A 72,089-nucleotide genomic window follows, 5' to 3' on the forward strand; every position below is an offset into this window, starting at 1 on the left:
ACTTGATACTGCTGGGGTTGTGGAGATGGTGCACACCCAGGAGGGGTCTGAGGGCCGACCGACCACCAGTGAGGGACGTGGTGTGGTGGTGGGTGAGAACCCACAACTGCTGCAGGTCGTGCTCTCAAGGGGTGTCTCTGGCTGCACCTCCCCCGAGCTGTATTCAGGTGTCGATTTGGATGATGAGACCTATGTGCCGTCGCAGGTGAGTGTTCCTGGGAGGGATTCTGTTCTGTCCGACCCACCTGCACCAGGGTTAGAACCCTCAATGGGGATGTCAGTGTTGGCAGGTACGCCTTTGGTGGTTACGGATGCAGGGTCACACTCCGCGACATCTGATCCTGTTCCTGGGCCAGCAGATCAGAGGGGGAATGCAGTCCTGCAGCCTCAGGCAGTGCCGGCACAGCAAGGCGCAGTTCGCCTTGCCCCAGACAGGTGTGGTGCCCTCCGACGTGGTGGCCGTCAGCCACCTGGCAATACCGCATGGGAGCAATCCATATACGGTATAGCAACCCAACAGGCAGCATCATCAGAGATGATGGCTCAGGCCATGGATAGGGTGGCCACTTCCATTGTCCCCCCCGAAAGGCTGATGGAGCGACTACAGCAGGCAACCGACTCCATCTGCCGGTCACACAGGGAGGACATGTTGGCGTCCGACAGGGACAGGCGGGCGGTACTGGCGACTCTGCAGGAAGCCATTTCCATAGAGTCCCAGGGCCACAGGGAAGCCCTGAGGGTGGAACTCCTTCACCTCAGGACGACTCTTGTTGAGCTTGAGGCTTCAACAAACAGAGGGACAGAACAGCAGCTGGAGCGTCTCACACGTACGCTCTCAGCTGAGATGCAGGCAACCAGGGCGGAGGTTCGGGCATCCTGTGAGTTGTTGCATGGGGACCTCCGCACACTTATCCTCCAGAACGAGACCTACCACACCCGCATGCTTGCAGCCATGGAGGAACAGACTAGGGCTTTGCGTGGGCTGCCTCCCATAGTGCCACCACCTCCTGATGCAGCTGCAGAGGGTGAGGAGAGCGACAGCAGTGATACTCCCACAATAGGGTAGCCGTGTAGGCCATGAGCCCATGGAGGTGTTTTTTTTTCGCAAGATCCACACAGGTGGGTTTTGGTGTGCACCCTGTCCTCGGACCTCCTGGGTGGCCTCCCCCACTACCCCCCCGGGCCCATTAATGGCCATTTTTGATTTTTTTTTTTTTTTGGGACAGTGTGTTGCCTTGTGTGGCTCCCGTGGGCATACGCTGCATTGTGGCTGGGCACATACAGGCTTGTCATGAATTTGGTTCAGATGCTTGGGTTTTTTTGGCACACACCCCTCCTGCTTCCCGTTTCCATGGGCTTGCAAAGGGTGTGCCCAAGTGACATTGACGTACATGGTGACATTGGACTCCCATGAGCTGTGTGGGCAGTCTGTAGTCAATACTGTGTATACATTCATAGTGCATATTGTTGTTGTATTGTACACTGCATGGTGTATTGATATGTGCCTCTGCATCCATCTCATCCTCCTAATTTTCAGGTCCATTCCTCATGTCTTCACTATGCGGTCCACCTTGGAACTGGAGTCCATGTTGTAAGCAGTGCACCTACACTCTTGTGTGGCGCTAACACTGTATGTTCGGAGGGCTGGCATCATCAGGTAGTGAGGCTAGCAAATCTTTAAGTCTGTAATGTCATGTTTAAGGTAGGTTGGAGGTTGTGTAGGTGATTGGTATTCTTGGTAAGTATTTGGTAATGTGTGTTGTAGGTCCTGCATTACTGTGAGCATTTCATGTGTGGACATGTTTCCATTAGGAACACTGTAGCTGGTGACACTTGGGGCATGTTGTGGGGATTAATTTGTTTCCTCTCACATTGCATGACATGCCATGGTGTGTTGTGTGGCCATGCCGGGGAGGGGTTGGGTGACATGGCACTGTTTTCATGTAGTATTTTGCAAGTGGGTATTCATTTCTGCAGCATGGAAGTGTCTTTTGATGACACTGCATTGGTGGTGTTTGTGTAGGTAGGGATGCACACATTGTGACACTTCCACATGAACAATCTCAGGCTGCTATGGTTCTGACAGTTGACTGTCCCTTTGTTCGTCTTAATTGTCAGGTCGGTCATCATTGCTTATCAGATGGTATGTGCCAGGGCTGTGTGCACTCCACTGGGCTTGAGTGTAGTGAAGTAATTAGCCACCAGCTGCGTACGGGCTGCCTCACCCCGTGCCCTCTCCCCTCCCATGCGCAGTGGGCGTGCATGTGGTTGGGGATGTGGGGGCACCACCATGTCCACAGCCAGGCTACGGCGTGTTGCAACATTGTGCAGGACACATGCTGCCACTATGATCCTGCACACTACTGGGGGCGCATATAACAGCTGCCCGCCAGAACGGTCAAGGGAGCAAAAGCGTGACTTGAGCACTCCAAATGTGCGCTCCACTATGCCCCGGGTTGCTATATGGGCTGTGTTGTATCTTACCTCTGGAGGCGTGATGGGGTTCCGAATTGGCGTCAATATGTGGGTGCTCAGAGGGTAGGCACTGTCCCCTGGTGAGGAGGTGATGGGTATCATTAGTGGGGTAGTGACATAACTCTGCATCTGACATGCATGCATGTGCAGTGGCATTCATACTCACCAAGCAGCCATGTATCGCCATGCCGCCCAGCTTCTAGGTCCCGACTTAGGGTAGACATTCGGTAAATGAAGCTGTCGTGGGTGGACCCTGGATAGTTGGCATCTACTGAGGTGATGATTCCCTTGGCATTACATACTACCTGCACGTTGATGGAATGCCAGTGCTTGCGGTTCCTATAGATGTGCTCAGATGCCCTGGGGGGACGTAGTGCCACATGGGTGCAGTCAATGGCACCTAGCACTTTTGGGAATTGTGCCACACCGTAGAAATCGAGGGTGGCAGCCTGCCTTTCTGCAGGTGTCCTGGGCAGGTATATGTGCTTACGGACTGATGGGCGTGCAGTGATGATGTTCAAGACCTGGTGTAGGCAGCGTGACTGCGTGGCCTGTGACACCCCACCCACTATGGCACTTGTCCGCTGAAATGATCCTGTGGCCAAGAAGTGCAGTACATTGAGGACCTTCTCCAGGGGGCTGAGTGCTTGGGAGCACAGGGTGGGTGATGTGAGGTCATCCTCCCACTCACTGACCAGGTCCAGTATTATGTGTGGTGGAAACCTGTACCTCCCATACACCTGGTCATCAGGCATCCCAAAAAGGCTGGTTCTGGGTGTGAAAATTCTGGCCCTCACTATCCTCCTCCTCCTCCTCCTCCTTTGGTAACCCACGGCCACTGCTGCTAGGAACGGTATATTCATCCTGGCGTCTGAGCTTGTTTGTTGTTTGCGCGCACTTTTATGCTGCGCGGGTCGACGTACGCCTGCTTCATGCTGGCGTACGTGTTTCAGGATTGGACCATTTATTTTTCGGCGCATCGTAGGCGAACGTGTGAATCTTCCCGCCCACCCCAGGAATACACATAGCACGCTCTCCCAGGCCCAGTCGCGAGTAAATATTCCCGCCCACCCCTGGAATACACGTACCCCACTCTCACAGGCCCAGTCGCGTGTGGAAGTTCACGTGCACCCCAAAATACACGTACCCAGGCCAATCGCACGTGGAACTTCCCGCGCACCCTGAAGTACACGTACCCAGGCCAATCGCGTGTGGAACTTCCCACGCACCCCGTAGTACACATACCCAGGCTAATCGCGTGTGGAACTTCCCGCGCACCCCAAAGTACACGTACCCAGGCAAATCGCACGGCTGGGGGGTGGGGGTGATAGGGGACATGACTGGGGGCCTGGTGGAGGCTGCCCCTGGTGGCTGGGGGGTGGGGGTGGTGGGAGACATGAGTGGGGGCCTGGTGGAGGCTGCCCCTGGTGGCTGGGGGGTGGGGGTGGTGGGAGACATGAGTGGGGGCCTGGTGGAGGCTGCCCCCGGTGGCTGGGGGGTGGGGGTGCAGGGGGACATGTGTGGGGGCCTGGTGGAGGGTGCCCCTGCACTGCTGGGGGGTGGAGGTGGTGGTAGACATGTGTGGGGGCCTGGTGGAGGCTGCCCCTGGTGGCTGGGAGGTGGGGGTGATGGGAGACATGAGTGGGGGCCTGGTGGAGGCTGCACCTGGTGGCTGGGGGGTGGGGGTGGTGGGAGACATGAGTGGGGGCTTGGTGGAGGGTGCCCCTGGTGGCTGGGGGGTGGGGGTGCAGGGGGACATGTGTGGGGGCCTGCTGGGGGGTGGGGTGGTGGTAGACATGTGTGGGGGCCTGGTGGAGGCTGCCCCTGGTGGCTGGGTGTGGGGGTGATGGGAGACATGAGTGGGAGCCTGGTGGAGGCTGACCCTGGTGGCTGGGGGGTGGGGGTGGTGGCAGACATGAGTGGGGGCCTGGTGGAGGCTGCCCCTACACTGCTGGGGGGTGGGGGCGGTGGGAGACATGAGTGGGGGCCTGGTGGAGGCTGGCCCTGGTGGCTGGGGGTGGGGGTGGTGGGAGACATGAGTGGGGGCCTGGTGGAGGCTGCCCCTGGTGGCTGGGGGGTGGGGGTGCAGGGGGACATGTGTGGGGGCCTGGTGGAGGGTGCCCCTGCACTGCTGGGGGGTGGGGGTGGTGGTAGACATGTGTGGGGGCCTGGTGGAGGCTGCCCCTGGTGGTGGGGGTGATGGGAGACATGAGTGGGGGCCTGTTGGAGGCTGCCCCTGCACTGCTGGGGGGTGGGGGTGGTGGGCGACATGAGTGGGGGCCTGGTGGAGGCTGCCCCTGCACTGCTGGGGGGGGCGGTGGGAGACATGAGTGGGGGCCTGGTGGAGGCTGCCCCTGGTGGCTGGGGGGTGGGGGTGGTGGGAGACATGAGTGGGGGCCTGGTGGAGGCTGCCCCTGGTGGCTGGGGGTGGGGGTGCAGGGAGACATGAGTTGGACATGTTTGGGGGCCTGGTGGAGGGTGCCCCTGCACTGCTGGGGGGTGGGGGTGATGGGAGACACGTGTTGGTGATCAGTAGTGCAAGGTGACATGTGGGTTGGCTGGTGGGCATGGCCATGGTGGATGGGTTGCCTGTGGGACATGAGCAGGGGTGCAGGGTAGTCCCCTGTGCTGTGGGCTGCCTGCAGGGGCCGTGGAGGGTGTAGAGGGAACACCTGGGAGGACCCACATGGCCAAATCACGTGTAGCATTCCCACGCACCTCGGAATACACGTACCCAGGCCAATCGCGTGTGGAACTTCCCGCACACCCCGAAGTACACGTACCCAGTCCAATCGCGTGTGGAACTTCCCGCGCACCCCGAAGTACACGTACCCAGGCCAATCGCGTGTGGAACTTCCCGCGCACCCCGTAGTACACGTACCCAGACTAATCGCGTGTGGAACTTCCCGCGCACCCCGAAGTACACGTACCCAGGCAAATCGCACGGCTGGGGGGTGGGGGTGATAGGGGACATGAGTGGGGGCCTGGTGGGGGTGATAGGGGACATGAATGGGGGCCTGGTGGAAGCTGCCCCTAGTGGCTGGGGGGTGGGGGTGGTGGGAGACATGAGTGGGGGCCTGGTGGAGGCTGCCCCTGGTGGCTGGGGGGTGGGGGTGGTGGGAGACATGAGTGGGGGCCTGGTGGAGGCTGCCCCTGCACTGCTGGGGGGTGGGGCGGTGGGAGACATGAGTGGGGGCCTGGTGGAGGCTGCTCCTGGTGGCTGGGGGGTGGGGGTGGTGGGAGACATGAGTGGGGTCGTGGTGGAGGCTGCCCCTGGTGGCTGGGGGGTGGGGGTGGTGGGAGACATGAGTGGGGGCCTGGTGGAGGCTGCCCCTGGTGGCTGGGGGGTGGGGGTGGTGGGAGACATGAGTGGGGGCCTGGTGGAGGCTGCCCCTGGTGGCTGGGGGGTGGGGTGGTGGGAGACATGAGTGGGGGCCTGGTGGAGGCTGCCCCTGGTGGCTGGGGGTGGTGGGAGACATGAGTGGGGGCCTGGTGGAGGCTGCCCCTGGTGGCTGGGGGGTGGGGGGAGACATGAGTGGGGGCCTGGTGGAGGCTGCCCCTGCACTGCTGGGGGGTGGGGGTGATGGGAGACATGAGTGGGGGCCTGGTGGAGGCTGCCCCTGGTGGCTGGGGGGTGGGGGTGCAGGGAGACATGAGTTGGACATGAGTGGGGGCCTGGTGGAGGCTGCCCCTGGTGGCTGGGGGGTGGGGGTGGTGGGAGACATGAGTGGTGGCCTGGTGGAGGCTGCCCCTGGTGGCTGGGGGGTGGGGGTGGTGGGAGACATGAGTGGGGGCTTGGTGGAGGGTGCCCCTCGTGGCTGGGGGGTGGGGGTGCAGGGGGACATGTGTGGGGGCCTGCTGGGCGTGGGGGTGGTGGTAGACATGTGTGGGGGCCTGGTGGAGGCTGCCCCTGGTGGCTGGGGGGTGGGGGTGATGGGAGACATGAGTGGGGGCCTGGTGGAGGCTGCCCCTGCACTGCTGGGGGGTGGGGGTGGTGGCAGACATGAGTGGGGGCCTGGTGGAGGCTGCCCCTGCACTGCCGGGGGTGGTGGGAGACATGAGTGGGGGCCTGGTGGAGGCTGCCCCTGGTGGCTGGGGGGTGGGGCTGGTTGGGAGATATGAGTGGGGGCCTGGTGGAGGCTGCCCCTGGTGGCTGGGGGGTGGGGGTGCAGGGGGACATGTGTGGGGGCCTGGTGGAGGGTGCCCCTGCACTGCTGGGGGGTGGGGGTGATGGGAGACATGTGTTGGTGATTAGTAGTGCAAGGTGACATGTGGGTTGGCTGGTGGGCATGGCAATGGTGGATGGGTTGCCTGTGGGACATGAGCAGGGGTGCAGGGTAGTCCCCTGTGGTGTGGGCTGCCTACAGGGGCCGTGGAGGGTGTAGAGGGAACACCTGGGAGGACCCACATGGCCAATTCACGTGTAGCATTCCCCGGCACCACCGAAATACACGTACCCTGCTGAAATCGCGTGTGAATCTTCCCGCGCACCTCGGAATACACGTACCCAGGCCAATTGCGTGTGGAACTTCCCCCGCACCCCGAAGTACACGTACCCAGGCCAATCGCGTGTGGAACTTCCCGCGCACCCCGAAGTACACGTACCCAGGCCAATCGCGTGTGGAACTTCCCGCGCACCCCGTAGTACACGTACTCAGGCTAATCGCGTGTGGAACTTCCCGCGCACCCCGAAGTACACGTACCCAGGACAATCGCGTGTGGAACTTCCCGCGCACCCAGGAACACACGCACATGCTATTTTTCACACAGCGGGTGTCTGTGTTTGTCGGTACCCCCTTGCACCTCATTTGTCCTAGAGGGCCACTGTATGGCCCATTCATCATGGCTGTATATGGGTGCTTTTGTTAGCGCACATTTTTTTCAGTCGCAGGGGCGCTACCGCCTGCTTTCTTGTGGCGCACTTGTTTGTCCCTGTGCGCCTCTTTGACCGTGCGCTGGTTTGCCCTATTCGATTCCATGAATACGGGTTGTAGGCGAGCGTGTGGGCGTTCCGCGCACTTGCCTCCTGTACTTCTCCCGTGACGCCCATATTTTCACGCGTTGTTCCCCATTCCGAGTGTTACGCCCAATGTTCCGCCTACTTTTGTGATGTGCGCCGCGCTATGTGCAATTTCGCAGTGGCCGTGGCGCACGCTGTTGTATGACCTGTGCGCCGGCGTGCGCGGCGAACATTTTTAGCGCACATCCAATGTTTTTCTCGCGCACGGACTTCCATGAATCGATGTGTGCTGATTTCCCTGCGATTTTCGCACTTTTACTGCGATTTTCGCACTTTACTGCGATTCGCACGTTTTGGCACCTCTGCGCGGGAATTTCCGGCGCACATTATTTCCATGAATCGACCCCAGAATATCTATCCCCATCCCCGCAGCAGATGCCACTCCACGACATGTATGTACCATAGCATGTGTCTCCTGGAGAAGGAGGATATTAACCCTGTGCCCATTCACATATGCCATGATTTTCCTCGACTTGGTGACGTTTCCCAGTCCCTGAACATTCCAGCTCATCACATTAATCTGCATTACGTTATCCCCCTTGTGAGCATACACAAATCCTGTCTCTCGTCACAATCCATTGCATTCCTGAATACCAAACTGACCATGTTCAAGTGTCCATACACCAAGACATTTTTAACTTTTCCCCATTCCTCCAAAGCCCCATTCTAAGCATGAGTCATGGTGTATGCTGTCCAAACCCCAGCCCCCACCCACCCTCACTGCCACACCCAACCTGCAGTGTACCCTGCCCCCCTCCCTGCCCAACCCCAGTTCGTCTCCAACTATTTCTACCAACCCTGCCAGGACCACCCACCCAGCCTACAGGCGTGACCTGTGGTGCTACCCCATCACCCAACCTAAACCCTCCACACACATCCACACTGCCACCCCTCAACCTGCAGTGTAATGTACCCCTCCAAGCTCACTCTCCACCCCCGCCTGCCCCAAACCCTTCAACCATAAATGTATTAACATCAACAAATACCAAGCAATCGCAATGGGGCTAACTGTTGCATTTGTGGCTGAAATTCGAGTTACTAATAAACCATATCTATTGTAGTGACATAGATTGACAAGATAAATACTATAATCTCATGACATTGGCTGAGCCACCTGTAGTAGCATAGGAGAATTACCCCCCCTCCCCCACCCTCCTCTGTGGCCTCCTCGGCTACTATCGAAAAGTAGGAATTCCCCTGAAATTCGAAGTGGAGGTGCTCCGGAAACACATTGCATATATGATGTTGCACTCCCTGAGCCGTTTCTTAACTTCATTGAATTGCTGACATTCCTGCTGGACTGCCACAGAGAAGTCTGGCAAGATTCGGATGATTTGGGAGCCCAGGAGCAGTTCTTTCTTGTCTCTAGGCAATTTGAGCAATTGATCCCCATCACGGTAGCTCAGGATCTTCGCAATGATAGGGCGGGGAAAATCGTCAGGTTTTGGTCTAGGAGTCAAAGCATGATGGGCTCTTTCCACCGCAAAGAAGGGGGAAGTTTGTGGGTCATCAAGTAGATCTTTAAGTAGCTGCTGAACCACCTGATCCCTGCCCCCAGATAATGCATCCTCCTGAACCCCCACTATGTGAATATTATTTCTTCGCGAGCGGGATTCCAGATCATCGCATTTATTCTTAACCATTTTCATATCTTTCATACAGCATAGTCAACGCCGCTTGGAGCTCCTGCACGTTGTCCTCCATCGCACCTATCCTTTCCTAAGCTTCATTAATACGCAATAATGCTTTCGCCATTTGTGTATGTATTGAAGTAACATTTGCTGTGATGTCGTCCACTTTCTCATGTACAGCTGCAAATCCCCTGGTCATGGCTTCCATCAGTTGCTGGAGATCAGCGGGGGAGGCGTTAGCAGCGGGATTCTGCGCAGGTTGAGTATGTGGCGGTGCTTCCGTATCTCCACAGAACATTGTTTTAGAAAACCTGTCCATCGCCCCATATTATTTCCCAGTGTTGGCCCCCTTCCTCATATTGGGCAGAGCTGGCAGCACAGGGGGGGGGGTGGATGAGACTGATGTCGGGAGTGCAATGCCAAGGTAAACCAGTGTGCCCATAAGGCCTGGTAAAATGTCACTAGTCACAGATCTCTGTTTGCTGCACACTCCCGATGGCGCCAACTCTGATGCACTGCCAGAATGCACTCATAAGGTTACCCCACGAGCACTCTGTGGGGGACATGTAGTATTGTAGTTCAGGAGGTGCCGGGGCTAGTACTTATCTATACAGCCCCAGTGCAACGGCAGCTTCGACGCCCACGTTACTTGGCTAATATGCCCTGGAGTAGACATATCCCCTGAGTAAGGCCGGGTCATGGCATGGGGCCAAAAGAATTTCCCATGCAGGCGGGGCACAGCATTCAGTAGCAGCACCAGTTTAATGGGCAGCAGGGACTGCACTCCCTGCTCACAGTATATTTAATGTCCCTAAAAGCCAGCTAGAGATATGTAAAGTGTGCCCTGTATAAACATGCTAACATGAGACGGGCGGAGGTAATCAAGATAGAGCCGACATATCAGAAGTCTCACCACAGTAGCCCGGACCCCAGTGATCGTGTCCACAGCTCACCACACCAGTGAACGTCTCCGCACAGGAAGGGGCGGGCCAGGCCGTGCCGGCTTGGTAGCTGCCGCCGCAGAGATGTCCACGTAGTCAGCACCCGGGCCCCTCAGCAAGATCGAAGAAGCCTCACTATATTTCTCAACAGGTGCCGCCGGCGTCCCCTCACGATCAAAGTGCCATCTCCGCAAAAGGAGGCCCGGCCGTACAGCAGTAGTCCCGGCCGTGCCAGTAACCACCAGCCAAGCCTAAGCCCCACTAGGATTCCGCCACCAAGGTGTACTCCAGGCCGGGGGGATCTTGACTGCAGCTGCTAAAGATCTCCTAATACGCCACTTTTGCCAGGATATAAGTGTTGCCACAGAGAGCACAGATGCTACGCAGCCATCTTGGTTGGCTGCTCAACAGCGCCGCCAATATGGACAAATTTAAGTAGAAATTGATTTCGCCTGGAAGACAACATCTGACATTCGATAAGCACATGCTTTAATGTTTCAATATCTGTTTTGCTAAATCTATGCAATCTCTCCACTCTAGGGGTGTTATTTCTAGCACCTATTTCATTTGTTAGCAATACATTTGAATAAAATCGTTTCTGAACACTCTAGATGAATATTAAAGTAGATAAAAGGAGATCTCATTGAAAGGTTTTTTTGTATGCAAATATTTTATTGATTTTTTAGAAAGATAAACAGTATTGGTTCTATTGATTTGGCCCTTCTCAAGGAAATCTCTGGTGATATTGTATCCCTGATCACACCAGCAGTTCAAGCCTCATTTCGTGATGTATGTATTCCTAATGCTATGAAGCATGCACTTGTGATTCCCTTGCTCAAGAAGCCCTCCCTGGATTCTTCTGTTCTCGCAAATTTTCGCCTCATCTCGCTTCTTCCATTTCTCATGGAGTTGTTGGAATCTCTAGTCGCCCCCTTCTCTCTTCCTTCCTTGAGTCATCTGGCTTTTCTGACTCCTATCAGTCGGGTTTTCAGCCTGGGATGGGTACGGAATCAGTCCTCACTTCTGTGCTGGATGACCTGGCCCGCCTGGCTGATCAGGGTGGGGTCGGTGCAGCGATACTGTTAGATCTATCTGCTGCATTCGACACAGTCAATCATCCCACCCTGGTCACACGGCTATCGGCAGCTGGTCTATCTGGCCAGGTTTTGGTCTGGTTCTCTGCCTTTCGAGCCGGCCGATCCCAGCCAGTTTCGCTTCCTCCTTTTTGCTCCAATCCTTTTAAGGTATACTGTACCACAGGGTTCCGCGCTGTCGTCAATTCTATTTAACATCTATATTAGGCCACTTCTCCACCTTATTCAGTCCCATGGCTTCAAGGGTTACTCATACGCTGACGACACGCAGGCTCTGCTACGTCTCGATCTCTCTTGGCCAGATACTGCAGCTCGGTTTACAGGTTGCCTTGATGACCTGGGTTCCCGGATGGCGGAGAACTGGCTTAAATTGAATGGTGACAAAACAGAGGTTTTGGTGGCTGGCACCCCGGACCCTCTTTCCTTCTCTATGGAGAATCAGGTGGCATCTGTCACTAGCACTGGCAAATTGAAACTTAAAATCTTGCAAAAAGTTCTCCCGTATATTCCGGCTAAACTTCAGGCTCCAGTTGTAGCTGCTCTTCCGCTTAGTACAGGTGATTAATGCAATTCTCTCTATTTGGATCAACCATGCTATTTGATGAACCGACTTCAGCTTCTTCAGAATGTTGCCACTAGATCTATTCTCCACCCTCCATTGGGGGCTCATTTATCCCCTTTGCTTCAACAGCTTCATTGGCTTCCAGTCGAGAAGCATGTTCATTTTAAGTCCCTTTGCATCGTCCATTGTGCCTTCTATAAAGTAGGGGCAGAAATCTTCAGGAAAAATGTCCTCTTTATTTTCCATCTCGTCCTCTCTGTTCTCAATCTGCCTTTCTGATTTTTGTCCCTTGGTTTTGATTATCTCGTGTGGGTGAGCGTGGCTTTTCAGTTTCTGCTGCAAAGGCATGGAATGCTCTCCCCCTTTCCATGCAAGCTACTTCAGATCACTCAGCAATTTGCCCTTCTCTCAAAACCTGTCTGTTCTAGGTCGTGAGTCAGTTGTGTTTGCCGGTCTAGCGCCATGATGCCCTTGGGCGTACGTGCGCTCTATAAGTACTAATAACATAACATAATGTAGACTATACATAATAGTCAATAAAATAAGAGCAAATTTAAAAATAAAGAAAAAAGGGGTAAAAAGAGGAGGGTAATACGTGCAAATCATTAAAAGCATTCCAAATGGCTGTGTACTTGTCAAGTTGTTGCTTACATTGGAAGGGCACTGTCTCCCTGCTGGAAAGGAGCGACAGGCTGTTAAGCTAGTCATCAACATTGGGTCTAACATGCAGGGACATCATTTGGGGTCTGCAGGGGTCGCAGTTGCGACCCCCGAATTCTACCTTGCTACCCCTGTGGTCTCTCTTGCTACCCCTAAAAAAATGTGGCACTTTGTTTCTCGAGTGGCTGCCTTCCTTGTTCAGCCTCTTAAAAAAACAGGGGGTTCCACAAGTGTAACACATTGCGCAGTGACCCTAAATAAGAAAGAATAGGAATAACAAATAATTTGTCTTTCTGGAATTCTATACAATAATTACTAGACTAATTAAAGGTTTACTTCAGGCACACTTCAGTGGTCCTTCACTGATTTAGTCTGTTCTTAAACACCTCAACTCAGCCTTTCATCCTTCTGAGGTCGATAAATGAGTACCAATACAAGTTGGATGATATTGTATGTATATTTGTTCTATATAAAGCGCATAAGAATAAGTTCTATACAATAACACATCATTATCATTTGGCCATTTGGCCGTCTGCTTGCGTTCACAGTAATTTGGTAATTTGTGTCTGTACACACTGATATTAATGATACATATGGTTATCCATTCTTGTATGAAATGTATATCACATTATAGTGATATAGGAACCATATTTTTAGTAGTGTACTTAGGAACAATGCTGTGTGATGCCACGTCCTGTTTTGTCAAGGGGTGAAAGTGTTCAATTTCTTCCTATGATGTCACTTCGGAGTGAGGTCAAATAACATCATCGGAGGTCAAGGGTCGTGTGATGTCACTTCCGCTACCCCTGGCTTTTTGGTGAAATGATGTCCATGCTAACATCGCTCTTTCAATGCAACAAAATATGTTTTCTAACCACCACAACAGCGCTGTAGACCCAGGAGAGTTAACCAACATGCAAGTTAAAGTCATCAAAAGGTTTTACTTCAATCCATGAGCGATAAAACAAATGGTATTTCTTAAGAAATTCTCTATTATTAATCCATTCCTGTGTACATAATTTCGATATCACTTTCCCCGGATTCAGAACTAGCTCTTCTATGCTCACATCTAAAGCAGGTAATCTATTCGAGAAAAACTCCACCCTCTGATTAAAAGACTAAAGAGATTTGTTTAAATACAAGACATGAAGATCAATAAATAAATAATTTGAGTGACAGGAAAGAACCTTATAAAATAATCGCATCTTTTTCCAGTGCACTACTGATTGAATAGATAGAAGACCTTACTTGCCTAATAACACTCATAGTGACCCCATTTGGGAGGGCTAAACATCACCACCACAATAAGGCATCTAATTTCCATCAGTTGAAGCTTAATAGTAATGCTTCTGCACCAGAATGTAGATTAGGCAGTATTTTAGATCTAAACAGTCTAATTAGGAGCATAGAGAAGCAACCAAATCTTAGGTCTACTACTTTCATTTTGGCCGCATCAGTCAGTATTGAAACCATCAAGGGATTCTCGACCTGCCAGGAAAAAAGAAACCTGAATATGTACATATGAGTGTGTACACACACACACACACACACACACACACACACACACACACACACACACACACACACACACACACACACACACACACACACACACACACACACACACACACACACACACACACACACACACACACACACACACACACACACACACACACACACACACACACACACACACACACACACACACACACACACACACACACACACACACACACACACACACACACACACACACACACACACACACACACACACACACACACACACACACACACACACACACACACACACACACACACACACACACACACACACACACACACACACACACACACACCCCCCCCCCCCCCCCCCATTGCTTCCCCATTGCTTCCCACATGCAACACAACCTCCACCTACAATTTACACAATACCAGCTCATTTGGCTACTGGGAACAACGTCCTAACCTTTAGGAACATGCTGTTGCGATAGAAGGAGGAAAACTAATGGCCCAAAATACAGAGAGTTGAAAAAGGCATTCCTGATAGAGTAAGAGAGGAACCAGTGACCAAGTATGCCATTTGTTGTAATTCTATGGACGCAGTTTACAATTAAGCCAAAAAGGGTTCTGTGTAAATACAAAACACCAGACACAACGGATGCACCCAAAAACATAGTAAATAAGGTGAAAGTAACTTTTGGATTTTCACATGTAAAGCCAAAGGTGAAGATTACATATTTCCTTTCAGCCACTGTCTGACAATTCAAGAGGACAAGACTAAGAACAAAAAAAGAGCTATGCTCCATCACAAGATAGGTCCAAAACATTTGAATGTAGTTACTTCCAAAAACAATTGAGCAGTCTCAGAATGTTTGTGGAAGAACCAGATAAAGAAATTCTGGGATATTGTCACAGGTGAAACACTCTTGGATCTCTTACATACTAACAAGAGCAATTTATATTTTATATGCCCTGTGTAGAAGAAAGTGAATCTGCAATTTAAATGTGATTTGCATTTCAGAACTGTCTTTACTATGGTTATGTTTAGTATTTGTAACGCGCATCAGGTACCCAAAGGCTGATGGGCGCAGACTCACACACATCAAACTGACAACAGAGAATCATCCGGAGCGGTAAGATCTCCCCGGGGCAGAGAGAAGACGTTCAGCTTGATGAACTGTAAGAGAAGAGCAGAGTCTTAAGTTTCTTCTTGAAAGTATAAGGCATAATGCTGCATTATGTGAAACATCATTGTATGTACAATTCAAGCGAATAGATTTGCATAGGTTCAATTTAAACAAAAGGATCTGAAATGTACGGTAGGACCGAACCCGTGTTTAAAGTTTCCTTTCTGTTTCGCTGTGTATGTTGGAAGGACAGCTAGAAATGGTGTAATTAAACCTTCCAAGTTTCACCTCTCAGGATTAACACATGTATGGGAGGATTGGTCCAGGAGACCCCCCTTCCCTTAACCCCCCCCCGGTGAAGTCCATGGCTCGTCAGGGGTCCCCCCTGCCACCAGGGCCCAGGTGGTGGGTGGGCCACTGGCTGAAGACATTGACCAAACCTGCTGAATTTAGCTAGGCCCTGGAAACCATTTTGTGAAATAAAGATTGTTTAAGCCCTGTGCACCGCAGCGCGGCCCCAACCCTTGGAGAGTTTCAATTATCCCTGTGGCCGCAGCTCTCTGGCAGATCCGCTGAGAGCCTGTTCCCACGACAGATCCCACGACAGACGGACATGAGCTAGTGTTAGATACCAACACTGTAACATTTCACCTTCCGCAGTGTATCGCTGTTTGCAATATGACTGGGCCAGCAGGGCCGGGGTGGAAAAGAACTGTAAAATGGTCTCCTGCCAAAAGCAGAGTCCCCAAATACTGAGGAGCAAATCACCTGTGATAAAACTTTTCTCTCCACGACCTCTCTGACTAAAAACCTGTAACCTCCATACAAATGGCAGAATGTGTGCTTATATGACATTAGGGATGAAGCAGCCACATCCCTGTAACTATGCTTAAACAGTAAAAGTGTCCCGGGGGGTTTTCATATTTTGTGGTTTACCAAGAAGCCCGCACCCCAAGGTCCCACGCCATAACAGAACTAATGCTGCTAGAGTGCAAGGGAAGACAAATGCAACCCTATTGGGAGCTCACGTAAGGGGTGCATGAAAATGCACCATATGTATGCCCAAGCTCACCATGTATCACTGCCGTCAGTCTTATTGGCGGGTTGTTCCTGCGCGCTCCACCAACCTTACTACTACCTCACTTACCGCATTTGTATAGACATGTAACAAAATGTTGTGGTTGTTAAATACTTAGCGTATAAGTAATGTGTTCGAATTGGCCATATGAAAGGCACTAACAATGTCAAAAACGTAAGCTTTGAAAAGATTCAATGAGCATTGTATATTATGTGAATGTTTATGTCCCTTCCACCCAAGTCTGCAACACACGAGGAAAATACCTTTGTGAGCACATGCAAGGCCATTCCCCCTTCCCCCCAGTGAAGACGAAAAAGCAGAGGCCTGTGCTGCTCTGCTCCACCTCCCCCAATTCGGTTGGCGCCGCTTCAAACATTCACATTCCCCCGCAGCGCCCAAGGCCACGGCCTGCCACCTGAATTATTTACAACCCAGCAGTAAACCCCGGCCTAAAAACACAGATCCAAAGGCGCCCTTTCTTAGGCTCCACGACCCACCGGCTCACCTTAGGTTAATGGCCCCTGTAAAATGAGGACACCCAATATTATGGCAACACTACAGGAACACATCCATAATGACTTCTAACAAGACATGATAACGTGGACTGCCTGTCCCATGCCCTGAGACCCAACCTCGCGACCTATGATACGCGGTCAACAGGACGATGGTAACCATGTATTGATGTATCGCCAAAAGACCCCACTCTAGGTGCATTCCTCCTGTGTTGCATTAACCTGTAGAATAACCCATTGGAAGATTTACCAGGGAAGATAATATTGCAATGTTGAATGACTGCGGTGTGCGTGGCCCTAGGGCAGAAAGCCAGGAAAGACATTAATCACTGACACTGGTCACGGTTGGCACAACAACACCGTCCGGATGAGCCCAGCTGACCTGCCAGGCCCAGCCCAACCCACGAGGGTAACCAGTGACGTCCTCCAGCCACGGCAAACCACATCGCAGCAACACTTATAGTTAGTCGTCGCCACCCAAATAAAACAATTGAAGAGGGGTGGAAAAAAGGAGAGATATTGTTTAGGATACAAGAAGAACCGGCCCGAATAATTGAACTAGAGGGAAGAGAGGGGTGCACTGATGATGAGATAAGGACTACAGGAGGTAGAGAGGAGCTACTGTGTGTTATACGAGAAGATTTAGAAGAAAGTGAAAGGTTAAGTATGGCAATGGGAGGGGGAAGCGAGGGGTTGGATGGCGCATGTTCAGGGAGAACCATGGACGAAGAGTGGACAGGACGACTAAGGAATAGGTTGGGGAAAATGGCGCCACTGGGAAAAAACGGAATGAAGACGAGTGCAGATACACCGACAAAGGGGAGGTTACAACTCCCACTAATACACAGGGGAGGAGGGAGGCCGAATTACATACCCTGGGCTCAAATGGATAAGGCCAATTTGTTAAAGTTATTGCCCCCGCTATCAGGAGGGGCAAGCAAATGGATATATGCATTCGAGAAACACACAGCCGGGGTACCGCTAGCAATAGTTGATGTGAAGAGCTGCTAGTATCAGCAGTTGGGGATCAAGCTGACAGAGTATGGGTAAAGGCTGGCTTCCCAGGAGTAACTTTAGACTGCGATCGCCATGATGGCGCCTCTTTCAACACAGTACGTGCCAGGGTATGGGACGCCTTACGACACACATTTCCAGATACCCCAGATTTGCAGTCAGTAATGCAATGTACAATGAATGACGGGGAAGATGCTATGGATTACATTTTTCGGGTCCAGGAGATGTGAAGAGCAGAAACGGGCACGCCCTGGTATCAATCAACATCATTATTCTACTTCATAATAAAGAGGGGGCTCCCAAAAGAGGTGCAAAAAGCACTTGACAAAATAGCAGGTATTGAAGCAAAAGGATGGCCCGAAATACAGAGCATAATAGTGCACCACTGTAAACGAATAAAAGAGAGGGAAAGGAGATAACGCAGAAAAGATTGGCAGACGAGGCAAAATTAGTACAAACGAAGCTGGTGAAGGTCGCTGCAGCCGTAGCTGTGCTCCCACACAGCAGGGAGGGAGACGAGGAGGAGGAGGGGCTGGTAGCAATACAAGGGAGGATGGCAACGAGTTGGGCAGGAGCAGGGCAACGGCAGTGGAACGAACAGGAGCAGAGTGGAAGTCTGCAGTGGCAAGAGTGGGCCCTTCGAGGGGGACGAGGTGGGTATAGGGGTCGAAGAGGGGGTGGACAAAGGTACGGGGGAATGGGAGGAAATTGATGGCAAGGTCCCAGAGGTGCGCAGGGAAGTTGTTGGAACTGCGGGAGGTGGGGGCACTTTTCCAGAGAGTGCAGGAGTAGAATAAACAACGGGTTTCCAGAGGTAGAACACTATGGCCACCCTCAGCCGGGGAGCCCATATGGTCTCCCAATGGGACAACAACAAAGGGAACCAGAGCAGGGGTACCCAGAACAAAGGCAGGGACATCACTACAGAACACAGAATCACCCACAGAACAACGACACTATGCATTACACCACAGGCAACCCTTTTGCAACGACAGCAAATGGAGCCCCAGCACCAGCCCCCTATAGTGGTGTATCAGTAGTTTCAGGGAGTGTGTTCAACCAGGGGGGGGGCAATGAGACACCCAGCATAGGACAGCCCACAGAGAACACTTGCGTGTCCTGTTCTATCTACAACCTACGATGCAGCAGAGGAACCATTGGTAGGGGCGCAGATAGGAGACAAGCAGTTCATGTTCATGGTGGATTCGGGAGCGGAGAAATCATGTATTAGGGAGGGCCGGTTTCCGTTATCTAACCGGAAGTTAGAGACGCAGGGGTTCTCTGGGGCTGTAATTGAAGTTCCTTACACAGAAGCTTTGGATGTGACAGTGGGGGGTAAAACGGTAAAAACACCCTTACTATACTATGAACAATCGCCAATAAACCTGCTCAGAAGGGACCTTCTTAGCAAGCTTAACATGACAATATCATTCACAGAAAGAGGAATAGTGTGTTCGACACCAGGAATATGCCCATTACGCGTAATGCTGGTAGTGCAGGCTCGAACAACTGCACCAGAAATACGTGGCCTACCAGTGGACGAAAGAATGTTCATTGAAGGTTTAAAGACACTGGCCCAAGTAGTTCCTGAGCTGAAAAAGTTAGAGCGGAGAATACCTGCAGAGTTTGTCTTCCGCCCAATAGTGCGCCCAGACATAGCACCAGGGTCAGTAGTATCTTTAGACTTGCATGCTGTACAGGTATCAGCAAAAAGGATTGCAGTAATTGGGATGGACATAGATGGGTGTGAATGGCGCACTGTACTGTGCATCAACGCCAATTTTGCCCAACGGGACTTATATGATGAGGATCTCTTTTCTGATTCAGGAAATGATGGCGAAATAATAATGGAAATAGCAATGCCCTGGGACATTTTGATTCAGACTAGACAAATTCCCGTCCAGTTGATGGCAGTGATGGGAACGCCACCTTAGTTTTTCGACGATGACATGCGACTGGTGCCAAACAATTTGTGGACAACAGGCCCCCATGATGTAGGGTTGTTGCATGGAGTAACACCAGTGGTAATAAAGCTCAAACAAGGGGTAATTCTGCCCCGAGTGAAGCAATATCCATTGTCCCGTGAAGCTGAGGAAGGGATAAAAGAGACAATAAATGCATTATTAGCACAGGGGATAATAGTGCCTTCAAACTCCCCATGTAACACATGTATCTACCCGATCAAAAAAGCAAAGGGAGGGGCATGGAGGATGATCCAGGATTTACGCCCCCTGAATGACGTCATACAGAAAGAGTTCCCATTGGTCCCGAACCCTGCTTCAATATTATGCAGCATCCCAAAAACTGCATCACATTTCACAGTGGTCGATTTGAAAAACGCATTCTTCTCCATCCCCTTGGCAGAAGAAAGCAGATACCTGATAGCATTCACATTAGGGGGAAAGAGATACGAACATTGCAGATTACTGCAGGGATACTGTGAAAGCCCAAGCATATTCAACCGCATACTACACAAAGACCTGGGTAATCTATCAGTTGAAAGCACAATCATTCAGTACGTAGACGATTTGCTCGTCTGCGCGCAGGATGAAGAAACGTGCAGAAAAGACTCAGTAACACTCCTGACGCTGCTGGCAAATAAAGGGTACAAAGTGGACAAGGAAAAGCTACAATACTGTCAGAAAGAGGTACTGTACCTGGGGCAGCTGATATCAAAGGACGGAAAAAGAATCATCCCTGACAGAGTGGAAGCAATAAGGTCAGTGAGAGAACCCACAACAGTGAAGGAGATGCAGAAATTCTTGGGAATGTGTAACTATTGTAGAGCATGGATATTAGATTGTGCAGCCTACACCAGACCATTACTACAAGCACTCAAGGAGGCCCAACGAGAGAACAGGAAAGTAGAATGGTCAGAAGAGATGAGCGACTCATTTAAGTCACTAAAAGAACTGATTTCGAGTGCTCCAGTACTCGCCAATCCTGATTATGAGCGCAAATTTTACCTGTTCTCACACTGTAAGGGAACCCTCATGACAGCTGTACTGATACAAAAGACTTCCCTAGGACACAAACCATTGGCTTACTAGAGTGGCACATTGGATGCGATGATACAAGGACATTTCGCGTGTGAGCAATCTCTCGCCGCTGCCGCGTTCGCCATTGAGAAAAGTGTCACAATAGTAATGGGGTGCCCTGTCACGTTCGTGGAACACTCATTATTTGCGATACTTGAAAGATCAAAAAGTACACTGACCACACAGCGAGCAACTGCCTATGAAATCATATTGTCCAGCGCCAACATCCACGTGGTACGGTGCAGGACAGTAAACCAGGCAACGTTCATCACAGAACCATGCACACTAGAGGACATGCAAGAACACAATTGTGCAACTTACACCGGGGAAACAGGGGAGGACACGGTGGTGTGTGAAAATGCCCTGAGCGAGGGAGAGGTTTACTTTGTGGATGGGTCAGCATCGATTGACATGGACACAGGAGAGAAACATGTGGGATTGGCAGTGGTGAGGTTAGAAGAAGGTGAGTATGAGATACTAGTGCAGTATCGCCTTCCATCACATTTCTCAGCACAAACAGCTGAACTTTTTGCCCTAATAGAAGCATTGCATGCAGCTAAAGGTTGTGCAGTAACAATATACACAGATTCAGCTTACATGACGACAACAGTACATGGAGGTCTAGCTAGATGGGGCGGAGAGGGTTTCGAAGAGCAGATGGGACCCCAGTGCAGCATGCAGAACTACTGAAGGAGTTGATTGAGGCCCTAAAAGATCCAACAGTGGTAGCAATAGTGAAGTGCCTAGCACATACGTCCAACACAGACGTTGTGTCTTTGGGGAACGCGGCAGCGGACGCTGCTGCCAAAGAAGCCTCGTACTTTGAAAAACATGAAACAGGTGAGTACATGTTACAGCACAAGACAAGCGAAGAGCTCCCAGAAGGATACAATGCCATGCCCATATCACAAATACTAGAGCTGCAGGAAGGGGCAAGTGGTGATGAAAAGATGTTGTGGGAAAAACGAGGGTGCAGCCAATCGGCAACAGACTTACTATGGAGACAAAATAACTCAGGGAAAGTAGTAATGCCGGTCAAACTATTAGAGATAGCATTTCAGCAATTACACTTTCCAGCACACAACACCAAACAACACATTGCAGCCGACATACAAGAAGACTGGTTTGTGCCCTGACTCCAGGAGCACATATCGAGATTGACAATGGAGTGCACAACATGCCAGATATACAACTCTGGAATGACGTTACGTACACTCAGGGGAACAATTCCAAAACCGATAGGGCCCTTCAGAGAACTGCACATTGACTACGCGGATATGGGGGAAAGGTGTAATGGGGTATGCTACATGATTGTGGTTGTATGCCCATTTTCGAGGTGGGTGGAAGCAGGCCCATGTGCACGACCTGACGCTAAAAGCGCTGCAAAGTTCCTCGTAAGGGAAGTGTTCCCGCATTGGGGGATTTGCGACGTAATTCGCTCAGACAACGGCACTCACTTTGTGAACGAGCTCTTCAAAGAAGTGACCACATTATTGGGAATAAAACACAAATTGGGCTCAATTTATCATCCTCAAAGTAATGGCATTGTAGAAAAGATGAACGGACTGTTAAAAGGGAGACTGTCAAAATTGTGTTTTTCATTAAAGAAAAACTGGATTTACTGTTTGCCCCTTGAACTGTTTGAGCTGAGGAATCAGCCGAGCAACGACCACCATTTATCCCCGCACAAAATCGTGACAGGGAGACGGATGCACACTGCACATTCCCCACTACGCCAACAATCAGACGCACACAGAAGCGCCACGATATTGGGAGAAGAGTTCACAGAATACCTGAAGAAGCTAACTAGGGCAGCGCGCGCAATCTCAAAGCAGCTCTCTCCACCATTCACAGCGGAAGAAGGAAACACAACAGGATCCCATGTAGAACATGAAGTACAGGGACAATTAATGCCAGGAGAGTTCATTTATGTCTGGAGCTTTGTGCACCGGTGGAATGCCCCACAGTTCCACGGACCATATGAGGTGGTATTTTGTACCCCTACAGCTGTAAAAGTTAAGAGGCTCAAATACTGGATACATTTGATGGATGTGCGAAAGGCATATAATAGTGTGCAGGAAGAGGTGGATGAGGAGGCACAGACAACAGCAAACAATACTAATGAAAATGATGAGTGAACGTGAACATGTGAATGGAGGATTGTAACTGACAGATAAACTTGTTAACAAGAAACATTGTATTACAGGTTATCGATAAAGATAAATGGCTAAAAAAAAAACGATTTAAGTGTAAATAATAACGTGAAAAATATGTATATTGTCTGCTCCCTTCTCTGTACATCCCAGCCCCACTCCCCTACCCAAACCCATCTCCCTTCCATGACCTCTTGGCACTGGTAGTGCCAACAAAAATGTTTACATACATGCACTTAATGCACTTTTATATCTCAAACAGGAACTACCATGGCAACTAAGGGGCAGCCTGCAACGGATAGATTTATTAGATATAGAGAATTTTTAGCTGAGAGATGTAGATATTCGTATGAGTGTGGATTGTCTGTATGCATTACATTATTTTTTACAATATTGTTTGGCCTGGTTACGTATTGGTTTATAGCGTTCATCTTTATCGAGATGAACGAGGGGGGAGGGATTAACAGGATTAATGTGACAAATGAAACAGCAATTGTAAATACTAAAGAAGGTGATTTTCTGGTATGGGACGGATCTAAACTGGTATGGGGGTATTACACGACACCACCTAATGTTGCTATCTCGCCAAATGAATCGCCAAATGAAAGCTTGCAGGAAAAAATGCGAAACAGCACAACGTCCCCGCCAAAAGTATCTAATTACAATGGCCATAGTCTAAATGATTGTAACGCCTCTGTTATATCATGGTTATACAACACCCCCACCAGCGCGCCCACTCCCGCAACAGAAAACACACTGCTAGATAGTAGGAAGAAAGAGAATGAAAAAATGACAGTGGAATATGATTATATTATATTATATTATATAGCGTTATATGATGACTGGCCAAAGGGGGGCGAGAGGGAGAAAGGGGGGCCCACACGGTCCATCGCCCATGAAGCTGGGAAATACCTTAGAAAAAGAAATAACAGACGGAAAAGGGAGGCAGGGAGGAGGAAATATGATGAATATTATGGGTTGGGATTGGACAAAATGGAAGACCCACGACACACCCACCAGACAAATAAATGGTATGCGGACATGAGTGCAACGGCTAAGCAAACAACAAATGAGAGCTGTTATGTCTGCTCCCTCATTCCCCATGCTTCAGGTACACCCAAAGTATTGTTACCCAAAGAGTTTCCTATTGTCGATGCCCAGTGTCTCCTTCATCTCACGTTGTGCAGAATTAAGAACACCTTCCAGGCACATGAGGTGACTTTTAAAATGCTGCAGAATGAGAAGACCTGTTATCCGAAGGCGGTAGGAGTGGTATGTTTGGAGGAGCCATTTTTTATAATACAAGTGACACTTTTTTCAGAAAATAATTGGAAAGACGAAGAGATAATGTGCAAGGCTGAAGCACTGCGAGGTGTGGCATCAGAGAAACTGCAATGGATAGAAGAGACATGCACACCAGTATGGAAGGAACACATCTCAAAATTGACTTGGGTAACGGCCATTGAAAAACCCTTCAAGCTGCAGAAAGAAATAAACTATGAACTGTGTTTCAAGGGAGACGGGAAAACCATCATGGGGGTAAACAAAAATTGTAACAAGACCCTCACCATCCCAGATATGAGAAAGGGGACAGCAGCCCTCATGGACACTTATTGGGTATGTGGCAGTCAGGCATACCTACACCTCCCACAATCCTGGGATGGCAGCTGCTCATTGGCCACCCTACACTCCGCACTAATGGTGATCCCGGAAAGCAACATTGATGGGAGCAAGAAAACACGAAAAAACCCTCAGCAGAATGAGGCCCAGCCAACTGCAGAGTCACAAGTATATGTCCTGTCTTCCGGGAACAAGGAGGAGGTGCTGTCCCGAAACAAACGATCATCGAACTACATATCAAAAGCATCATCAGAACTGCTGGCACAGATCCCGGATAGATACCGATTATTCAGCTCTGCAGAAACTTTCTTTGCCTCACTCATCCCAAGCATCCAGGCGCGAGCACATGCAAAGTGGCTCCAAATCACACGCTGGGAGCTGATCCAGCTGGCAAATGACACTGAAGAAGGGTTTAACGTAATAAAAGTGGAACTGCGAGCACTGCGGGTAATGACCATGCAAAATAGGTATGTCTTGGACCTGTTGACAGCAATGGACGGAGGTGTTTGCCGAAAAATTGGAAGTGCCTGCTGCACTTTCGTACCTTCCAAAAACGCAGATAACGGTTCCCTGTCTCATGTGATCGAAGCAGTACATAACCTAGGAGAAAGAATGAAAATGGAAGGTGGAGCAGCACATGGTTCGACAACATCTTCTCCTGGGTCCTATCGTGGCTGGGAATGCCTGTTAAATTTTGGATGCCGGCTGTAGTGTTCCTCCTTTTTATTTTTTGCCTGTGCCAGGTGGATCTTCGATGTTGTGCTAACGCAGTACCGAATGGTGCAATGATGATGGTGACAATGGGCAACGCCCGCGGTACAATACAAACTATGCAGGAAGTACAGGTACAAACAGGAACAGATTACACATCAAGATTCCAGATGGTGCCCATGTACCACGACAAGGATATAGTAGATAAGTTATGGCAAACTACAATTAAAGAGCCCTGTATACTTGAATGGTATGAGGAGGTGTGGGTGGACTTAGAAGGGGAGAGCGGTTGTATATACATGACCTGCACCCCAGATGAATATGCTAGGAGAGGTGAAAGCCTGCGAGTGGTGTGCAGGGCATGGATGCCCATAAAATGCACCCCTGCATGGGATGACGCTATAGCTGACGAGGAAGAGTGCAGGAGGTTGGAGGATTTAAAGTATTCGTTACTTAAGTAACGAAAGGGGGGAAATGTATGGGAGGATTGGTCCAGGAGACCCCCCCCCCTTCATCCTCCCCCCGGTGAAGTCCATGGGCCTCATTACGACCCTGGCGGTAAGGGGTTAGCGCCAGCGTTAGCTGCGCCGACCCCTTACCGCCAATTACGAGTTCCCTTTCCGCCATGGCGGTTTTTACACCTGCTTTTAGCGGGTGTAAAAAACCATGGCGGTAAGGGAACTTGGTGTTAATTACGCCACCGTAATTTACGGTGGCGTAATTAACGCCTTCCCCACTCCCATTATGCCCTATGGGGCAAAAATGGGAATGGGGAAGGGTAAATGGGGATTGGGGATTTACCGCCCCGCCAAGGTCGGAATGGGGCGGTAAATCCCCTTACCGCCATGGCGTTAACGTAGTTAGCACCATGGCGGTAAAGTCACGGCCCTGGCGGTAACTTACCGCCAGGGTCGTAATGAGGCCCCATGGCTCGTCAGGGGTCCCCCCTGCCACCAGGGCCCAGGTGGTGGGTGGGCCACTGGCTGAAGACATTGACCAAACCTGCTAAATTTAGCTAGGCCCTGGAAACCATTTTGTGAAATAATGATGGTTTGAGCCCTGTGCACTGCAGCGCGGCCCCCACCCTTGGAGAGTTTCAATTATCCCTGTGGCCGCAGCTCCCTGGCAGATCCGCTGAGAGCCCGTTCCCACGAACAGACGGACATGAGCTAGTTTTAGATACCAACACTGTAACATTTCACCTTCCGCAGTGTATCGCTGTTTCCAATATGACCCGGCCAGCAGGGCTGGGGTGCAAAAGAACTGTAAAATGGTCTCCTGACAAAAGCAGAGTCCCCAAATACTGATGAGCAAATCACCTGTGATAAAACTTTTCTCTCCACGACCTCTCTGGCTACAAACCTGTAACCTCCATAAAAATGGCAGAATGTGTGCTTATATGACATTGGGGATGAAGCACCCACATCCCTGTAACTTTGCGCAAACAGTAAAAGTGTCCCGGGGGTTTTTCATGTTTTGTGGTTTACCAAGAAGCCCGCACCCCAAGGTCCCACGCCATAACTGAACTAATGCTGCTAGAGTGCAAGGGAAGACAAATGCAACCCTATTGGGAGCTCACGTAAGGGGTGCATGAAAATGCACCATATGTATGCCCAAGCTCACCATGTGTCACTGCTGTCAGTCTTATTGGCGGGTTGTTCCTGCGCGCTCCACCAACCTTACTACTACCTCACTTACCGCATATGTATAGACATGTAACAAAATGTTGTGGTTGTTAAATACTTAACGTATAAGTAATGTGTTCGAATTGGCCATATGAAAGGCACTAACAATGTCTAAAACGTAAGCTTTGAAAAGACTCAATGAGCATTGTATATTATGTGAATGTTTATGTCCCTTCCACCCAAGTCTGCAACACACGAGGAAAATACCTTTGTGAGCACATGCAAGGCCATTCCCCCTTCCCCCCAGTGAAGACGAAAAAGCAGAGGCCTGTGCAGAGGCCACCTCCCCCAATTCGGCTGGAGCCGCTTCAAACATTCACATTCTCCCGCAGCGCCCAAGGCCACGGCCTGCCACCTGAATTATTTACAACCCAGCAGTAAAGCCCGACCTAAAAACACAGATCCAAAGGCGCCCTTTCTTAGGCTCCACGACCCACCGGCTCACCTTAGGTTAATGGCCCCTGTAAAATTACGACACCCAATATTATGCAACACTACAGGAACACATCCATAATGACTTCTAACAAGATAACATGGACCGCCTGTCCCATGCCCTGAGACCCAACCTCGCGACCTATGATACCCGGTCAACAGGACGATGGTAACCATGTATTGATGTAAAGCCAAAAGACCCCACTCTAGGTGCATTCCTCCTGGGTTACATTAACCTGTAGAATAACCTATTGGAAGATTTACCAGGGAAGATAATATTTCAATGTTGAATGACTGCGGTGTGCGTGGCCCTAGGGCAGAAAGCCAGGAAAGACATTCATCACTGACACTGGTCACGGTTGGCACAACAACACCGTCCGGATGAGCCCAGCTGACCTGCCAGGCCCAGCCCAACCCACGAGGGTAACCAGTGACGTCCTCCAGCCACGGCAAACCACACTTATAGTTAGTCGTCGCCACCCAATCCCCACAAACTTGTGCCCCCTATAGCATGTAGGTTCTTATGACGCATTCTGTAAATATATACGCCTGTCTTTGCTATTGTCAGACAGAGCGCTCTCGGAGTTTGAAGAATTCTTTGCATGCCCTATTCTGATTGATAAACTCCCATTTAAGCTCACCCACAATTTGTCCTGGCCTTATTCCCATCCTGGGAGAGTCCATTATTGTCTCTCATTGTGGGGAGGATCGTGCTATCTGGGGGACGCTCGCCTTCACACACAAAGGGTTTCTTTGGTCGAGTTTAAGCCAGTTCTGAAGATTATATCTACAATGGCCATGCCAAAGGTTGCACTAATGGATTCAACCCTCAACTCCAATGGCATTTCCATCATTTTTCAAACTCAAGGCAAATCATAAAATCTCCATTAGCCCAGGTTAAGGAAAAGGTTGCAGAACTATCCATAGCAAACCGACAACTGCTCTGAACACAGTTAAATTGAAGGTTATGGAATTGATGCCGCTCTGTATGCACATAGATAGCATATCAAAGAGAGTATTTAGGGAATGCACCAATACTGTTACCTGTAGGAAAACATCTGCCACTTCACACTAGAAAACCAGATTCATTTTTACATGAGGGAAATTTTACATAAAAAGTGTAATCATTAAATTGACCCTTGTGTCACATGGGAAGCTCTGATCAACATTAACTTTTGACAGTTTATAGATAGAAGTAATATCGATCAGAATATATAACAAAATATATACCGTGCCATGCTTTGAATAGGTGAAATATGGCACAAGTACATAAGTGTGTCAAATATTATAATTCCAAAATGGTTCAGTCTCTAAATATGCGCACCGACTTGCAGAATCTGAAAATATAAGTTTTTATTAATCTTACATATTGTAATCAGGAATTGGCGTATAACAACTTAATTGGCATTTGTGGAGAATGAGTAGCTTTCCCTCCCACCCTTGCTGATCATGTGACTGAAAACAACACCTCTCTCACGGTCATGGTTTGCTCCCTTCGCTCTCATTCTTGCCATATGGGAGTCTGATTTGAGATTTATGCCCTATTGAACTTTCCTTCTGAACATCACTAGACAGTGCTGTGGGGATTTGGGAGCTCTAAGTCCATATTTACTATGTCATCCCTACCAGATTAATTCCAGGTTTTTTGCAGCTAGTATGCTGCTTTAATCAAAAGACTAGGCTTCCCAGAATGCCTGCCCCACTGCTAAATGTCCACCCTTGTAGGATAAGGTTGGGTGGAGGATAAGAAGCAACTGTGGCTAGCAGGTTCTAGCAAACAGCACACCAGAGGTGTGTGCTTGTTAGCCAGGTTTAGAAACCTCAGTTTGCTTCATTCCAGTGCTGGTCATTATTGCAGTGTTCCAGTTTGTGACCGGTCCCTTGTTCCTGGTTCTTATGCTTAGTGTCTAGTTCCTAGTTTCTTGTTCCTTGATCCCTAGATTTCGAATTTAGTGTGCTTATTAGCATTCTTTGCTTCCTGGAATCCCTTTCTGTCTTACTCTGATTTTCAGTTAGCACTTTCCAGTGCTTTCCTTTTCCTGTGCAGCCTAGTTTGTCATTTTTCATTGTTCCTTTAACTTTGTCCTGTTCTGCACTGTAACCATGATCTTTTAGACACCCTCATTGAGAGACTTCCTATTTTGTACCCTTTTCCTTTCCTTCTTTGGGTGGGGAGAGGAGTGGTTTTGCATGTAATGTCATTTTCCTTGCTCCTTTTCCTTGACATTCTCTTGGAGTCTGATTCTGATTTTCCCTTGCAATTATCGATTGATTCCCTTTTGATTTTTACATGTGGTGTGCTGTTGTATCCAGCTCCTTGTGACTGCCTATGCTTTCCTCATTATTCTGTAAGCATTTTCCTACTTGTCTTTTGTCAGGAGTCTTACCTATTAAGTTAACCTCCCTTTGCTGTTAAAGCCTTTCTCTGTCCCTTCATGATCAGCAGGGTTGGTGGGCTTCGCTGAATTTCCAGGTGTTGTTTCTTGTCCTCATGAGTATTGTCTCACCTTATACAATACCAGGGTGTTAGCTCACAGATCCTTTCATTGCTTGCCCTGTATGTGGGCTTAGTGCTGATAGTACTTGTAACAGAAATTGTGGTTTAGGAGCTTCCTGACTTTCTTTGTAATCATAAGCAGCTTTTAAGTGTTTACCCCACATCCCTTTTCATATATTTGTATCCTGTTCCATTTGTACATCCTGGGGTATATCCTGGGGTTAGCATGCATGTTTCTTGGTTCCTGCATGCATGTTTCTTGGTTCCTGTGTGCACAAGATCACTATGTGATCTTGTGCACATTTCCTTGGGCATATCCACTGCCCTATGTCCCCCCATGACAGTCACAATGCAGAGGTGGAGTCAGAAATTATATATAATTGCATGCACATAGGCTAGAGAGGAGGACTATGGAATATTGGGAGATGAACATGAGGAACTATCTGGAGAGGGGAGATTAGGATTAGAAGGATTGGCCCCAGGAGAGAAGGCGGCCACTCCATTGAAAGAAGAGTGGCCAGTCTATGAAAGATTGATCTCCAAAAAGCCACCCGAAGAGAGGGTTTGCCAAAGGAATGATTTCAAGCTGACTGAGTCCCTTTCTGTGTCTCCAATATCAGAAGGTAAAATAAACTCCTCTTAACCCCAAACTGTCCAAATAGATTGACCAGGGTAAAAGCTGGGATGATAAAGGAAAATGAACTGCAGGGAATTAAATTGAAAGACACACAGGTGCTAATATTTCTATGCCCTTTGTTCCCTCATCTACATTTAATACAAAGTGAGATGTTGAACTTTAAAGCCTAATCTTCTTTTTGCCCATGTTCCTCCAAAACCAACAAGGACCACATTGACACCCTGGCTCCTGCTCTGGCTGACTTCTGCATCCACGCGTTCGCCACTGGAGTCTTACCTTCCCCCCTGAAGCACTCCCTTGTGCACCCTCTTCTTAAGAAACCCTCTGCTGACCCTTCCTGCCTGGCTAACTATTGCCCAATCACCATCACTCCCTTCCTGGGCAAACGTCTGGAAACGCTGTGTAATCTTCACACTGTATCTGTTGGTTGTCTCCATGACCGTCAGTCTGGCTTCAGAGCTGCCAGAAGCACGGAAACCTCTCTCCTGAACATTTGTGAAGACCTGCTCTCCAACCCTGATTCCAACACCCCATGTGTCCTCATCTTACTTGATCTCTCTCCTGCTCAACCGTCTCTGCGATAACCTGGGTATCACTGATCAGGCCCTGGCTTGGCTGACCTCTTTCCTCTCCAATCGACCTTCGCAGGTCCAGCTTGGGGCCTTCCTCTCCTCTATCTCAATCTCTACCTATGGTGTTCCCCAGGGATCTAACCTCTCTCCCTGGCTGTTCAACCAATACCTAGAACTTCTTGCCCAACGCTTTTCTGCTCTCTGCCCTAACTTTCAGTGCTATGCGGATGACCCTCAACCCATTTTCATGCTCCCTTCTCCACCCTCTTCTCCTTCTCTCATCTCCCACTGTCTGTCTGCTATCCAGGAGTGGTGTGCCGCCAATGATCTCTGCCTTAATGCCAGCAAGACCGAGATTCTCCTCATCGGCATACCTGCTCCCTCCTTTCCAGTCTCTCTCTGGCCGGCCTCTCTTGGCCCTCTTCCTCAGAGGTATTCTTCCTTTCCTCTCCTTCCCCAAGAAGCTCACTGTCTCCAGAGCTCTGGTTCTCTCTAGACTGGACTATTGCAACAGCCTCTTTCTAAATCTGCCTGCCTCTACTCTCCGCCCTCTGCAACTCATCCAAAACAGGACTGCGAGATCGTTCCTCTCCAGGACTGAAATCTCTGCACTGACTCCCAGTGGAAGCAAGGGTTAAGTTCAAAACCCTCTGCATTGTCTACAAGGCCTTCTGGGGACTCAATAACTTCAAATCTCTCTTCCTAGATATCTTCCTTCTCGAGCTCTTCGCTCATCCGCCTCCAACTCCCTCAGGGTCAGTCGCTTCTCCAAGCTACGAGTTGGTGGTAGATCTCTTTCTTCTGCTGGGGCCTCCCTCAGGAACAGCCTCCCTGCCTCTCTGAAACTTGAGTAGAACCATCTCCAGTTCCGGGAAGCCCCCACCAGCACCTGACACCTGATGTCTGCATTTACCCTTGCACTTGCCACCAGCTGGCTGCACTTTTACTTATGTATTGTTTATCCTATGCACTGCACAGCCCCTCCCCCTTAATCCTGCACTTTTCCCCTTCCCACCTCCCTTGCACTTGCGTGATCTCAATGTCACCTGGCCTAGTAAGATGGTTGTCTTGGTCTTCCCTCTGTTCCCCCTCCCTTGCCTCGTCGCGCCTTGAAACCATTGTGTATAGGCGCGTTATAAATGTCGTATCGTATTGAGAAATGAAATGTCAAACTGAATGCATTTTGGTGCCATTTTAATGTGGAACTACATTTGTAAAGTTCAGTATTATTTCATATATAATTATTGGCCTAAGCCGTTCCAGTGTCATCTTTGGTCAAGATATCATTGCAAACTATCATTGACGAATGGGCTATTGTACACTGAAGCCATAGTTATAGATCAGATGCTGGTGCAACAAAAATGTGCATACATTATTAATCTGATTTATTAAGGATGTGAACAATTGTTAATAAATTAAATGACTACTGTTCAAATTGCAAACCCCTGCAGCCCCTTATCTTTACCACACAGACAGATTAATGTGTAAGGTGATTGAAAAGGGGGATTTTTAATAGTGTACATGTTACAGGGTAATAATATATCTTCAGCCCAAAAATTGCATGCAGTTTGAAAACCACACACAGATGCAGACATTAAAGTTGTGGGAGCATACAGGCACTTAAAAGTTACACATGTGAATTTAAAGTTCCATGCATAGCTGTATTCACAGTTACACGCAGACAAGTACAGACTGCAAACACACAGTCATGTTTAGTAAAAGTCACACATGCAAAATTAGTGAAAACTGTATGATATATTTCATGTATATTGCACCCATACACAAGTGTTTCAGGGTGCGATGAGGCAAGGGAGGGGTACAAGGGAGGACAAAACAACGGTCTTACTAGGCCCAGTGACATTGAGAACGCACAAGTGCAGGGGAGAGGGAAGAGGGAGAAGTGTAAGGAGACCCGTATCTTTTGAGAATACAATATGCATGTGGGTTCCGGTGGACAGATCCATGGCACTATTGTTTCAAGTTAAAACCTATAACAGCCAAATGAAGCTGCCCATTGTGTACAGTTGACAGATCTACACATAGCCAATACATTCACTCCATCACACCTGCACAGGAGAGTTGGTTGATTATGGATGTACTATCAAGTAATTATTCAAACTAATTTTCTCTGATACAATACTTGTCTTGATAATGGATAAAAACGAGTATCCCGATAAGTGGTTTGGGATGTTTATATGTAAATATACATACACTGGCCAATAAAGCAGCAAAGTTAGTATTGAATGAAGTTATAGTTGTGAGATAAAATAATGTATAGGGATAATTATAATGCATGCTTAGTATTATTTAGAGAACAATATCTAGGAATGAAAACTAATGTTTCAGTGGACTGACAATAGTGAGAATCATGTAGGCAGGTAATGCAGTTTATTGATCATTGGTTTTCTTAAAACTTTGTGTTAATCTCCATAGTGTCAAGCTGGAGACCAACTTGGTTTATGTTACTTTATTCTTTCAAATACATTTTGGCTACCTCAGTTCTGCTCTTTGCCCAAAATTGTGGGGTCGGATTATATGAACGAGGATGTTAGTTTAGCATGTTATGCCAGCGCGAGCCTAAGAGTCAAAAGATTTAAAAATACCAAAATATTTCTACGGTACCAACTGATTTTGTTGAATGAGTTAAGGACTTTTCTGGCCTCCTCTACATTCCGAAACTGATAATAACTTCTGGGTCCTCACTATCCTACTCTCTTGAGCTTAAACAGTCTGCTTTTGGATATGATCCCACAGTGCACTCCGAGTGTGAATCCAGCGTCAGCCATTGAAGTCCTGAATCATTAGAGACATCCTTTCCGGCTGATTCACGCTACCAAATGTAATGTTTTAAATGGAACCTCTGTAATGACCCCTTTCCCCTTGCTACTCTGATGTGAACCCCCAGCACCCCTGGAGCGGCCTTTGGGTTGTATCACGCTCCCTATTGCACTGTAACGAGTGTAACTTCTTGCAATGACGTCAATGCCTCGGCTCTGCTATGTAGTTCGCTGGTGTCCGGCGACACTTTTGGGGGCTTCGCTCCTTGCTCTTCATTATTTAGCCGTTGTACCACATTGGTATTTCTCCCTGCTGTTTCCAACCTTACCCTGTAATTATCATGTAACCATGTTATCTATAACCTCACTGTTCTGTGCTCATGTAACTTTTACCTGCCAGTACCGTAACTAGCGCCCAGCTGCCTCAGAGCTTTATGCGCTGCTGTAAGAGCAAACATACATAAATAAATATCCTGCAGCCCCCTCGAAATGGGACAGTAGGGAGTTGTCCATTAATCCCTCTATTCTGGGACCTTCGCATTGGTCGCATGGAGGAACTTGGCAGATACTGCGACTGCGCAGCTAGTCTTCTCACCAAGATAATGATCTGTCTCCGGTAGGCTATGTTGGGGGTCGCCTTCCATGGACATCCGGCAGGCGCCCCTGGGTGCTGCTTCCGTCAGCACACCACAGGCCCAGTGCCTGTGGGGGTTTGGGGCCTGCCTGGACATCCGGCAGGCCCCTTGGCACTATGGGACAACAGCGCCATCGGGGTGGGGGCACAGCCTGCCAGGCTCCTGACCATGCGGACCCCTGCCACCGTCATGGCACGAGGGTCCCATGGCAACAGGGCCTGCAGGCCTGGGCCACCACGTGTAGGCATGCGGCCTACATCATTAATGAGGCACGGACTCAGACCAACCTCTTATGGAGTCTGCAGCCGCTCTGTTTCACGTGCCTGCAGGGGCTCCCTTTATTACCTTGGGCCATGACAAAGTCATAGCCCATTTTAAAGGGGCAATACACATGGGAGGGACACATCCCCTTAAAGGGGCAATACACATGGGAGGGTCACACCTAACAGGCCATGTGTGCCTTGTTAACTCAGGTTATCTTGCCTTCACCAGACGCCTGCAGCGAATCAGGTTGCATCTCCTATGTGCGTTCCTGTGACCGCTCTTCCTTCGTGCCGCCATGCATTTTGGTGTTGCATTGCACCTTTGGGTGTCATTCTGTAAACGTTGGAGTAAAAATAAAGTGCAAAAATGTGTGTGAAAGCATCAGGACAGTGTTTACGCCTTTTTTAACACCTGGAGGTATGAGGTCATTTAATAAAAATGGCAATTGCATCATCCCCAACAGGCAATTTTCTTAATCTGCAAAAATTGAGTGAAACAACAAAGCATTAACACAGGCGTAATCCCATTTATGCCTGTTTTGCAAAAGGTTTAAATGTCGCCTGGCATTTACGTTTGTCAGAAGGCATTTACAATGGAATCTTAAGGAATACACCTGCTTTTAGCAGTTGCTAAAAACAGGCATATTGCACAGGAATCCATCCATATTACTCCTGCATGTGAATCTTCTGCTGGCATAAAATCTGGTGATTTAGCAGGCAGAGCAGTTAGGGAAGGAAGAAATGTATATCCCTTTCCTTCCCCCACCCCAGGTCCAAAATGACCCTGAGTGTGAAAAAGAGTTTAACACTGGCATAATCATTTTACCCTAACTTTTACACGTTTTCCCCACTGTAGGTCTCTGTGTTTTTTCTATTGCAGTGAACCAAGTCCACGGGCTCTGGAACAGTTTGGTCCTCCACAGGGGGGTTCATTTTATATTGAATGCAGATTGCAGGAAGGTGACGTACGGAGTGCCCCCATGCATTTTTATGTTCATTTGCCAAACGGAGTACATAACCAGGGAGTACAAACAAGCAGAGTTTATTTTGCTCTCTATTTTTCAAATAGTTTAAATGCTGCCTGCCGTTCATGCTTGGCAAACAGCCTTTGCTATAGATTACTATGCTAAAAACAGGCCGATTCCATAGGAATCCATTGGTTTTATTGAGACATAAACATCTTATTCTGGCACAAAAGCATGTGGTATTCAACCAGGGACTTCATTTAGGTGTCGGTCTCCCTTGCCACCTCTGTGGTCTCCCTTCTGACCGCTTAAAAAAAAGATATATATATATATATTTATTATTTATTTATTTACTTGTGTATAATCAAAATGTATGATTTTTACAAGGCTGAGCATCAAACATCAAGAAGTTTCGCTACGTCCCTCAGCGTTGATTATACTACACGCTGCTTCCAACAGTTTAGCTGAGGCTATCACCCAACGGGTTTTCTCCCCTGAAATGAGACGACACCACCAAGTATTTTCTTCTATCAGACGGGGGTCGAGCCAGCATGGTGATAGGAAAGCGGTGCGTTCCTATCAAAAGAATGCAAAAGAAGGTGACGAACTGTCTCAATAGAGTCTGAGGCTTTGCATAGCCTGCAGCTTTTTGTGGCTGTTTGTTGTCTTATTGTCAAGATTTCTCTTGTGTGGAGTAAATTCAAACGTGCTCTTAAGAAGGTAGATCTTAGTTTTCTGTCTGGAAATTTCGAACAATAGGCTAGAGGAATGTGTAGTCTATTGAACGTAGGAGGAAGATGGGTCAGCAGCTTGCATGCTTGTACTTGGTCGTTGGTTGTTATCCAGTCCAGATCCTTCAGTTTTTTGGCGACTCTAACTGGGTTGGTGATCAGATCGTCCACGGAGCACATAATCTCCTGCAGTTTATTTTTTTGGCGTTTGACCCAGTTCACAAGAGTCTTGCATTCTGAGGAAGCCATCTCTTGGGCGATGATGTTGAAGATAGGGAGACCGTCTGTTACAAGAGTCTTTCTAAATAGAGCTAAAGACAAAGCATTCACCGTGGCACTTAGTGATAGGAGGCCCAGCTCTCTTCTTACGGCCGCAATAGGAACAGAATTAGGAAGGCCGAGAACAGATTTCCAGATGAAGCCTTCCAGTTTCTGCCAAAAAGAAGTAGGTATGGAAAGTGTGGCATCCATACCGCAAGTCAGTGCCGGGACCATTTTTCCTTTGTAAAACTTAATGGCCGGAATCAAAGAGAATTTGCCATACTTGTGGTCCACCATTCTTAGTTGCGCAGTTAAAGATTTTGCTTTTGCCCAGAGATGTTCCTGCATTTTAGCGTCATGGGTGCTGCCATCAAGAATTACTCCCATAATATTTAAATTGGGAAACCACTTCAATTTTTGTTTGGTGGACCGACCAGGGCCTGATGATTTTTGTCGACGGGCGGTTTTTTGAGAAGATCATGAAGATCAAAGGCCAAAAACAGAGCCGGGGCCAAGGGACATCCCTGCTTGACTCCTCTTTTGGCTGTAATTTCCTTCGACAGCGACCCTTGTTTGTTCAGACGAACCATAAGCGTGGTGTTCGAATGCAGCACCATTATTGGGTTCAGGATGGTGTCAGGGCAATTCCAATGTTTCAGTTTATTCCACAGCAGCTTTCGATCTACTTTGTCGAAAGCCTGCGATAGGTCGATGAAAGCTGCGTATACCGTCGGAGCCCCTTGTTTAATTTTTGCCTTCAGGATGTTTAGAATAAAGATGTTAACCGTTGTGCTTCCGTTCTTCTTGAAACCCACTTGAAAGGGATCTCTGCAGGGAGCCGAGAGCACCCAGCGGCGAAAGTGGTCCAGCAGTAGGGAGGCGAAGAGTTTTCCCAGAATATCCAGCAACGCAATGGGCCGATAGTTACCTGGTTCTTCTCGGCTTCCTTTTTTGTAGATGGGTAGAACTATGGCTTTGGTCCAGGATAGTGGGATTTTCTTGGTGTCAGCGCAGTGTTTGAACAGGAGGCTAACAAAGGGAACCCATTCCTTGATATGGGTTTTAAGATCCAAGTTTGAAAGGCCATCAGCGCCCGGGGCTCTGGAGGATTTCAACTTCTGAATGGCCCTGGATATGTCTGCTTTATCGGATAAATCGACCCAAGGGGACTGCGTCGACTCTACTCGCAGGTTTCTTGTAGAGTGCGGGTGCGCAAACAGTGCTGTAAAGAATTGAACCCAGGCTGTTTCCGCCACTGCATTAATCATGTTGTTATCTATATTGCTCTGCGAGTGATTTATCAAATTCCAAAAGTCGGCAGTTTTTTTTTAAATGGTAACTCTTAGCATTTTGTCTGCGTCGTTTTGATAAATGGCTGCTCTCCTTGATCTTATCCAAGCTTTATAGATTTTCTTATGGTGCTCCCAGACGTCCCACGCTGCCCGTGTATTTTCAGAAGTTGCTCTGCGTTTTTGCTTTCTTAGCTCCTTTTTTTTCGCTGCTATGAATTTGTCATAGTTATGAGTGAAAGCTGGGGCAATGGTTTTCCCTGGCCCCGGCTTGGTTCTGTGTTCAATCAGAAGAGGGAGGTAGTTCGGCCTCTGTACCTTTGCGGAAGTGTTAGACGTATTTGCTGTCTCCGCGTATTGCTGCGTAAAAGACCGCACATTAGCCGCGGTGAGGCGAAGCCTGGTCTGTTGGAAATTCGTTTCGATTGATGGTGAATACTGGTTACACATCTTGACATATGCTGACCATTCCAGAGTGAGCATGTTATGATCACTTGCCTCGGTTTTCACCACCTGATATTGGCGAGTTTCAGCGATTAAGGCCTGCGAGACAAAGATGTAGTCTAGAGTGGCCATCAACTGGCCTCTTTCCCAAGTTGGGATATGAGTGTCTTTGCCCAGAATCCAGGCCACATTGTGGAGCCCTCTGGCAGTCATAAGGTTCATCCATGCTTTGCCTCTGTGATCTGCTTGGATCATGGGAGCATCCGCAAAGGCTTGTTGGTTAGGGTGGATGCAGTTAGCATTAAGGTCTCCACAAACTATCACAAAGGGGGAGTTCCATTCCAGCTTGATTTCATCCATGGTTTCTGCCATAGCTTGGCAGAAGTCTGTTGCTGTTGTTCTTTGCGGATTCCAGTAAGTAGTTATTAAGGCTAAAGGGTTATTGGTACAGCTTTTACTGTTTCGACATGTAGTGTCACCTCCATGGTTCCACTCTAAAAGGACTGCCAGAACCCCATACGACTTTTTCATGGTCTTGATGATTCTCAGGTTCTGCCCTGAGCGGACCGCAATTAAGAGACCGGCGGACGGGCGGCCTAGCATGCCCTTGATAGCAGGCGCGATCTCAATTTTGTAGCCGTCCATAGATGGTTTTTCTTGGAGCCAGGTCTCTTGAAGACAGAAAATGTCAAATGATGATAGCACTACAGAACTGGGTTCCACTAAATGGGAGTGTCCTCTCGTATTCCAAGATGCCAGCGTCAAAGTCTTTTGGAGACACAAATCGCCGGTCTCGGAGAATGGTTGCTATCTTGGGCGTTTATCACTTAGGGCGTCCTTGATCCAGTTCCAGGGACCCCCTGATAGCAATGGTTTTTCCAAGATCTCAGCTGTATCTTTGCTGTGCCTGTTTGGTGAGACTTGCCGATGTTTTCTTTGGGTGTTGTTTCTTGTAGCCGGTGAATAGGCTCTGGTGGAGTGTCTCGAGCCGTATGCATGCAATTTGTCCTTATGTCGTTCGGGCAGGGTATTCCTGTTCTTCTCATAATGGTCTCTTCTATTGGAGAAGTCCGATGCTACTGCCGCATATGTTCGGGCATGATGATCTGTTCGTCGAGATGGTTCCAGAGAGCAGGCATACTTATCTGTCCAGCGGGATACTTCTGGTGACCGGCGTGTGTGTTGATTTTGGCCCCTAGATGGTTTAGTTTTGACCGCCGAGTCGAAAAAATGCGCTTTTAGGACTTCTCTCCGTGCCGAAAGGTTATGGGCCGGAGTTCGGGGTTTATGACTGCTAGTAGCGACCCTGTCTTCTGTCTTGGCAGTGGTGTTTTCCGGATCTATTATTTCTGTTAGCAAGAACCCCATGGATTTTAATTTGTCTCCTGCCCTTTTGGAAAGGTCCTGTAATGGTGCCGCGTGTATGAACAAATAGGCCTTGGCCTTGTTGTTGGAATGGTAAGGCTGAATCCACTTGAAGTCAGCGGATTTCAATTTCTTTAGACAGTCTGCCGAAGATGTAATTTTCAAAATTGTTCTTCTATTTAAGATCATGTAATTGTCTTTACTCAAGATTTGTTCGATTTTGAACGTGCGGATCTGAAGTTTCCTGTTCTCATCTGTCTCTCGAGATTGCACATGGTTGTGTGGGTTGTTCTGATGAACTTCTGGAGATCTGTTTTGACGGTTTGGCTTTGCTGAGGTGTCCCTTGGGGCCGGTGAATGAGACACAATTTCCTGCGAGGATGCTCTCTCGGATGTTAAAATACTTCCAGAGCGAGCTTTCCATGGCGGGGTAGTTAAGACTATGTCGTTTCTGAGCTTCTGTAGACTTGATGTCTGGGGCTGCTGGAGTTTCGTCTGAATCAACGTCAGTGTTTACTAAAAGGCTTGAGTCCAAGAAGTCTTCTTCTGATTTAGGCGACTGAGTTAGGTCAGTAGTGGTAAGAGCCAAATTACCCCTGGCAGACGGTGTGCTTCCTTCTGGAAGGACCTGGGAGGGTGTCCCGTTTGGCTCTGGTTGTTTGAAACGGGGCTGAGCGTTCGACCGTATCGTCTCTTCTTTTCTGTTTACTTTTAGGGTTTTATTTTCTAATGTTTTTTTCCCCTCAGGCAGAGGGAGCCTCTGGCCCAATCCTGATCCCCCCGTCAATACTTTTTTCGGCTCTTGTGCTTCTTTTGCCATGGCTCTGTTTGACAGGGTTGTAGTTGAAGGTTTGCTACGGAACAGAGGTGCAAGGTCCTTCCTGTCTGTAAATACAGAGGTCTGTGTGGATTTATGGTCCACCGTGTCCCACGAGGAACAAAGCTCAGGTGTCTGTGGCGATCCCTTTTTTTGATATTGAATGTCATATTTTAAATCAATGGCGGTGATGAAGCCCTCCAAAAAGGTCAGCTTGGATTGAATAATAGCTAGGGCGGCAGTGTTGTCTTTTAATGTGTCCCCCAGGGCCTCATAGAGTTTGCATATATATATATATTTTGTAATGCAAGCTCCTGGGCTGTGGCCAGCACCATGTGGCTCTTCTGGAGTGGCTGGCTTTCTTGTGCAGGCCCCTAAAAAAAGAAGAAAAATAAGAACAGGAGTGGCACAAGTCTAACACTTTCAGCACTGATCCTAAATAAAAAAAGAATAGGAATACCAAATAATGTGTCTTTCTGGAATTCTACACAATAATTGCTAGACTCATTAAAGGTTTATTTCAGACACAATTCAGGGGGTGAGTCACTGATTTTGTCTGTTCTTAAACACCAACTCAGCCTTTCATCCTTTTGAGGTCGATAAATGAGTACCAACACAAGTTGGGTGATATTGGGTGCATATTTTTTCTATATAAAACGTAAGTGCTATATAATAACACATCATTATCATTTGGTCATGGACGTCTGCTTGCATTCACAGTAAATTAGTAATATGGGCCTATACACACTGATCTTAACGATACATATGGTGATCCATTCTTGTATGATATGTACATCACATTATAGTAATATTGTGACCATATTTTTTCGTAGTGTACAATGCTATGTGATGCCACTTCCTATTTTTTAATTGAAAGGTCTGTGTTTCATCGCTTCCCGCGATATCACTTTGGGGTGGGGTCAAATGACATCACTTCCTGTGATCTCATCAGGGGTCAAGGGTCGTGCGATGTCACTTCCGCTACCCTTGGCATTTTGGTGAAATGACGTCCCTCCATTCAACATCAGACTAGCTCCCTCGTTTCGACAGTTCAGGAAAGAGTGCAAGACCCTCCTCTTCAAGGAATGGCTCCTCCCTAACAACTGTGCCCACACACCATCCGCCACCCCGACCTACCAGAAACTGGGTGAACTGCCACCCACTGTTTCCTCTTCTGGTTTCTTGTCGATCCCTTGCTGACAAATTGCCCGTCCTCCCCTGTAGTTGGCTCCCCACTGCCTTGTTTCTCTGCTCCCCTCACCATGTTCTTCCCCCTATGATTGTAAAGCGTTCCAGGCCGCGGTCAATTCCTAATGATAACATGTGAAGGCAAAGAAGGAATGCACGGCCGAAACATTCTGTTTCATGCCCTTACCCTGCCTCACAATGACATCAAAAGCCCAGAGAGTGTCAAGTACAACATAAAGAGCTTACATCTTGGCTTCACCCCAGGACTTTGAAAATGACCCCCATGGAGGCCTGTTGTGTGTTCCATAGAAAGAAGCCCTCCCAGTTCCGTGCGTGACACCTCGAGCCAGTGCTGGTTTTCCCACTGCGTGCTGGTACTTGTATGCCCATACTTGCAATGCGAACAACGAAACTCCAAGTCCCAGCATGCAAATCAGGCCTGGCTGGAGGTGTTACACACATGGAAACTTTGCAGCTGTGATGTCCAGTGACGCTATGCGGCTGTCCATGCCAAGAAACACAAATACAAGGATGCAGACTGTAGTGGTCTATGTCTATTTATCCCTCGGTCACAGAAGGGGCCTTCCTCAGGTGATATCTGTAACACACGTGCAACAATGAGGAGGAGGAGGAGCAGACAAAATAGCAACGAGAAGGGAGGAGGGCACAGGGTGCACAGAGAGGAGGCCACAATGGCAGGCAGTGCTTACCGACAGGCTCAAACATTTGCCTACATGATGTTCATCCCCTTTGATCCTGGCCCTGCTTTAGCCTCCCCCAGTACAACACCCCCTAGTACTGCCACACAAGCAAGCATCTGCATAAACACCAAATGACTGCCGCTTCAGCAAGCAAACCACCTCGCCCACTCCCCGCACAGTCACTGGTCAAAGGAAGTTGGCAATTAGCAAAACAATGTTGTATGTGAGAGGGGTTCCAATGCGCTGAGTGATCGGGGATCAAGGCGGGGGCTGTCTCGGGAGCACTTACACTGTGCTTTACTGCCAGGTGTCAGAGCCACACGCAAGGTCTCAGCGCCTGCCTTGCTCTTAGCACCGCGGATAAAGCGGGCCGCACTAGCGGGTGGGGTGATTGCAATGCAGGTGCTTTTATATCGAGTGACACACCGTGCAACCTTTGACATGCCGTCTAGACTAGAGTGTGGCGGGGAGCGGGCACTTTCACGTTGTGAGGCAGTGCACAGTAACGGAGGCAGCTTTTGATGCGGGGGGAGATCGCATAGGAGGGCCCCAGCGGGAGGCTGTGGGGTGCCCTGGGCACGCACTGGCCACCGAGGGGAGGCTACCAGGCTAGCCGCAACCCTCACCCTGGCTACTGCCAGTGTATACAGCGGCATGGCGTCCCGTTGAAGTGTCTGTACTCAGGGATGCAGACTGTTTTCTTGAGTATGTGGGGGCATTTTTATTGCGCGTGGCAGGGTGCGTTCTGGGAGACGCAGGTGTGTGGTTATCTGTAGTGAGTAAGGCGTTGTACATTTTGGGACATTAACATCTATGGGAATAGTTGTATGCATTGAAGTGCATTGTGGGCCATATAGTGCACTGATGTGTCTATACACTAACTAGCACAGTGCATTTTGGTATACAGCCTGTGGGAGAACCTGCACAGTTCTCCCCGTGTTGGAAAATCATTATTGGACGGTGAAGCCATGTTGGGGGGAGGAAGGGGATATCTACTGAGTGAGGCAGAGGGGGCAGTCGGTCGAGGGCATGCAGCCCAGGGGAGAGAGGCAGAGCGCCGTCCTCTCTATTGAGTGGTCCTTTTGTGAATTTTCGTTAGCAGTAATTTCCTGTATGAGAGTGGACAAGGCATTTATACTGAGCGAGGCAGAGTGCATTTTGGGACTTGGATGCCTTTCTGGGCTTCTCGGCCTCCACCTTCAAAGGGCTATACTACCATGTGCTTCTACTACAACCCAATTTAATGATAGTCGAATTATCATCCAGAACGATGAAGGGCCGAGTCAGCCTTGTCGTAGGATTTGAACTTGCAAAGTGCAACCCGGCCCTCATGTCTGAGGCGAGCACTTAACTTGTGAGCTATCCACCTGTGCTGTATTTAAGGGTAGGTTTAATAAACAGCACATACAGTGCTGCCTTTAGCCTCATAGTAGCAAGTGTTACAATCAAAATTCCAAACTGAACCAGATGATAAGTAAAATGTGGAGTCAGTCATATAGGGGGGTTGAACATTCTTAGAAAGAGTGCCATTGTATCTCTTCCAAACCGGATTTCTGGCCACTGCATCTGTGTAGGAGTGGCTCTACAGATTGGAATATTCGATTACTATTGCTTTACTTCTAAAACTCTCCAGACTCTATATTGGTTTAATTAAACTAAGCCGCCTTGGAGTATATTTTAGATTTTGGTGGCCCTGTCCATAAAGTGCTCAGAGAATAAAGGCCAGGGTTCTTGAATTTTACAAACAATGGGGTAATTCTGGCAAGCTCAGCTTACCGTTTCCACCACCCGATATCCGGTTATTACCGGGATAATACGTGCAGCGGAGTAACGGTAAATTCCCATTCCCATGGACTCCATTGAATGGGAACCACTAAAGTACCGGCAACCGTTGTTAACGGTGCCGATGCTTCAGTGATTACTCTGCCGGTAGGGGCCTGAACTCCCAGCAGGTTGGGCCTGCCGGTAGTTCACTATTCCTACCGGCAGTCTTGGAATAACCCGGTCTGGAAAAAATGGCAGTGCCGGTAATTACCGGCCTAGACTGGTTTACTCATAATGAGAACCAATGTCATTTTGAATTGTATGCAAACTGCGTGCGGGCGCCAACCAACGCTACCACTTACGTGCTGTTGGGTTCCCAGCATACAACTGTAAATCTTCACAATGTGGAGTGGGACACGAAAGACTAAAACGGCCCATATTCCCATTTACTCTTGACTTTTCCTCTCTGGCTTGTCAAAAAATAAATACCTCCTTCAAATTTCGTTTTTCAGGTGGCATTTATTAAAGGATTTCTGCGGAATATACCTGATCTTGAGCAGATGCCAAACCGAGGCTGATTCCATAAGAATCCGTTCCTTTTTACGCCTGACATGACAAGATGGAAGAGGTCAGCTCGGTGGAGATGTTATCTCCGATCAATGCCCCTCCTCCGCCTTGTGACGTTCAAAAATGGGGCAGAGGCGGAAATAGAGCTGTAAACGCACTATGCCTCACTTTTTATGTTTCCATATCCCGCTACAACCCATTTAAAATAGGAGGATGACCGTCAGCTGATGCAGTTTTTATATGTGATATTATGCTGCTGGGTCTTGATTAGGTGGGGACCCTGTGATTGTAAGCCAAATGGCTTTTTATTGAATGTGTTGCAAGTGCAGTCAGCACGATATCGGCTACCTTAACATAACATCCCTGAATAACATAACAGCTTGAGTACCCGGCCAGGAGGACCCTCATTTATAGCCCTCCCATATTCTGGGGACAGCACAACAGCACAGATAACCCAGGACTGATGTTAGCTGGTCTACCAGCTCCAAGGCTTGCCAAGGGAGGTAACCAGAAGTAGGTCTTTAGTGGTAAAAAGGGAAATGGAGAAGGTGGAACAGCAAACACAAGTGCCCTGCAGAGAGTATTTAAGTAATTCAGGACGATGGGGTAACATGCTTGTTTTCAATAGATGATTAGCTTGTTCCAAGTCTGGCATTTTGGATCCATGAGAAGGCCTGTATCTTTCTACTGTCTCTGCCCTAATGGATCCCTATAATAAACAGCTTTGCCATGGAAAATGGACTGTTAAGGGTGTACTGGAAGAGAAGGGTGCAATCACCAGTACTGATGACCACTGAGGTTGTGTGTCACATTGCTACAGTCTGCCTCACTTCACACACAAACGTGTTATTAGCAAAATGGGTACCATACAGTTTGAAGGTGGTCTTCTGTATAGCAGCCAACAGAGTTTGAATAGAAATCTGCACAGTGAAGAGGCGCAGCACTCATAGTAGTCTGTTCATTTCCATGTGTCAAGCCTGCTCCGATGACTGACAGGTTGCTGATATCAGGACTCAAAGGCAAGGCCAGGTCAGAGAATTACTCATCCCCCTCACTTTCATGCGTGGGGTAGTAAACTCTATTAAAGAGACAGAAGTGAGTACTGTACAGTATATACTTTGTAGTGGGTCAATTATTGACTAGAGAACATGATTAGGCTCTGCCACCTCAGAAGAAACGAAAGTATAAGATGAGAAAGGACACATTTGAAACTGCACTTTCAATTCTCCTGGAAATGCAGCTGGCACAAAGAATACTTAGTTTCGCTACACAAGTAGGGGACAGATAAGGCATTAGCTTGCACAATTACTGTGTTTTAAATTAGAATAGATTAGGTGACAGGAAAGTGTGTACCGAAGATAGGGGCTCACTACACAAGTAGGGCAGAGCAACTGTAGGCAGGATAAGGTTGCTGCTACCCCTAGGTAGAGATATCATGTGACATGCATGCACCAGGTACTCTGTAGATAGCAAGCAGATGTGTCCTGCAGAGAAGAATAATGTGACAAGCTTTAAGGAAAGGCCCCAGTTAAACACGCTATCTGAACAAATGCATTTAATTCCGGAAAATGCTGTGGCTGGCTAGAGGGTAGCTGCCTCAAAGGAATGCAAAGGCAAAAAAACTCCGTAGGGGTGGGTTACATGGTGGAACAAGATGCCATTGTGTGCATCCAACTGTTAAGGTGAATCAAGTTACGATAACACAGCATACTATTTGAAGTCTATAGGATGAACTGAACATCACAGGAAGTTCACAAGTAGTTGGCAGAGTAATGTCTCGGTGATCGGCTAGGCGTGACAGAGAAATGCAATGTGACTAAAAAGACCAGTAATTACCGCGCCCGTGGTGAAAGCAGAATGATTCACAATAATAGCTATTCATAAATGTGTCAGGATGGCACGATTACTGTTGCAAGAAGTGGTCCTTCAGACTCGAGACATCATGGCGGGGAGACTGTTTTATACAATTAAAGAATAAAAGCGATATGCTTGTTTTCTCTTCCCATCTACATAAAACGTGTCATCATGCAGCCAGTTCATGGAGAGTGTGACTGCATGTTAAACGAATAGCACATGTCTTTTTTCACCGCAGAAATAATTTAGAGCCTGCCAATGATATTTATGCATGGTGAGGTAGTACATTTTTATGGGATGGGTTATGGGTAGGATCTTAGATAAGAATTGTCCAATCATTCGTTTTGGACATATAGAATTATATATGTAGCTTAGTAGAGGGAGCCAATGACCAGGAGTGATAGGTTTTCATAACTGTGACATCAAAATATCTATAAAAACTGCTGTGTCCTGTTAAGATGTGGAGAAATCTTGAGTGAATGCTTGGCTGTTAATATTCCCCCCCCAGTTTATATTGTGCATCTGGCATACCACGATCCACTTGTGTTGGGCCTCATTAGGACCCAGGCGGTAAGGGGTTTACGGCGGCGTAAACAGCGCCGACCCTTACCGCCTGATTCCGAGGTCCCTTAGCGCCATGGAGGATTTAACACCTGCTTTTGCATTTAACATCTGCGTAATTAACGCCTTCCCCACTCCCATTATGCCCTATGGGGCAAAAATGGGAATGGGGAAGGGTAAATGGGTTAATGGGGACTTACCGCCCCGCCAACCTCGGAATGGGGCGGTAAGTCCGCCAACCACCATGGCGTAAACATAGTTTACGCCATGGTGGTAAAGGTACGACCCAGGAGGTAACTTACCGCCTGGGTCGTAATGAGGCCCGTTGTCAAATACCAGTTAGAGTGCTATTTGGCTTGTGACCTCTGTTTCAACTTCTTTACTACAAATCATCAAAACTAAAAGCAACGAAATACTGTGACTCAGATAAAATAAAATACTAACGCATACCTCAAACCAAGTTCCAAAAGCACTAATGAAACTATTCAACATCATTCCACAATCTGAGCACTTCACAGACACTTGGACTGTAGGGCTTACTACTCCTTTATTTAAACATTTAATGGCCTGGTCCCAAACAACTACAGGGAAATCCGTGTAAACAGTAACCACTGGAAACTATTTGCAGCCTCTCTGTTACCAATTGGATTCTGCGCCGAAGAAGTACAAAGATGAGTAGAGGCTAAACAGCCCACTCAGCCCTCACACTGCTACAAACCAAGAGCCAACACAATCATAATGGTAAAAGGGGCACAGTTAAGAGATATACCTCCTTTGCCTTTTGGGGTAACATGGTCCGAGGGAAGGCTATGCTCTTAAGAGGGGTGTGAATGTGATTCAGTAGTGACCCAAACAGCAAAACATAACAGTCCAACATAAAGGGAATGTCCAATCGAGATTTTATAAAAATAGAGGTTGAGCTGAAGTTCGCTTCGGTTGCAAGAGGTGCGAGTCAGGAGGGCAACAAGTATCGGTGTATCAGTGAAACGGCATGTAACTGGACACGGGGTACAAATGAAATGGCTAGAGTGCAGGGTTTGAAGGCTCAACTAGGGTCTGGTCGACTGCCAATGAAGATCTGCAGTGAAGAGGCTGGCGGATTGAAGCAACGGTTTAAGACGGCGGATGCAATGATGAGCGCCAGGTTCATACTGGAGCAACAACATGCTCAGCTGGCACGGTGCAATGGAAAAGTCGTTCAAAGGTTCAGATCAGCGGTTGAGTAGCAGCAGCCACTTATTGTAGATGGAGAACAGTTTTGATCTGGGTTCCAACAGTGGCTCCCTGTGTTTCGAACAAAATGTTTGAGAAGGGTGAATAATAATGGCCACTAGGGCTGGTTTGACAGTTGGCTTGACTATGACAATGTTGGAGTCTGGCTGAAAGGTACCACTCCATCGGTTCGATCAAGTGCTTGAGGAACTACGGATTATAAGGGCCACTGTGTACAGTTCGACAGTTGCCGTCTGGCTGTTTTGGTCCTCTGTTTGCTGTGAGTCCCAATCCAGAGACTCAAGAATATGTTTTGGTCCTTGTTCTCATTCTCCCAAGCACTAGGGAGGCAGGTCGACAACTGCAGGAGTCCCTAGGTACTGTTGTGGCAGGCAGAGAGGCAGGTCTTGTCCCAGCAGTGCAGGTCATCCCCAATGCTCCCTGTGAAGGGATAGGGGACAGAACACGCCTCTGTCTTGAATACTCAGTCTTCACCACACTCGCAGAGGACTTTGGAGAGATCAACTCTCCCAGCAGAGGTCCAATGTAATCTTCTTGAAAGGTTGAACTCCAAAAGATGATTCAAAGAAATGGTGTGAAACCCCTTCTTTTAAAGGTAAAAGTCCACAGGTGATTGAACTAAAGGTAGCCTGCTTTAGGGGATCTAATCTCTGTTCTTGAAAGAAGTGGACTTTGCTCTTCCGACATCACACTCTAAGTGCTTTACTCTCGAGGACATGTAGGGGTAAGGAAGGAGAGGCAGAGGCAGAGAGAAACAAGATGGTGGAAACATCCCTCAACTGCACAGAGTTCTCACGGTCTACACCAACCCCATCCCTTCCCTTCTCAATTGGATCACATTCCTTTAGATATGCAGCACTCTGGGGTGAGGCCAGGTCTTATGTGAATGGGTGTGCCCTTTGATTCCTGTTATCAGGCAAGCTTCCTGTGGAGTGGCTGACCCTGGGAAAAGATTTTACTTACCTTTATAAAGGAACAAAGAAAAGCAACCACCTGCGCCTGCTACATTCCTGCCCATAGGGCAAGGGTCAGTCACTCTGGGCAGAATGCATATAACTCTTCCACAGCTGAACTGGGCCTACAGGTTTGACACGTGTGATATCAATTTGACGTGGCTGCAGTGATAATGAGCAGTGCCATGCACCATGTCCTACTTCAGGCTTTGCTACAGTCAAAGCTTGTATTTAGAATTTGCCACCAGCAAGGTCTACTTATAATCATTGTATCTTGGTACACAGGTGCATATCCCCACATTTAGTAAGAACACAGAAGTATTTGTGAGTAAACCTGGACAAGAACGGCTTTGCTTCATTCCTGAATAGGAACCAGAATTAGCAAAAAGAACAGCAAAATATGCCTATGCATTCCACACAGATGACAAAGGAGCTCATTTTACTTCAGGACGAAATTTTCCAGCATGGTGCCATTACGTGTAGATATTGACATAAGCGGCTCCCTGCCACCAAATTCTGATCATTTGCATGGCGGAGTGAAAATGTGCAGAGCAAAAGGCGGCATACAAACGTGTACGCCGCCTTTTGTCCTGCACTTTTGCACTACGCTGTGCAAAATATGTAAACGTTGCATGTCATAGTAACATGGTAGGCAGCATTTACAATGGATCCCTATGAAATCCGCCTGCTTTATGCGGGTGCACATAGGGATCGCCAGCATTTGCTGCGCATTTGTATGGCAGAGAGAAATGGAGGTGGCGGTGTTGGGGAGAATTCTCAAAAATGTGCTAATTCCCTTCACCTTAGAGACCCCCAGCAACTTCGCTGGATTTTGATTGCTTGATATTTTTACCTGGAAAGAGTGTGAGCCTTTCTTCCCACTCTTTCATGTATTTTGATGTGTTTTACTCTTATGTTCTTTGATTATGGGGCTTTAAGATAGCTCCATAGGCATCTTTTCATGTGTGTGTTACACAGTACCTTCAGTGCAGTGACACAGGGATGTCTAATTGGAGACTTCCCAAAGGTTTAAATACCTTCTCTGGGATAAACTACTGTTTCCCAGAGAATGTAAGGTTAAATTGACTTTACTAGACTTTTTAAATTCCTAGACCCAACACACACTATTTTCCTATAGAATGTTGGAGGGGTTACCTAGTTTCCCCTGTGTCTAGAAACTCATGTAGCAGTCAAATGCTACCCTTTTCTATCAAAATGGCTGGCGGTAGTGGTTTTACAATGAACTACCATAATTGTTCCCGACCGCGAACACCGGTAACTAAAAATCATGGGAGCCAATCAAATGGCGCCTTAAACCCCTTTGTTTAAACAGGACTCGGTCTTCTTTTTTTGCCATTTCTTTTTAGAAAGGTCCTTCTAGTGTTTGTCTCTGCACACCAAGCCAGGTTTGGTCCCTTTGTTTGCATGCCTTTGGCGGGCTTCAGGACTGAAGACTGCCTCTGGCGTCTGAGTGTCTGGGATGGGCAGGAAGTGAGGGAGGTGCCCGAAACTCCCTGTGCTAAGTCTCTTGGGAGACCCACATGCATTCTGGCATGATTGGCTGGCTGACTGTCCGGCAAGGACAGCCACCCTGCTGGGTGAGTGGCAGCTAGGCTAGAATGAATGGGAGAAAACTGTTTAAAAGGCGCGTCCCTTGGACTGGAAAGCAGAGTCGACCACTGGAACGAAAGAAGCGAAGACGAGCTGAAAGAGGACGGCTGCTGCCACTCCTGGACTGTTGGTTTGCCCGGTGAAGCTCTGCTGCAGGTCCAAATCGCCAAAGCTCCTTTCGACAGAGAAGCCCCTTCAAGGACAACTTCTTCCTTTGAGTTGGTGGGACCAATCAACTAGTAAGCCACCTGGATACCATTCTCAGAGCTGGTTAGGATTAACCAGGGGGAAGGACACCAGTTTGTGTGCTTGATGAACAGCTACTCATACTGAAGTGACTATTTTGTCAGCGTTTTCCCACAAACCCGTGCAGTGCAGGAGTCCCCTGATGTCTTCCCTCTTGTCCCCATGACTGAGGCTCAGGAACAGTGAGATCTGCAGAAACTGCCAGGAACCAACATCTTCAGCTGCATCTTTAGCTGCATCTTTTGCTTCATACTAAGGTACTGTGCCAACCCGATTGAGAGAACGCATCTTTTGCGGTGAAAGTTCATGGAACTTTCCCAATTTACAGGCCTAATCAGCTTGTGACCCAACATATTATTCTTTTTCCTACAAACTACTTCTGAGAACTTTCGCAAAGACTTTACCGTTTACTTCAAGAACTGCTCTTTCCTATCCAAGACACTAGTCCATTGACTTTGCCCTAGGCCTATTGAACTGAATCAAATCCTCTAGTGAACTAAGACCATTTGCACTGCCTAAGAAAGTATTTGTGATCTATTCTGCTAACTTGTGCCTTTTTACTCCCATTGAAAGTAACTGAAATGCCATTTTGCCCCTATTTCAGGGGAGCCTAATTTGTTCAGAAACCTGTTGGTTTTCTATTGAAGTGTATTTGTGTATATTATTAAGTTGCCTCCTTCTAGTGAAATGCTTTCTAAATGATTGTGTAACAAACTAATAAGTGTTTTAGCAAGATACCTTGAGTGTGTCTACTTGAACCACTGTGATTGTAAGACCTCTGTGTAACCTCTTGTACTGCTCACATTCCCTCTTGAGATAAGCCTGGCTGCTCAGCTCGCTACCACAAAACTGTTTAGTACAGACTTATACCAAAGGTTGGTTTTGCTTACACTTGTAGTCCTAATTGTATGTAGTAGTGCCAGAGGCTACTGCATGCAATTCTGCCTAACAGGCAGAAACACAAGTTGTGTTTCACCCCTCCTCTCCGCCCTACAAATGTACGAAAATAAGATGTGAATTAAATTGCACGCATACACGTCTTACGCAAGACTTTTCCATGTGTGATTTACCTTGCGGCTCATAAAACATGAGGTGCATAAAGCCATGTGGACTTCTAGAAAAAAAAGAAGTCTGAAAAGCAAAATGATCACGGCTGAAGAGAATGTAACATGCATTTATAGTTCTCTAACTTGTCATGCAAATAAAATACTTGCATTGCATTGAGAAAGAGGAAGGGAGAATAAAAGAGGTAGGGGAAGAAAGCAAGTATGTAAGTATCTGTCTCACTGTCATTGCCTGCCAACCCACCAGGCTATCCCAGCACGTCTGCCTGCCCCCTCCCATGACCATAAACCCCCAAGCCTGTCTACTTCACACTCACCCTAACCCACACTTGGCTACCCCATCCACCCACCCTACAGCACATCTGCCTATCCCCAAGCACCCACCTTACTACATTCCTGCCTACCCAATGCATAACTTCCCCCACTCACCCTCCCTAAAAACCACATGCCTACCTACCAACCACCCTCCCTATCCCGGCAGTCTACCCACACCTGCCTGTTTACCCACACACAGCCATCCTACCCTAGCCTGTTAGAACTGTTGCATGCCGCTGTTCTGAAAATCTGCTAGCCACATGCACCCAAAATATCTGCATTCCAGTTTGGGGATGAACATGCATGCGTGAGAGCAGTGGTTCATACTGCTGATGTGTCATGCGTGGCAATGCGCATGAAGGTTAGAAATGATACCGCAAAGGGGTGATAATATGGCCATCCAAGGTGTCTACATTTTCAATCTGTTGATGGCCCCTGGCAGATGTGTGTCCCTTAGCAGCTTAAGTGCCAAGGACGAGGTATCTCGTCCTTGGGATTACCTCTCTGTTGCCAAGGACGAGATAGCCCGTCCCTGGCACTTAAGGGGTTAATGAAGGAGAAAATGTTAGAAGGCATTGGGCCTCATTCCGAGTACGGCGCTAACCAATGGCGCTATTAACGCCTTGGTTGACGCCGTACCCGGACCGGCAGCGCCTTGGTGGATGGCGGAATTACCGCCCCATTCCAAGGTTGGCGGGGCGGTAATTCCCCATTCACCAAGGCTCTTCCCCATTCCCAAATGAGCCCCCATAGGGCTCAATGGGAATGGGGAAGATGCAAATAACGGTGACCGTTCATTACGGTCACCGTTATTGGCTTGGAGGCCCCTTTGCGCCCTCGACTTTAACACCTGCTCAAAGCAGGCGTTAAGGGCGAGGGCGCAAAGGGAACTCGGAGTATGGCGGTAAGGGATCACCGCCACCAGTCTCGTTACCGGTGGCCGCTATCCCTTACCGCCATACTCGGAATGAGGCCCATTGAATGGTGAAAAACCGAAATCACCAAAAAAGGCCTTGGCACTGGGGGGGGGCCCATGGCAGTTAAAAGGTTAAGTGAAGGGGCGGCCATCGCTTTGCTTAAGAGACAAATACTTTCTAACATTTTGAGGGTCTTAATCCTTTGGATGAAGGTATCTGGAGGTCGATTTCAACCACATGATTATGCGCCATTCCCAGTATAGAGCATGAGGTAAATAACAGCCTGAGTTGACAAACTCATGACACCGTCATTTGAAATACCTCCCATTTCTAATATTACATCCAACCCGTTCCTTGCCTGTAACCCTCTGCATCCCTTCTCTTCGGGCCTGTAACAGTCCTATGTTTCTGTTTGTGGCGGACGTCCCATTTCTGTGAAGGTTTCCCTTGGCTGTGCACGATTGGGCACAAGGGAGTTGCTCTGAGTGGAGAGAATAGCTGCCTCTTCTGCAAGCACAGTGAGGCGTCCTCCTGTTGTGTAAACTCCATGTGGCAGATTCATGGGGCTAGTTTCATCCCCTGCTCGATTTCACTTGTGATGCTAAGCTTGTTTACTGAAAGCACAGCAGGAGGACTTCCGTGCAGCCTGAATGTGCAACATTCTACAAATCCAGCCTGAACCGGCTGCTCTGCAGCAAGATGGCGACAGCCCGTCCAGCACCACAATGCCGCAGGCTGAAGGAAACCGTGCCAACATCTATCCCCATTCTACGAGTTGTATAGAATTACTCACTGATATACCCGGCCTTGCCCGGGATTTTATTTCCGTATAGGTACTATTTGTTAGAAATACCTTAAGGTAGCTTTACGCTTTTCGGAAAGGCACAATAGGAAAGGTCAAAAGAAAAATTCACTACATTTTTTGATTATTTCTCATTTGAAAAATGTCTTTTCATAAAGACTGCACAACACAATGTATTCATCTTAAAAAGTAATTCTGAAACGTATAACTATATGTGAGAACAACATGGAGATTTCTGAGCAGCATGATGGGTGACATGATGCCGACGGTGCCAACACTGCCAACGGTGCCAACAACTATGGACTGGAAATTCAATATTACTAAAGTACATGTTCATTGTAAGGCTTGTTTATAAACAACATTTTTTCCCCCTGCCCAGTGAACACTGTTCATTCCATTACGTTGGGCAGCAATTTTTTAACACATAGCCTTGTGCCATTACACAGCCTAGGCGGGTCGAGATTGCGAAGCAACATGATGGGTGACCAAACTTTCAGTCGAAGGTGATGTGGTGGCATTCCCGGGGTGTCGAGTTAGTTGAGGAATTTTGTTGGATAGTTTACGGCTTAGTCAGCATCCACCACCCTATCAATTGAGTTGTACTCCGTAACTGTGCCCGGAAGCATATACTGAATCTGATCCTAGGGCCTGCACCTTAAGTTGTGTTCCTCGTGTCGGGAACCAGTCTTTCTATGACCACATTGATGTTTCGCAAATTTCAGGCAACCGTCTCATGTGTGAAGGTGCTCAAGTCCGGGGAACAGGGTGGGATGTCCAAATGTCATGTAGCCAGTAATGTCCGGAGGGTCATAACAGGCAACTATGCAAAATATGTTGCAGATTGGTGGAACAATGTGGAATTATATAAGGAACAACGCTTCGACACAAATCCCGCCACAAACAAATGTTCACTTTTGTGTTTATAGATAGAAGGGTAGCTCTCAACGACGGAGATACATTCCCCTGAAATGTGACATGTGATAGACAACAAGAGTGAAGTTGGAGTAGGATATGACGTCACTCGGACCCTCAGTGAAATTCACACTGTAGTTGAAAGTGATCCATCTCTAATTTTATATTGTGTTGGGCTCTCCTATTTCCACTTTTTAATCCCCTGCGCTGTCTCCCGTGGACCATCATTGCAGAGGGTGAAGAGTGGAGACATGATGGATTATATGCAACATAAAATGTACAAAAGGCATCATTACAAGCTTGGCAGTGTGGGGAAAATGGCAGTACATTTATAGTAATTAAAATAGGTTTTTACTCCACTTTACCTCCATAAAACAAAGGATTTACCGCAGGTGTAATTACCGCCGGTGATAAACCTACCATTGGAATGTCATGGACTTCAAGAATGGAGATCAACACTGTCATTCCAGTGGATTTACTGTGATTGTAGATGGCCGAAACGTTAAACGAGTTTTTTGGCATTTCCATCCCCCTTGATCCACAGCACCCTAGAAAGGACAACAAATACCTGGCAGAGAAAATGCTGTATCCCCCTACTGCGATGTCAGAGTAGTTGCCAATGACTTTCTCAATTCTCTGCTATGCCATCACAGCAGGACGATACAGCATTTGGAAATTTAAACAGCTACTAATGTTTTCTTTAGAAGCCATACACAACATGAAGAATAACAAGCACTGACAAATACAATAGTTTCAGCTTTTATATACCACTTGCCAGCTATTCTTAATAAATGCCCACGGACCGCGATCATTTATCAGCTAGTGACAAAATGTGCTTTACTGCTCACACTATAGGGCAGGTCTCTATTACATTTTGTGCTACTTTACCTCCTGTGAGGGAGGCTAACCTTGCGCGTGGTTTGCTGGACCTTAATGACAGACGGAGCAGTGAAAGTGCTCTGTAACGTCTTTCTTTATTCCTCTTCATACACGAACTGAACTTACCCCACCCTTCCTCGTCACTTCTCTTCCCATCTCCCGTGTGCCCCGGAACTGGAGTGTCAATGTGACGTCCCCATAATTTAAACAGTTACCCAACAGGGGTGATACACGAGCATAAGCGTGGTTCACTAGCGCATTTCTTCAATGAGACGTCAAGACTTGTTTCTCGCTCTCTGCGGCCTTGAGCTGGATCTTTCCAAGGAGCATCTGGTCTCTCGGCTTTCACCTCTATCCTCTGGGCCAGAAGCACCTGCTTTTTCTTGATCCACTTGATAGGATAAATCCGACGTGTAGTCGTCGAGTATTTCATTTCTTCCACTTAGTCTCCTAGATCCAGCTAGGGGAAACTTCTTAAAGTGGGAGGAGTTTCAGGTGGTCGGTCCTTTATCACCTTGAGCCGTGATCATGGAACTCTTCTTTTCTATGATGATCAGGGGTTCCTCTTGGAAGGCCGACGTGTGCTTATGGGTCTGCGGTTGTTTTACGGTCACAACTTCACCGACTTATAATTGGGGTGCTCAAGATTTCCTGCGAACGTCAGCGTATTCTTTAATTCGATTCTTGGTTGCCCGATCTCATATGCTCAGTTCGGCGTCAGGTTGTTGTTCGCCTTCCGGAAGGTTGGCTTGAGTTAGTCTGGTCATGACCTCCCTCCCAAACATCACTTCGGCCGGGCTCTTCCCTGTGGAGCTGTGTGGTGTGCTCCTGTACTCCCTCAGTAATTGGTGAAGCACTTGTTCGTATGGCTGTCCCATGAACCATGCCACTTGCAGCACCCTCTTGAGATTGGCCATGAAACGTTCGATCATTCCATTGGCCTGCGGACAGAGGGGCATGATTTTCTGGTGTCGGAATCCCATGCATTTGCTAAATCTCGCAAACTCCTGACCATTGAACGAAGGCCTGTTATCTGTCTTTACCTTCCTAGGGATGCCGTATGCCGTAAATATACGATCCATTATAGGGACGAAATGGTGAGCAGCTGTTCAGGACACAATTTGGGCTTCCGAGTATCTGGAGTATTCCTCCATGATGGCTAACACATACCTCCTCCCTCAAAAGGTCCAAAGAAATCAGCGGCCACAGCCTCCCATATGCCTTCCGGTAACTCCGACATCCGCCGCGGTTCGGGGTGCCTGATGGGTGTGATGTGGCAGCACGTGGGGCACTGCTTCAGGAGACCCTCCACCATGGCGTCTAGTTGCGCAAACCACACCTTTTGGTGCAGCATGCGTTTCGTGGAGACTATACCTCGATGACCTTCATGGGCTAACTCTACTACCTTCCGTTTCAGTGAAGCTGGGATCACCACCATGTGCCCCTTCCACAGCAGATTATCCTCAGAGAGAGCTAGTTCTTCCTTCACTTGCAGTAGTCTGTCCACCTCCTGCCATACATCCTCTGACGCTAGGCAACCTCTTTCTTTGTCTCTCCTCCATTGGCCCGATCTGAGTCCTTCACACACAATTTGGCAGGCCTGGTCCGCTTCCATGGGCTAGATGGGCTGGTTTAATGCCTTTAAGTATGGCTTGTTGGATCAGGTGCCGGAGAGACTGGTCTGCCACCGACGGTTCAGGGGCACAGGCATCCTCGGATGGCGGAACAAAAAGTCTGCAGGATTCTCCTCCTTTATCGGACTCCGCACAAAAGAGTAGTCCTGTCACATGATCCCCCACCTCTTGATGCGGGGTGTCATTTTGCCTGTTGGTTGCCGTAGAGAAACAAGAGAGCCTGGTGGTCGGTCACCACCTTGAACGGTGCCTGTCATCACCGGATTTGACCTCCTTCGGTTCGGGGTCCTTGGATCTCTGTGGGGGAAGTGGTGTCGCCCCCGATGCATGTGGCGCTGGGAGAAGGGGCCTGGGTTTGTACCGAGTCGACTCCCTACCTCTGTCTCACCCTCTCTATCTTGTGAGTCGACACACTGATTTGAAGTGTCCTTCCTCGCCGCACGCAGAGCATCTTTGGCCAATCACAGGACATGTACCCTCATGTGGATACTCTCCTGCTGTAGTCGTTGTACAGATTCTCCAGAGGTGGTGGCATTAAAGCTTTCTACCTGTGAATCCACAGCCCTTTCTGCCCTTGCGAGCGTCAGTATTTCGTCCAAAGTGCGGGCTTTTTGTAGTAGTTTCCATCTGAACGTCTTGGGACTCGCACCCTGCAACGATCTGGGAACGCAGGACCTCGGTGTTGGAGTAATTTGCGAAGTCACAGTGCTTCATTTTAATCCTCAGCCGCATGCCATAGGAGTCCATGGTCTTCAGGTGGCGCTCATAGTCCACGTTGGTTTGTGTGGGGTGAAGAATGCTGATTAGACCCCTTTTAGACCTTGGATGGAATCAATGGACGTAGCGGGCATCTCGTCTATGATATCGTGTTGCTGGCCCCACCGCCAGTTTGAGTAGCCATTTTTGTAGCTCTTCATCAATGGGCCCTGTGGCCCCCATGTATAGATCAAAGTCCCTTATCCACCTGGCTCACCTCGGCCCCATATTGCTTGTGTCCGTCACATCAAACACCCCTGGTATTTGCACTGCTAGAGAGTCAGGCAATCTATATGGGGCATTCGCTTGTGGAGCATTTGGGCCTTGTGCCTGCATGTCCTGGACCAGGCCCTGGGGGCCCTCCTGGTCAGACACTGTTTACTGCTGGCAGCCTCTCACTGGGGATGTGGCCTCCCTCCTCTGTTTACACGGTCGCCTTATGAGGCACGAGCACCGTGGTGGCTTTTTGGCCCTGCTTTGGGGCTCCAGGGAGTGAGCGTGTTGATGGATGGCCACCCACAGGCACGAGCACCATCACGTGGCTTCCCCACGCTACTCACTCACCGTTGTTTGCTTCCCTGCACTGCCGCGGCTCGGTCTTACCCAGACGCTTCTCTCCAAACGTTCCCAACAATCCAACAAGGGGCGGTGCACCGCCTTCACTGCCCCGGCCCGGGCGCGTCACAGCTGACTTCGTTTCACCTTTCCGGTGCTTCCTCCTGTCAGGTGGGGCACTGCCGTCACCGCTGCGGCCTGGGCAGGCATCTGTTTCCAGCCTTGCCATTGCGCCATTCACTGCCGCACCCCTGGGTTCCCGCACTGACATCACCGGCAGCTACCTCCTAAAGAGCAATATCACCCATAATGCCCAATTTAGCACAGACATGATTCCTTTATACCCAAAGGGCTTGGGGAGCCAGATAATTCTCTGGAGAGCTGTACGAGAGGATCTGGGTTGGATCTAAGTGACAAACACGAATTGAGGCAGCAAAATACTCACAACACATGCAGGCCGATTCATGGAAATAATGTGCGCGGAAAATCCGGCGTACGATTGCGAAAACGTGCGATTCGCAGTGGCACAGAAAAAAATCGCAGAAAATCGCACAGAAAACAGTGCACATCCATTCATGGAAGCACGGGCACGCGCGAAATGTGGGATGTGCGCTGAGAAAGTGCGCGGCGCACGCTGGCGCACAGGTCAACGAACGCCATGCGATAAAGCCACAGCGAATTCGCACATAGCGCGGCGCACAGAACAAAAGTAGGCGTAACACGGGGCGTCACACGCAGAATGGGGAACAACTCGTGAAAATGTGGGCGTCACAGGGGAGGTCCAGGAGGCAAGTGCGCGGAACGCCCAGATGCTCGCCTACAACAGGCATTCATGGAATCGAATCGGGTAAAACAGCGCACGGCCAAAGACGCGCACAGGCCCATACCCGTACGCCACAGAAAGCAGGCGGTAGCGTCCCAATACATGTGCGCCAAAATGTGCACACACACGCAGAATAGAGGAGAACACTCGTTTATTTGAGTACAGCATTTTCCAAGCATTGCTCGCATCCATATCCATCCATACTCTACCTTGCCCCACCATCCTGCACTTTCGCCTATGTTCCCCTCCTCATTGCAGATACGGCGACGGAGCGCTGATATGTGCCTTTGGCGGCTTACCAGGTACACAACAGGATATAAAAAAAAACATGACCAGGATCACATATTTAGTTAAGAAGTAAAGCAGGGATTTGACCAGATAGCTCCTAATTTCTAGCTGATACAGAGTATATTAATGTATGGCTAAAGAGCTTCAAAATCCTAATGTATGGTTCAGGATTCCTTTCCCCATCCTGGCTGGAATGTTAGTTATCAATACTAGAATGAAAAGTGGGACAGCATCAGCCTGACATTCTCTACCACCCTCAGTATGATGTGCATTCAGTGGGCCCCGCTGAGTAAATCACAGAGGATCACACGTTGATAACTCACTGGAAGTCACGAGGTGAGATTATGCTTTTTTCTTCTTCTTGCTGACAGATTCTATCCATCAGCATTGATTATTGGATACCGAGGCTTGAGCCTCATTACTCCATCTTCTCGGGTTGAGTGTGTAGTCGTGGGTTGGGTTTCTTCATGGTCTGTGTGGACTTGTCGCAGTAGGGCTGGTTTCACAGGGTCTTCACCATGATGGGCCACAGGTAGTTGTCGAAAGGGTTTGCAGTGGTGGCAGTGAATCTTCTGATCAGATGGTTCAGGATCTGATCCATTCCTTGGCAGAAGTTCTTGCTCAGCTTTGCTAGATGTTCATCCCACATCTCGATAACCACTTCTCTGTGAAGGTCAGCTGTCCTATGAAGACTGGAGCTCCAGATGCTATCCGCAAGTCCTTGATTTGGACTATCTGAAGACTCTTCCGGTGTCGCCCATGGCAGGTAATCCATGCTGGGGTAGGCATACGTCAGGGTAGGTCTGATGATCGCCTTGTAGACGTTGATCTTTGTCCGAAGGGGTATGGGCTTGGTCTTCAGGTGTGGGGACAGCACCGCCATCTTTCCTGATGACTTCAATTGAGTATTCTCAAAATGGCTTCCCATGTTGAGTTTGCTGTCCATGGTCACACAGAGTTAGCAGCTCCCGATCTCCCACTTGATGGTCTCCCCATTGAAGCTGATGTGCCGGCGCCCCTTGATCTTCTTTCTGGTGAACAGCGCAGTTGATGTCTTGCTTGCGTTGAGTTCTATCCGCCAATCGCTGTACCAGGTTGAGGTGGCATCCAGTGAAGCTTGCAAGTTCTACGCCACTTCCTTTTCTCTGAACGACTGGGAGATGATTGCAACATTGTCCGCACACAGTGCCGGTCGGTTTTGTGGATTATCTGTCGGGATGTCGTTGGTGAAGATGTTGAACAGGAAGGGTCCAAGATTCAATCCGTGTGGCACGCCTGCTCGGATGGGATGTGAAGAGGATGTCTCAGACCGCATGGCGACATGGAAGTCGCTGAGGCAGCCAAGTGTGACCTTCTCCATGAGCTTCGATAATCCAGAGAGCAGGCTGATGGGGCAGTAGTTTGTAGGATCCCTCAGTGGTTTGCCGACCTTTGGGAATATGATGACCCTTGCTTCCTTCCAGGATCTCGGGAAGTGCTGAAATGTCATGCATGTAATGAAGATCTCTGCAAGATATTCCATAGATGCGGGCAGGTGGTCCTTGATTGCCAGGTTGGTTATTCCGTCGCTCCCTGGTGCATTGGCATTTGGCAGCTTCTCTGCAAGTCCTGCTACTTCAGAGCTTGTGCACTCCTTGATCTCTTCTGCTCCCATCCCAGTTTGGTCTTCTGTGAGATGCTTGTCAACTTCTTCCTCCACTCTGTCTGAAAGCCTGCTTACCTTGTTTGGGGTGAACGAAGCCTCTAGTGTCTCTGCCCCGAGCCTTGTTAATCTTGAACGTAACCCTTTTTTGGGGCACTAGAAATAAACCCGCGGAGACTGTGGCTCTGGTGGAGTCTGGTGCTTCTGGTAATTATGTGGATGCCCAATTCCTTGCTTTTCATGGCTGACAAGCACGCCAAAAAATCCATTCTGTCCTAGAGGAAGGAATCAATGGTACTCTGTTGGCCTCAGGACCCATTACCCATGAATCAGAAACTACTCTCTTGTCTATTGAAAAACATTCTGAAACCTTGGCTTTTGACATCATTCAGTCACCTTCTTATCCCTTGGTTTTGGGATTAGCATGGCTGGTTTTCCATAACCCTTACATTAATTGGGCAGCACAAACCTTGTTCTTCAGTTCGGACTACTGCATCAGCCAATGTTGTTTGGCTACCAAATCACCAGTGATACCCTTCACCTTAACTAGTTTGGATGCTCCACAACAGGTACTCTGTTGTTGGAATCGGCCACTTGAATATGGCATATTCGATAAGGTGTTCTCTGTGTCTTCGGATATACCCTTACCTCCATAATGTCCTTGACCAACCTATTTCACATGTACGGATGTATTGCCTCACCTCACAAGAACGGGAGAAGTTGCAAAAATACGTTAAGGATTGTCTCAATAAAGGATATATTCAGCCCTCGAAGTCACCTGCAGGGGCCCCATTTCTCCTTGTACCCAGAAGGAGGGAACGCTACGACCTTGTGTTAATTATCGTCTGTTGAATGAGATTGCAGTAAAAGATATATATATCCTATACCTCTCATTCGGGATATCCTGGAGTCCTTACGTTCTGTCCGGATATTCACTAAGATCAATCTCTGTGGAGAATACCATCTGGTGTGCATAAATCCACGAGATGAATAGAAAACTGCCTTCAAATCACCAATGGGACATTTCGAATATCGGGTCATGCCTATTGGCCTTTGCAATGCCCCTGCTGTATTCCAGCGATTTATGGACTCCATTTTCTTGGATCTATTGGGATTAACAACTTGGGTGTACATGGATGATATCTTAGTGTTTTCTGGCTCCTTTGAAGACTATGTGGTTCATATCTCTGATGTTCAACAGCGTTTACTGGACAACCATTTATATGTTAACCGGGAGAAATGTGAATTTCATCTGGAATACATTGAGTTGTTGGTACAAGTCCCACTGGCATACATATGGACCCTAAGAAAATCAAGGCTATCGAAGAATGGACCAGTCCACAAGATGTAAAGGCAGTTCAATGGTTCCTTGGTTTTCCAATTGTTACCGTAGGTTTATACTGGATATAGCCCAACAAACCTGTGATATTACCCATCTACTACGGAAGGGGCTATCTTTCATTGGGATGATCAGGTGGAACATACCTTTCAGAACATCAAGACTAAGTTTACAAGAGCTCCAATTTTGCAACATCCCACCGAGGAACACCCTTTTATTGTAGAGGCCGATGCTTCTGCAAACGCCATCGGTTCAGTCTTGCAGCAATGAAATACGATCAGTGGATTAGAACATCCCACTGCGTATCATTCTCAGCAATTTACTACCAGCAACCGGAATGATGCAATTATAGAAAAGGAATTTCTTGCTATTAAAGAAAGGTTTACGGAATGGAGACATCACCTACTTGGAGGACGGTTCCTAGTGGAAGTATGAACTGATCACTGGAATCTACAATACCTCTGTATGCTCACTTATAACAACAGCCGTCAGGCCCGATGGGTGCTCCTTTTCTCACAGTTTTATTTCACCATCACTCACATCCCAGGCACACAAAACATTAAAGCAGACTCTGTCACAGAACCAGAATTCTTGTAATGTGGATTTTGAAGGACCTATTCCCTTGTTACCCACTAAACATTTTCTGATGGTGGTTCAATCCTTTCTGGATTCCGTTAAGAACGCCCAAGCAACAGACCTGTATGTGTCCACTTTACAGAAATCTGCCTCCTTCAACATCCGAGAGGGTCTAGGCTACTATCAACGAAGATTGTATCTCCCCACCGTTGTGTTACAGGATGTGATTCTGCATGGATTTCATGACTCCACAATGGCTAGGCATCATGGACAAAACGCTACTTTGGAATTAATCGCAAGTCAATTCTGGGGCCCAAATATAAGAATACATGCGTTATTCTATGTATCCACCTGTCCCACGTATGCCATGCATAAAACCCCTCATCGAAAGCCTGTGGGTCTTCTGCATTCCATCAAGATCCCACCTTATCCTTAGCATACAATTGCTATGAATTTAATTGTGGAATTGCCCTTGTCTAATAGATTTACGTGTATAATGATAGTGGTGGATTGTTTCAGTAAACTTGCTCATTTCGTTCTGTTTGCCTCTCGTCCACGACCAGACAAACTGCAACAGCATTTCTTCATGAGGTCTACTGTCTCCATGGCCTGCCTGAAAAGATCATCACAGAGCGTGGTCAGCAATTTACTTCCCGTTTTTGGTCTACCTTGTGTCATGCCCTTGCTATACAGAGAACCCTCAGTTCTGGGTCTAACCCGCAAACAAATGGACAAACTGAGAGGATGAATCAAACCCTTAAAGCCTATTTATGTTGTTGCACTGTTTTAGTACAGACGGATTGGCCAAACTTCTGATACTGCTGAGGTGGCTTATGACAATGCTAAGCATTCCGCTACTCACCACAGCCCTTTCTATTGTACTTTTGGGATACATCCGACGACCTTGCCTATGCTCTGACGATCTCAACCGCAGTGCCTTCAGTCAATAATCACATTGGGCCTCATTACGACCCCGGCGCTAAACCATGGTGCTATTAGCTATTAGCACCATGGTCCATGCCGGGGCCGCCATGGTGAATGGCGGAATTACCGCCCCATTCCAAGGTTGGTGGGGCGGTAATCCCCCATTCACCATGGCCCCTTCCCCATTCTTAGCCCATAGGGCTCAATGGGAATGGGGAAGGCGCTAATTACGGCACCATAAATTACGGTGCCGTAATTAGCTCCTAGGTCCCTTTGCGGGTTGGTTTTTTAACGCCTGCTAAAAGCAGGCGTTAAAGTGCAACCCGCAAAGGGACCTCGTAATCAGACGTTAAGGGTTTAACGACGCCGACAACTTTTACGGCGCCGTTAACCCCTTAACGCCTGGGTTGTAATGAGGCCCATTATGTCTCTGTGCAACAACCATGCGGCGTTGTCTCCATCCTGAACAGGACCAAGGCTGTTCAGGAAGTCTAAGCCAATTGGAGGAGGAGGACATCCGAGCCAGCTTATAAAGTTGGAGACCGCGTGTGGTTTAGCACTCAGGATTTACCCTTGTGCAATTGCCCCCATAAATTCGCTCTGTGCTTTGTTGGAACTTTCGAGATGTGGGAAGGCTGTCATAAGTGGCTTTTCATCTCCTCTTGCCCTTGTCTTGGCATATTCACGCTGTGTTCCACATCTCCTTGTTCAAGCCTTTTCTTCCTGATGCTTCTCATCATTCCTGTTTATGTCCAGATCCTGTTCTGGTTGACAGTGAGCCTGAATATGAAGTGGAGGTTATCTGTGATGCCTGGTTGATTAGTGGACTTCTCCAGCATTTGATACACTGTAAGGTCTATGCACCTGTGACTGCTCCTGGGAACCTGCCAATCATGTGTTTGCACCTCGTCCTTTGCGTCAATTCTATCATCAATTTCCATGAAAGCCTGGTACCCCTGTGGTCACTGGGAGGGGGCAGAGTGTCACGTTGCTGCATACCCGCCGGGTATTCCGATGAAGCCTGGGAGCTTGGCGGGTCTATTCCCTGTGGTGCCTCTGGGTCTGGCAACCCTGATGAGGTGCCACTTACCTGTGTGCCAGCAGATTTCGTCTGTCCCAATTGGTGGTGCCATACATCAACTCCTTGTTGGCCCTGCAGGGCACTGAGTCCCTTGGGATGGCCGGCTGCCGGAGGTGGCCATACTTGCCTGGAAGACGCAGGCGAGTTCAGGGACAGGATAAGGCAGACGTCTATGTCTACGCACAGCATTCAAAGTTTGCGGGCATAAAAGCAGGCATTAGATGCAGCCCTCTGCGTCTCAACTTTCATGTTGTCCGCTCCTGTTCTTTCCTCTGTGCATTCATCTGGATGTTTGCTAATCTGCCTTGCTTTCTTTCCGGACCTTGTGCTTGCTATATTTAACCTTGCCTACCTCTTTGTTCTCCTAAAGTCCTTTACCTTATTGACAATTTTTCTCAACAACTGGATTACTCCTTTGGGATCATTGGGCTACTTACCATCTGGATTCCCCGGATCAGTGCCTTGAACAGTTTTTGCCCCACGTTCAAAGTGGGGAATCCTTTCCGTGGTACCCTGTGTCCTGCCCTCTAGATTCTTTACTAATGGGCAGGTGCAGGTGCAAGTTGCAGGGTGGGATTTGTACGCTACACATCTGGCGTCACCTGCATCAAGGTACATTGTGGTGGATCCTGTTCAATGGACCTTAAGACCAGGTATGCTTTCACAGTATTCAAACAGTGGAAGAATTGGGAGTCACAGATCATTCGGTAAAGAAAAAATTATCCAGACACATGTGGATTGTTCTCAGAGAAAATGTAATGCAACACCAATGCTTTGGAGATAATTTCGCCTGGGTAATAAAGAAATATAAAACTGTTGCCCTGTAAGGCACTTCATGTCTCAAATTTTAAGATTTGGATTTAATCTAGTCTTAACCCAAGAAGTCTTAGGCAGACAAATGAAAGTCCTGAGGGAACAGAGACTCTGTAGGTATTGTGGGAGTGAGATAGAGACATTGAAACATCTGTGTGTGTACTGTCCCAACCTACAGACACTGAGGAGTGAAACTATATCTATGGATTTTATATTGACAGAACAGCATGTGTGGAGGAGGATTTTAAATGCAAATTAACCTTCTCTACTAATTCGAATTTTAAGGTTTGTAAAGGAATGTGCAGTGGACTTTTAATTGTATTGTTTTTTCAAGAGATTGTTTTCTTTTTAAAGTATTAATGAATGTATTGAAATTGTAATATTAATTGTTTGGATAATGGAGTATTATGTTGGTTTGTGTCAAAAGTACAGATTGTACTGTAACACACAATAAAATAAAAACAATTCATAAGTGTTCTTTAATTGCTTTTCTCTTTATTCATAAAGATTCACCATTTGCTTTTAAATGTTCATTACTTGCTTTTTCACAAGATTCAAAATGTTTACTTCATAAATGTTCATGACTTTTATTTCATAATTGTTTCACTTCATTTACAGGTTCATCTGAACTTTCCTTTAATTCGGTATTCAATAATACTTGCTTCACATTCAAATTAATTTACCTATAATTCGTAGCTTGCTCAATTACCAAAACCCCTCACTTTGGGTTCACCATTACTTGTCACATGTTTTCAGTTCATTCGGCATAACTATATACCCTGTGATAGCCCCAGGAGCACCCCAGTGATGCCTTTATTTCACTGACCGGTCCTTGGCCGCTCCTTTGGGCGTCCTCTCTCTTTTTTCTTCCGGGTGCCTTCGGCTGCGTGTACCCTTCTAGGGAGCCCGGCAAGCAGTGCTTGCCTTTTTCAAACCTCGCTATGTGTTGCTGGTAGCTCTGCACTGCACTCACGGATGCTACTTGATGCCTGCAGTACTTAGGAATCTTCCGTGCCTCACAGCTCTGGCTGTGGGCACAAGGCAAAGGAGACTGTAGCGGTCTTGAGGATCTCACAGCCCGCTCGGGCCTCAGCATCATGGTCTCCCCTATGCAGCAGCCGGCATCCTGTCCTCCAGGCAGGGCCCTTCTCAGCAGGTTTCTACCCCTCTCAGGCCACTCTCGGTCCGGCTGGTCTCTCCCGGACCGGGTTCTCCTTCTCCTCCTTCTCTTTCTCTTAGCTCGCTGGCGGTCTGACCTTTTATGCACGTGTGACCTGTTAACTGGTTGAAAGGGCAAGTCCTGGATTTCAATTGCCTGACCACAATTTTTTCAATTTTCTGGAGACATGCCTGACCCTCGCAATTGTTTTCAAGCCTCTTCCTCATCTTAGTACCAGAGTGGTGTAAATGAATGTTAGTGTGTACAACTCCTAGTTGCTTCTTCCTCATCTCAGTACTAGAGTGGTGTGACTGAGTGGAAGTATGCACAACTCGCGATTGCTTCTTCACTATTTTGGCCTGATATTTCTCTGAAATTTTAATAGGAGGTTGATATGTGTTTACCCTCCCTGAATAAGGGAATATCCTCCTAGTTAACCTCTTCCTAGTTTCAGTATACCTATGGCATTTCCTAGTGTCATCTGGAAAGGAAGAAAATGGGAAAGTATGAAAAAAGCCTACAAAGGCTGCTCGAACTGAAGGTGCATCATGAAAAGGGAATGGGGGATACCAGGTCTCACTGAAGGACGTCCTCTCTCCCCTCACCACATCTCCTCCACCCAGGTGATCCTCCCTTGCATATCCACCCCCAGGGTCGGGATCCAAAAGCGATGGCCTTTCCCATGCCACCTGAGCAGAGGATGTTGGGGAAAAGAAAGCGATGACGCCCTCAGGTTCCTCACATAGGCGATGTGAACCAGGCTCCATAACATTTCTTCTGGATGGCCCACCGCCATTTGCAGCATTACATCTGTGGATGAATATCCTCCAAGAGGCAAATAATTCTGGGTGATTTTGCACCAGTGCTGGGCATAAGTCCTTCTGGATTAAAACTCACCTCTGGTATTCTTTCCTAACAGGAACCATCTGTTCACCCCATACTCCATACAGAGTGTAGTCCAGGCCACTCTGCAGTTATTGAGGATTCAACTGTTCTTTTTTTTCAATGAGCTTTATTTAATTTTGGTCACATGACAATGCAGATTAACACAGCAATTGCAACAGTAAACAGTATAGTGACAATTTCTTTAACCCCCACCTGCAGCACCCCACCCCACCGTTAAAAAAAAGAGGCGGGGCGTTGAGCAGGAGATAGATCCGGGCTGCGGCCCCCTGAGTTCTGGTTGGTAGCCCCGGGCAGGATGTTGACAGCGTTTACTGCCCATAGTAGTTCATAATCCAATGTGTCGTGTTCAGGGTTAAACATTTCGTCCCCATATCATTTCCATGCTACTGTCTACCCATTGTCCCAGTCCCCCACACCCATCCACCTGGGTATCCCACAATCATTGATCACAGAAGACACAGGCTTCACATAAGAGGGGATCTAAACAGCTGGGCTTTTCTATCCCTGACATGCTCGAGGAATGGCGACCAGGTCCGCATATATTTGGGAATGGTGTTTGACATGAGCGCTGTAATCCTCTCCATAGGCAACATCTCTCATACTTTGGTCCACCATTAAGCCAATGGAGGGCCCTCCTGGGTTTTGCAGAAACGGGCCCTAGTAATATTCCCTTCCAGGAGTAGCTGGGTTGTCAATGAGGCCCCGGGGGTCCTGTAAGCAGGTACAAACCATCCTCTGGTACGTCCACGAGTAGAACCACTAAGGGGTCCCACTTTATCATATAGCGATGTTTGCCAAGCTCCGGGCTCCCCATGAGCTTATATAGGGGGTCATTATGAGGATGGAGGTAAGGGAAAAACGATGCCGGTAATCCTTTACCGGCATCGCTTACCGCTCCGGGCTATTATGACCCGCCAACCCGCTATTAGCAGCACCGTAAAAAACAGTGCTGCTAATAGCGGCATGGACGCGGGCAAGCAACCCTTCATGCCGGCAATACCGGCATGGCGTAAACAGGAGGACATCACAAGTCAGGCGGACATGCAAACAATGGCCTACTAAAGCCCGAAAAGTACCTTACCGGCATGGAGTAAATACCGGCATTGCGGACCTCCGGTAAACGGACATGTGCAGTGTTCCCAACTGCCACAGGTGCACACAATCAGCACAGGTGGAGGCAATGTAGACTGGGCCAGCACAAAAGGAGCACACCCCACCCCTTCCCACACCCAGTCACACACCAAAATGATTCCAATACTACTAGCAATGCTGGGGCTGGAGGACATGATTGCAGTGGAACTCCAGCAACAACAACAACAGGCAGCACAGAGGAGATGCAGGAGGAGAAGGAGGGTGAGGCAAGCAGTCCATTCAACCTAACCCCTGAGCAGATCCACACCCTGTACCGTCTGGACCGGGACACCATCACCACCATTGTGGACATGGTACATGACGACATTGTCAGCCTGATTGAAATACGCACCGCCATCCCACCTCTACTGAAGGTAGTGTCTGTGCTCCACTTCCTGGCCACAGGCACCTACCAGCACACAGTGGGGCACATGCATGGCATATCACAACCATTATTCTCACGTACGCTGAACCAAGTGCTTGATGCCCTCCTGAAGCACACAGGCGACCACATTTTCCTACCACGGACAGCCCAGGAGATCTCCAACACCAAAGTTGGTTTCCATTCACTGGCCGGCATCCCTGGTTGCATTGGCGCCATCGACTGCACCCATGTTGAATTGGTGGTCCCACATGCCATGGAGGTAGTGTACCGCAACCGTAAGTTATACCACTCCATCAACGTGCAAATGGTATGTGACTGAAACAAGATCATCACACATTGTCGTGCCAGATTCCCCGGATCAACCCATGATTCAATGGTCATGTGGAACTCCACGATACCACGCTACATGGAGCGACATGCAGGACAGAGATCCTGGCTTCTCAGTGAGTTGCATGTCAGGCTCATGGAAATGCAATGTGGGTAGGTGATTGGAGGGAGAGATGCATACTTCACCTGGCTGAGATGGGGGGGGGGGATGCATACTTCACCTGACTGAGATGGGGAGGGGGAGGGATGCATACTTCACCTGGCTGAGATGGGGGGGGAGAGATGCATACTTCACCTGGCTGAGATAGGGGGGGGGAGATGCATACTTCACCTGGCTGAGATGGGGGGGGAGAGAGATGCATACTTCACCTGGCTGAGATGGGGGGGGAGAGATGCATACTTCACCTGGCTGAGATGGTGGGGGAGAGATGCATACTTCACCTGGCTGAGATGGGGGGGGGAGATGCATACTTCGCCTGGCTGAGAGTACCTGAGAGGATGTACCATGCTCATACCCCAAAGCAGGCCAGACTTGACACGACACCTGACCACAAAATACAAGACGTAAGCTGCACTACCACGAAAATGATGCAGTGCAACAACCATTACATAGCCATCAACATGTACACTGCACATAATCAGACCGTAGACCCCACAGCACAATGCAGCAACAAGCAATGAGGATGGCCAATGCACAGCGCCAAATGCCATCATCTAAAAGTACAGGTCTCCATTATTGCGTACAAAGGAGCCACATGAGGGCAAGATACAAGAACGCACCCCTACACCAACACAGAGGTCCACCAAAACAGCATGTCACCATTTGTCGTGCAAAGTGAGATCATCATGACACTGCCATCAACGTTGACAGGATGGTAGCATACATATCACTGCACATCACCCAGATCATGGGAACAACCATTGTGGACTACCACAGTGCATGAGCAACCACAAGGAATTGTCCCCCCCTGCGCCCAATTGACGATGGCACGCACAACTGCCTATAAGTGGAATACACACATAGCATTCACTTCATGTGTCTCCATTCATGCATGGATCTGTGGGTGCAGACATGAAATGAATGCTTGCTATGGTGTCATTGATACAGGTCCCATGTGATGTGAGGATTTACACATAATCGTTGTTGCCCACATGCAGGTGATGCAGGCTATCCCTTGAAGAGGTGGCTCCTTACCCCAGTCCGGAACCCGCAGAACAGGCACGAGGAGGACTACAATCGTGCGCATACATGTACCCATGTGGTGATTGAGCAGACCTTTGGCCTCTTGAAGGCACGGTTTCGCTGCCTCAGCAGGTCCGGTGGTGCACACCTGTACGGCCATGAGAAAGTGGGCAAGATCGTCATGGCACGTGTCATGCTACACAATATGTGCATCAGACGGAATGTGCCCCTGCTCCCTGACGCTGAACTGCAACCACCTGATGAGGATGAGGAGGGTGGAGATGGGGCTGCACTTCAGGGAGGCAGCGATGCACAGGAGGGACGTGCCATGCGTCAGACTCTGATTGACCAATGTTTCTAGCACATATGGGTGTGTCAGGGACATGGACACTGTAGACTGTTCACCAATAAAGCACACGTACACAATAAGCAATGTCCTCACATGTGAAGTCAGATTGCATAACAGGTGTATTCAGAATATGTAACTAA

This window comes from Ambystoma mexicanum, chromosome 1p (genome assembly GCF_040938575.1).
Source record: "Ambystoma mexicanum isolate Mex_15411 chromosome 1p, UKY_AmexF1_1, whole genome shotgun sequence".
NCBI lineage: Eukaryota > Metazoa > Chordata > Amphibia > Caudata > Ambystomatidae > Ambystoma > Ambystoma mexicanum.